The 57,023-nt window shown below is 35.8% G+C and overlaps 1 protein-coding gene across 3 annotated transcripts; it reads right to left on the reverse strand.

The window, feature by feature from the left end:
• Positions 1-14,383: 14,383 nt before the first annotated feature.
• Positions 14,384-40,645, reverse strand: Nus1 (NUS1 dehydrodolichyl diphosphate synthase subunit). 3 transcript variants are annotated; one of them, XR_013344135.1, is made up of 6 exons: positions 40,077-40,645; positions 26,294-26,419; positions 25,106-25,255; positions 23,325-23,353; positions 20,245-20,344; positions 17,070-17,153 (listed from the first exon to the last, which is right to left on the reverse strand). XR_013344135.1 is itself a non-coding variant. In XM_077801659.1 (5 exons), exons 1-5 carry the CDS (start codon positions 40,489-40,491, stop codon positions 17,063-17,065), a joined length of 882 nt encoding a protein of 293 aa, XP_077657785.1. In that variant the 5' UTR covers positions 40,492-40,645; the 3' UTR covers positions 14,384-17,062. The 3 variants fall into 3 exon arrangements, 2 of the variants coding, with proteins under 2 accessions (XP_077657785.1, XP_077657786.1); XM_077801659.1 differs by lacking the exon at positions 23,325-23,353 and having other exon boundaries at positions 14,384-17,153; XM_077801660.1 differs by lacking the exons at positions 23,325-23,353; positions 26,294-26,419 and having other exon boundaries at positions 14,384-17,153.
• Between the last annotated feature and the right edge of the window lie 16,378 nt (positions 40,646-57,023).

The following is a 57,023-nucleotide window of genomic DNA, read 5'->3' on the forward strand; positions in this document are numbered from 1 at the left end:
TTGACATAGGTTCACTGATTATAACAAATGTAGCATGTCACTCTAGTGTAGGACGTTGATACAGGCAGAGGTTTGGGGAGCAGTGAGAACAAGGGCTATGCTAGGTTTTGAATGTGATTCATCTCCCTGATCTCATGTCGAAGTTTCATCCACAAAGTCATATGTTAATGGTGTTAAATGGGTGAAACTAGACATTGGTGTTAGAAGTGGAACTTTTGCAAAGTGATTGGATTAAATAAGATCCATTGGGTAGAGTCTATGATTGAATCATGGTGGCTTTGTAAGCAAAGGGAGAAAGGCACACAGACAGACATGTACTCGTCTTCTCTTGTGATGTGATGCACTCCACCACTTTGGGATTCTGCCAGCAAGAAGGTCATCACTAAATAAGGCCCCTTGACCTTGCACCTCCAGGACTATGTGCCAAAATAAACCTCTTTTATTTGTAAAGCTCTCCAGCCTGAGGTATTTTATGATAGTAATGAGAAATGGATTAGTTAGAATTGTATGGTAACTATCTGTACTTCAAGCTCAATTTTCCTGTAAACCTAAAACTACTCTAAAAAATAAAATCAATTTAGAATAAATTATATTTTAGTCTCTTCCTCACAAAATGAGTTTAGTAAAAACACAGAAATATTTAGCTAAAGACATCAGAGGATAAAAACAATTGAATATATAAATACCTAAGATGGCAGGAATGAAGAGAAATGGACAAAAAAGTGATATAATTTTTTAAAATAGCAAGGCAATGGAAGTAAACCCACTTTGTTTTATCTTACCTTTATTTTGAAGACATAACTCATCATTCTCTAAATTCTGTGTTAATCCCTGACTGAAATTATTGCAAATCTGATCCAACTGAAAGAAGTAATAACTGAATAACAAGAATAATATGTGAAGTGGTTAATTTTACATCTGTATATAGGTGACTGAAACAAGGATCTAACCTGATAGAAGGAGAATGGAGTGAAAGCTTCCATCAGATATCTGCCTGTGCATGTGCACAATGTCAGGACACAAACATGATTGGGATGCTGCCATCGTACCATATAGTGCCTAAAATAATCCTTGTGTAATCCCTCCCCTTATCTGTACCTGATTTGACCAACAGAATAAGGCAGCTTCTGCTAACCCCACTGTAGACACAATGTGGAGAGAAGGAGGGAAGGAGACAGAAGAAGAGAAAGAGAAGGGGTGGGGGAGGGATCATATCATTACATGGAGAAGAACTGAGAAATGGAGCCAACAGGAAGAGCAAAGGCACTACACATATGACCCCAGCAGAGCCATTCAAGTCAGTCCCACCATGGGACAATTCCTATGGGGGGCACCAGACACTCTAGCCCCACAGACACAGTGTGGAGCAGAGATAAATCTTCTTTTCTCTAAATTTCTGATCCATAGGACAGTGAAAAATAACAAGAAAACGGTTGTTTTAAACCAGTAAAATGTGAGGTACTTCATTAGGCAGCACTGAGTGATTGAAATACACCTAAAGGATTCAGCTTCAGAGAAAAAGTGGGGTCAAAAAGAGGAAGTGGTAAGAGGCAATATGAGAATGAATAAGAAATTAAAGATCAAAAGAAGTTGATATGAATACATAATACTGAAGAAGCCAGAGAATCCCAGAAATATAGACGTGGGCTTCAGACCATCTGTTCCATCTATATAACACCTGTAGCCCACCACCCTGAAAGAGGTAAAATGTTACTGGGTCAGAGTATGGTATGAAGCCAAAAAAGAAATCTATTTCTGCCAATTTGATCATGAAACCTCAACCATAACTGACTTAATTTTATTCGGCACTGCTGTATCAAGATTCTCCTTATGTTTCCAGCTGAGCTATAAAATTGAGATTGCCTTAAGTAATCCCAAATGATTTTCTAGATGAGAAAGGTGTTCCTTAAAAAAAAAGATTAATGTATACATTAAGATAGCACATTACTATTACTTGTATACATATGAACAAATTAAACTACAGATTCATTTGTGAAATTCTGCAGATGGCTTCAATCTACATCTGCTAGGCCAGCTGCACCATCTGCATGCGATGCTGTTTTGAGATACATACTTAAGCAGCAAAGGGCACATGAAACCTTATAGCAGCAAAGTTATCTGGACCTGGCTGCATTTTAAGAAGCTAGAAAATCTTACAGACTTACAGGCTGGCCTTACTAGTAATGATTGAAGCACTGGGGAGTAATAAAACTATCAGCAGTGCTTTTTCTTTTTTCTTTTGCCAATGCCTCTATTTTATTATGTGCAAATTGAAATGATTTTATGAGGTACCTTCCTTATAAAATTATTATGAGAATTAAATAAGTATGTAACAATTATTAAAACAATTATTGGTATGAAGCAAGATTTCAGTAACATTTATCTATCATATATAATTTCCTATATATGCCATATAATTCATCTGTTCTTTCAACAAAAATACCTTATTTAACATATTAAGCACTAACCAGAATTCTTGTTACTTTGCATGATATAATTATGCAAAGGCACCTGGTAGCTTGTCACACACACATACACACACACACACACAAAAAAAAAAAACCCTTGCTTACAAGCTTCAATTACTTTATGCAATTTTATATGGCTTGAAAGGAGATAATCAACAGCAGTAAGTTTAAGGCTATACATGATGGCTCATTATCTCGGAATCAAAACCCTATTGGATTTAACAGAGCCTAAACTGCTAAGAGAATATTAGGAACAAAGATAGGTGCTAAAAACCATTATGTCTTTTAAAAATCTTTTAATTGAAAGAAACTGATGTTGGCCTTTAAAGTAAAGAGGGAATTTATTGGAAGGATATTAGGATTTCATGCTATTGGTGGGGATATTGGCATCCACCTTATTTTGTTCAAAAAAAGCAAGTATCACCAGGTGATTGTCAGTTGAATGACATAAAAGGACAATCCAATTATACCTTAATCATTTTAGAATCCAAATTCACATTTTGTCAGCCTGAAAAGGACTCTGCCTTTTAAGCAATTATCCTCAAAAACTTTTGGCTACGCTACTACAATTATTTGCATAAACTCAGATCATTGAAATAGCAGATTGAATAGAGACATTAATTAATTACATGGTAAAACAAATTGGTTACTTGTAAAGTTATCCCACATAAACACATTAACCAGTCAGGCTATTTTCTATTACAATAGCCATTACAATGATCAATTAAGTAACTTTTCCATATTTTTTTTTATCTGTTGTAACAAACTTTCACAAACTCTATGGCTTAAAACATACAAAATAGAAGTTAATTCTCTCACGTTCTGGAAGCCTGAACTCTAAATCAGGGTGTCAATAGGGCCACAATCCCTCTGAGGGCTCTGGGGAGAACCTCTTCTTGCTCTTCCAGTTCTGGTGGCTGCAGGTATTCCTTGACTATGGCTGCATCATGCCAGTCCCCCCCGGAGTGACATTATGTCCTCCTCATCTGTGTGTCTCCTCCTCTGCGTGTCTGTTATCTTCTTCTGCCTCATTTTTATAAGAAAAATATGATGGCCTTTAGGGACATAGTTCAGGCTAATCTCATTTTTCAAGATCTTTACCTTAATTACAAATCCTCTTTTTTCCAATGAGGTAATATTTATAAATTCCAGGAAATCAGATATGATATTTTTGGTGGCTACTATTCAACCTGCTATAACCATAATAATCTATTTCTGTATATAGTTTAAATATTCATTTCTATACAAGTTTTATATGTATACAGAAGTACCCAGCAAAATAAGAATAACACATTTAACTTAAGGGGAAATTGGGTTCAAGGAAATAGTGAACATTCATATTTTAAATTACATATGAAAACAAATGGTAGTTAGGTGTTTTAAGTCTTTTCGGAGAAACAGAACCAATAGTGTGTGTGTGTTTGTGTACATGTGTGCACACTTAAAGCAAAAGAGAGTTATTTATAATAAGGGTAGGCTCATGAAATTTTAAAGGATATCAAGTCTCAATGTCCGCTGCCAGCAAGCTAGAGACTCAGGAAAGTCAGTGGTATAGATTCTAGCCTGAAGGATAGCAGACCCAAGATCCAGGAAGAATCCAGGTTTTAGTTCAAGTCCAAAGGAAGCAGGGAAAATGTCCCAGCTCAAAGTAATCAGACAGGAGGAGTTTTCTCTTACTCACCAAGACAGTGAATCTTCTTATTCCACTGAGGCTTGCAACTGATTAAATGAGACCCACCAACATTAGGAAGGTCAATTTGCTTTACTTAGTCTACCAATTCCAAAGCTAATCTTTCCAAAGATATCTTCACAGACATACCCTGGATAGCATTTGATCAAATATCTGGGCATTACATGGCACAGTCTGGTTGACATTAAATTAATTATCACAAATTTGGTTCCAGAGACATATTCAAATAGGGATTAAAGTTGCCTTAGAGAGGGTATATTGCAGTCACGTATTTATCCATATTCATCAAGAACCACCGTGAGAGGTTGAGGCAGGAGGATTGCAAGTTTGAGACCAGTTTCAGCAACTTTCAAAAATATATATAAAAATGCTGAATGTGGCTCAGTAGTTAACTGCCCCGGGTTCAATCCCCAGTAACAACAACAACAACAAACTCCTCACCATAAGCATGTCATTGTATTATCATGGAAGATATAACAAAAAGGAACAAAAGAACATGTCAATAAAAATACCAAACACATTAACACACTTGATTTTTCAGCTATCATCAGGAGAAAAAACACAAATTTCATATAGATATTTGAATATTTTTAAACAAAAAAAATATTTTATATTAGTAAAATGAAATATATGCCATAAATGTGAAATATAGAAAGAAACATGGCTTTGTTTAATATAATATTCACTTGATAAAAATAATATAAATTATTGAAAATTTAGGAAGCATGAAACATGGAAAAGAAATAGAATTATCAGTTTCATTTTTATAAAAGTTATTAACATTTTTAAAAATGTGAAGAAATGAGTTAAATATCTGCCCCAAACTACAACCAAAGTTTATTTCTCTCTACCCTCCTCTTCCTTGGAGTACATCAAAAATGCTTGCCCTTTGCCATTTGTGAGAGAAATTGAAGTACTGTTGGGAGCTGCCACACAGAAGTGAGCACGGACCCTTAACCTTGAGCAGGGAGGTGTGGGACTGGCTTCCACTCCCAGGGGAGAACAGGTGGATCCCACCTCCACTCGGCAGGGGAATGTTGCTCTGGGAGTGGGCATCACTCAATGAGACTGGGCTACACCCCCCAAAACCCAATCCCTTGCCTCCTTTGGGTTGAACTTTCTCAAATATCTTTCTCCCCATTAAATAGAGGATTTTCAGGTGGCTCGCTCTCTCTTTCCAACAGACCTTTAAGGTTGAGAGCAGTCCTTGAGAGCCATCTCTGATTCCTGCAAGCAAAAGGTATTTCTGTGTGTTGTGTGCTTCTTTCGCCATTTTCTTAGTTATTGAGGTAGCCAGATTTTGTGAACCCAGCATAAGTGGCCAGCTTGGCTAGTTGGCAATAAAGTATAATGGAAACTAGTGTAACAAGTCTGCGGAAGCATGTTGTGTGCTAGAAGTTATTTGCACAAAATATTTTCCCCTCAAGGAAGCACATTTCATATCCATGTGGTTTAGTACCTTTAAAAAGAGAATTTGTATTTTCCCCCCCATGGTAACAACTACCAAATTTAAAAGGCACAATTAAGTTGTGCCTTTTAAATTATGTAGCTTACTCACAATTGACCAGATTTAAGTCATAATCTGGTGACCTATCAAAGGAAAACATTTCAAATATTTAAGGAATTTTACATACACATACATTGCTTTGAGATAAATATTGATAATGATCTTTCTGTAATGGAAATAGAGGATTAATTATTAATTTGCCTAAGAGGCTAGTTTCTCAGAGAAGGAGTTGAAACTTGCAATACTTCATGAAAATAGCTATGCCTACTAGTACTTAAGGCCTTTATTCTCAATTAACCCCAAATCTTGGATCCTGTTGTCCTGGTCATACTAGAGGAGGGGTAAACAAATCCTGCTACTGGCATATCATATCACTTGGAACCAGGTCCCTGATTACAGCAAAGGAAGAGAAGTATTTCAACCCACACCCTATATATGCACCCTAGCCAAAGGCCTGAGTTATTAGGATATGACTACATTCCCCCAACGCCTGATCACACCAGCAGGAAGTCCAGTGCTTTCAAAATAGTCATGCACCATAGAAGTCCAACTACCCCAGAAATCACTTGCCCAGAATAGAATATCTAGCCCTGCTAAACCTCTATGTAAATACTAGCCTAGACAATGGCATACCCTAGATATTATTCTCCCCTAGTGACTGCCATTCTAAAAGATTTGGATGTGCTGCTTGACCATTTGAATTCGATGTATAATAAGAAAATATACATGCTACTCTTACTCCAAAGCTCATCATTTTCTCTTACGTGATTTTGAAACTACATTTTATTAAGTTGTTCATTAAGGTTAGCCATATTCTTTTGATAAAACTACCAAATATTTCTTACTCATGAAATTCAAGAAAATGCAAGCTAGACAAGATCATTAATAGTAAAATATTTAGCATTGCTACAGAACTGTAAAACTGCCTAAGTTGTGGCTCATATGAACTTGGAAGTCTCAGATTGACACTCTACTTAAGAGTCACCAGTAATTTGTATCAATAAATATAAATCAGCCTAACTCATTTGCCTTGTTTTAAAAAAAGGCTAAATAAACATAAAGGAATAGGCAAAGTAGACTAGGCAATTGCAAATAAAAGTAAAGCAAACATTGTGAACTTGATATCTGATGAAGGAAAATTCAGATCCAAAAGCAAATGAAACAAATAAATCAAGTGGAAAAAAACAAAACAACCACAATAAAACATAAGTATGTCAAAGACCTAAAAACATACTCACTAAAGTAAATAACTAAAAACATACTCACTAAAGTAGATACATCTCCAAAATTGTACCGATATTAGAGAATCTTATCTTCTTTTCAAACAATGTGAAACATTCAAGGAATTTGACTGTATATTATGTCACAAAGAAAACTTCAGTAAGAAAAATGCAAATATTTTTGATCACAGTATTGTCTATTTAAAAACTGAAAAAAGAATTTTTTAAAAACCAAAACTGTTACTTCACCTGAAAATGGAAAAACTCAAAATTCACCATTAAACAAATAATTCAGATCAGAATGAAAAAAAAAACCAAAACTATCAGTTTTCTTTAAAAAAAATTACAATAAAAAATCACGTATTAGAATGTAAAAAGTTAAATATTTGTGGAAACTTTAGAAAATATAATATACTTATATTAATAAAAATGAATCATATATTGAATTACTCATTTCAAAAACTATAAAAACCGCAATAAAGTTGAAAGAAAAAAATGCAAAAATAAATGCAAAATACAAGTAATTGTCTAGAAACAAAATAACAGAACTAATAATTTAAAAATCTGATTCTTTAAAGTTAATCAGCAAAATAAATAACTGCTAGTTACCTAATCAAAGAAAAGGAGTGGGAGAGAAGAAATGAGAGAAAGAACACAAATATGCAAATAGGAAATAAAGAGAAAAATGACTTAGACACCAATAATATATTTTTTAAATCATGAAAGTACTTAATATATGTCTTTGAAAATTTAAATTAAACATAATTTCCTAGGAAAATAAACCTTACCAAATTTGACAAGACAGAAAGTATAAATTGGAATTTTAAACCTTATCAAAGGACTAGCCTAGAAACAAACACCAAATTAGGTGATTTTAGAGAAATCTTCCAAATCTTCAAGGACCAAATAATCCCAGTGATATTTAAACAGTTGTTAAAAAAAAAAAAGAAGGAAGAAAAAACTTCCTAGTTATTATTATGAAGAAAATATAATATTGAATCCAAAACCTGAATTATATTGCAAAGAAATGAAAAACTTCAGACCTATCATACTTAAGAAGATCAATGCAAAATTCTAATCAAAATATTGTCAAATAGAATCAAACAACACATTACCCCAAAAAAAGAGAATAATTCGTCCACTGGGTGTGAGTTATTTCGGGAGTCTAATGATAATTCAAATATTACTAAATCCATTAGTACAAATTACAAATGATCTAAGAAAAATCCTATGATCATCTCTATGTAATCTAAAAAATCCTCAACAAAACTTAGTATCCATTACTAATACTTTAAAAGAAAATGAGGACTATTTCCTTATCATAATTACATTAGTATAATTAATCAACAAAAACATAGATCTATAGATGTACACACACATAGACCCAAATCAGCATCTCACTAATGGGAAAACACTGGAGGCATTCTCACTGAAGTTCAATATGAGGCATGGATATCATGTCTCTCTCCACCACTCTTTTTATTAGAAGTAGTAGCTAACACGATTAGAAAAAGATTAAAACAAAACAAAAACAGAGACACAGAATTGGGAGTTAAAATTATTTGTTTGCTAATTTATAAGAATAAACAGAAAATCCTGGGAAAACAAAGGTAAAGCTCAAACAATATGAGAATTCAGTATGATGGCAGAATATGAAATTAACACACCAAAACTACAAAAAGAACAGAAACAAGATGAAATACTTAAAAATATAAACTTGGGTTAAAATTTTGTAACACATATAAATAAAACTTTAAAACACTCTTGAAAGGCTGAACAATTCAAGAGTAAACTTGATGAAGCCCCTTGTTCTTAGAAAGCCAACTTTATCATAAAAATGTCAATTCTTTTCAAGTTACTATATAAATTTAACCTAAAATAAATAAAAATAACAAAGAAAGTTTATGTTCTGTAAGTGAATAGATTTATTGTAAAGTTCATTATGTAAATAAGCAAAAATAACTCAAGAACCCTAAGAATAAGGGAATAAGAGAGAGATATCTGATTTAACTCCTTCTTCTGATAAGGATACCAATTCTATTGATTTATAGTTCCACTCTCACGACCTAACTTAATTTTAATCATCTCCCTGAAGGCTCACTCTCCAAATACTATCACATGGGGAATGGGGAGGAGTTTAAAAAGATGGATTTGTTGGGCTGGGGATGTGGCTCAAGCCTTAGAGCGCTCGCCTGGCATGCATGGGGCACTGGGTTCCATCCTCAGCACCACATAAAAATAAAATAAAGATGTTGTGTCCACCGAAAAACTAAAAAATAAATATTAAAAAATTCTCTCTTTAAAAAAAAGATGGATTTGTATATAATTCAGTATACAACAGAAGTTTACTGTACTAGTTCAGCAAGACATAATGATCTAATGCCAGAAGCTTTGGAAATGAGGAATTAAAATTGAGCAAGTAGGTGAATCTGGGACAAAAAAAATGTGTATTTCAAACATGAATAAGATTTTATAGACAGAATCACTGAGAGAACTTAAGATGAAACAGCAGAAAGAGAAGTGTCATAGTCTGGAAGGAAGATAGTAAGGTCAGTTTGGGTTAGATGTGGAAGGTATCCAGAAAATCTCTATAAGGTGCTCAGCATGTGGAACTCAATAGTAGAGATTGGGTACAGAAAAACAAAAACAAACAAACAAACAAAAAACCTGAAGATCATTCATTTGTACATGGAAACTGAAGCCACAATAATGAATGAGATTATTGAAATAATGCATGTAGAGATGAGAAGGTTAAAGACTGGTTTCCTTACACAAAATTTGTTCTTTCAATGTATAGTTCCTCTCAAATCTCTTCTTCTTGTAGTTGCAAGAATGATCAAAGGTGTAATCCCAACCATTTCAACCCCTAATCTATTACCTGTAAAAGTAAAGTATAAACTTTAAAAATTTGCATTCAGATTCATGAATCCCTCTCTGGCTTCCCTTTTATTACTTTCTGCTCCACACTTTTCACATTCCAGTAACATCAAATATTTGAGATGTTCCTCCCTGTTCACTTTGTATTTTTTAAAATTCTTCTTAAGATCTTATTTCCTCTCACTGTGCTATTAACAGGCAATTCTATTCAGTTCACATATCACTTCTTGTTGGAATTCTTTCCTGCCCTCCCAGCTACCACACTGGATTAGAATACTCCCTAATCCAACATGGTGAAGTGACCATGATTACTATTATGGTTTGGATATGAGGTATATCCCCAAAAGTTCATGTGGCAATACAAGAATATTCAAAGGTGAAATAATGATAGATTATAAGAGCTATATCAATCCCTTTGATGGATTAATAATTTGAATAAATTACTGGTTGGTAACTGAAGGCACATAGCGCATGACTAGAGGAGGTAGGTCATTGGGGACATAACTTTGGGAGTTATATTTTGTTTCTGGCTCTTTTTTCTCTCTGCTTCCTGACTTTCATGAGCTGAGAATCTTTCCTCCACCATGTTCTTCCACGGTGATGTTTTACCTCAGTTCAGGGCCAGATAATGGGAGTCAGCTGATCATGAACTGAGACCAAAATAAACTTTTCCTCCTCTAAGTTTTCTTTTCAGGTATTTTGGTCACAGCAATATAAAGCTAAGTAGCACACTTACTGTTCTACAGAACAATTATGCATTTATGTGTCTACCACAACCTCAGAACATCTTGCTGAGGAAAAAGGGTTGCTCCTTGTCAATACTAATCCATACTACCTGTTTTGTCAATTAAAATAAAATTTTTAAAATCCTGTCTTGAATAAACTTACTTTTTGCTGGCAGACAAGCTATTAAAAAAAAAAAAAAGACAACTCCATAATTAAGTAAATCACATAGTATCTTAGGTGACACATGATATGGGCACAAAGTAAGAGAGGAATGTGGAGGAAATAAGGAGATATATTGTTAAAAGCTTTCAAGATGTTTAAAAGTTAAGGGAAAAGAAAAAAGAATCCTGAAGAAAGGAATAAAAGCTATTGGTTGTGACAATACCCCTCCCTTACACAGGGGAAGGCATTTAGGGGCAGAAAAGCCAGGCCCACTACCAACTGTGAAATTCATCTTTCTGGACAACACGATTTTTTTTTTAAATGCAGAGAATTTTGGGACATAATCCCCAGCTTAGCAGGCAAGTAGGTAATACTGTTTTGTGTTAAGATTCAAATTTTATCTTTTTAAATTGAAAGAAATCCACATTCAAAAGTGCACACATTTGTTAACCTTGCTTTTCTTTTTCAGGACTCAGGTAATTAGGCAGCAAGGAAGCCATGACTCTTTTAATTAAAAAGCATCAGAAATTGATATGCTATTAGCACTTTCGCTGGTCGTGACATCTGATAAGGTTTGGCTTTACAAGCAATTTGATATTTTGTATGTTTATGTATGAGTTTCAGCTTCCAAGTAACTCATAAATTAATATTTATTTATTTTTTTAAGAGAGTGAGAGAGAGAGGGGGGGGGGGGACAGAGAGAGAGAGAGAGAGAGAATATTAACATTTATTTATTTTTTCTTAGTTCTCGGCGGACACAACATCTTCGTTTGTATGTGGTGCTGAGGATCGAACCCGGGCCGCACGCATGCCAGGCGAGCGCGCTACCGCTTGAGCCACATCCCCAGCCCCGTAAATTAATATTTAATGAAATCATTTGCCTGGAGATTTTCTGTGCATTCCCATTAATCAAAATTCTTTAAATTTGATGCTGCACTGCACACTCCAAAGTCAATGATAGAGTTATCAGAACTATTTTTTTTTTCATATACATTTCTATCCCATATGTACCTGAACACAGGAGGTGTATTTCCCTATAATTATCCACTGGAAGTCATCTTTCTCCAGCCCAAGTGAAATCTCTTTACATCATACCCTTTAATTACTTACTTGCACTGCAATTAATAAACTTGTGGAAATCCCACTAGGTTGAAACCACTTTGATCAATGCTACTTTCAGAAGGCAAAAAATGGGCCACCAAATTATTTTAACATAGAAGCAAAAAAAAAAAATTAGTCATTTTTGTAGTTTGTGTCTCCGGTGTCCCCCTAGTCACATGTGGCTTAGTCTCCAGCTTGCACGGTTTTTGAGAGTTGGTAAAGTTTGGAAGGTGGAGCCTAGAGAAAGAAGATGGGTCATTTGGGTGTGCTCTTGAAAGATATATTGGGACCCCAGCTTGTTCTCTCTTTGCTTCTCAGCAGCCATGAAATGAGCAGCTTTGCACCCCACCATGATGTTCTGACTTACCAAAGACTCAAAAGGAACAGAGCCAGCTGACCATTGACTGAAACTTGAAAAAACAAGCCAAAATAAACCGTTCTTCATTTTCCTTCAATTATTTTGTAACAGCAATGGAAAGCTAATAGTCATTTTTCTTGGAAATGTGACCTCGAAACAAGCATGGAATATATCTAAAACAAGCATTTTAAAGATTATTCTTAAGAACAATGTAAGCAGTTTAATTGTGGAAATCACAATTACCTATAGGATAAATTAACTCTAATGTTTACACAATTGGTAATTTGAAGCAAGAGACTTCTTATAATTTACAGATAAAATATTACTATCTTTCAAAAAACACTTCCTTCAAATAAACTTAAGACAACAAGCTGACAGCCTTTGGAAAACTGGTATGGGCAAAATGTCAAGGAAAAATGTGAATATAGTGAATAAAAACCACAAGCAGAAAAAGGTATTTCATATAGTTAAAAGATACAATTTCCCTCATCTCTAAACTGAGAGCTACAGATTCAAATATAAACAAACTGATTTTTTAAAATTAACCTATAGCATACTGGAGGCAACATCTAGCATTACCACTTCTTAAATTAAAAAAAGTGACAAAACTACAGAAATCACTCTAGACCAGATTCTACACATCATTATTACTGACATTTAAGGCTGAGTAATTCCTTGATGAGAACTGTCCTGTGCACCATAGCAACACTCTTTTCCTTTTCCTAATAGACACCAGTAATAGCCCTTTTCTGCCCAAGTTCCAACAAACAAAAATTTCTCCAGATGTTGTCAAATGTCCAGTGAGGGCATGAAATCACTCCAGCTGAGAAGTACTACAGCAGACACATGCTGTGTCAAACATCTTGAAGTAGCTTCCATGTATTTTTTCATGTTCTATTTTAATTAACTGAAATCTACTTGAGAAAGCAGTTACAATTATCCCTGTATTTCTCCATTAAATGTGAAAAAAAATTAGTATAGATGTTATGTATAGCTGCTAACAAACATTAACATGGTAAATACACATTAAAATAAAGAGTTCCTAGAATCAAACCCCAAAAGATACAGCTAGTGAAATAAATCTTCATCAGATTGGAAACAGGTATCCTATATTCTGAATTTTTCATTTTACTCAGGCTTTCCTTCCCTAAACCAAAAAGGTTTTTTGTTGTTCCCAAAACAGCAACTTAAATTACTAGTACTAATGAAAAGCAATATAAATATGGTCAACAGCAAATAATCCAAATAGTTGAAACTAGGATTACATTTAATTTTTATTTTTTGCAATCCACTGGAATGAGTAATATAATCCCTGACTTGTTAAAGAATAGTCACGAAATTATTTTGAGAATTTATTAAAGTAACTGCATGTGAACTATATTTTTTCCAAATATTTTATTTTCATGGACTAATAAAATTGTTTATATCCAGACACAATAACAAAATATAAAACAATGCAAAACTCTCAGTTTCTGGCTTATTGTTTAAAAGAATTTATTAAACCTGGTACAGCAGGATACATTTTTTAAATAAAAATACAAAATATTTCTGGAAGGATTGTCGCCAAAAATGTAATCAACCAGTTTATTTTTCCTCTCAGACCTCTGATTTTCTTGAAACATGAATGTTTTTAAAACTTAAGCAAATTCTCTTTGCATTCCCCTTTTCCACAAATTTTACCAAACAATCTATCAGCTAGAATCTTGAGCAACTGCTGACACTAATTTCCTGGGTTTTATACTTGTTAAATATTGGTAAAGGTTGGCAATTTTAGTTAAAGGCATTTCCTATTAACCATGGTTAAAGTCGACCTTTGATAAACTTAATTTTAAATGAAAACTATACACAAAAAAAAACCCTTACAATTAGGTTTTCAAGTAAGAAAGTGAATAATATTCTATGCAGCATAAGATTAAACCATAGCTCTTACCTTTCAATTTCCTGGCTTGACAAGAAATATCAGATTCCTTTTTAAAAGGGTATACATATATACATTTTTAGCTTGGCGATTCCATATGCAATGAAAATCAATTCAGATTTTAATTACCGTGGAACTTTGACAATTCTAGCAATTGCAAAACTGAATTTTATCTATCAAAAAGTAAATAACATTTTAAGATTTCAAATGTTTAACCTGTTAAAAATGAGAATATATTTTAATCAAGGGCATACTATCTAAAAATAGTATTTCTATCTAGTCAAGAGTTTCTCATTACATTTTGCAGCCCCTAAATGTTCAGAATAAATGTAACATTCACATAATACTACAGTCCATGAAAAGAGTATATTCTTTTATTGGGTTTTGTCCGTACATGTTGTTCTCAATAATAAAATTCAATAAATTTAATTCCTTAATCATAAAAACTTGCTGTACACATTATTTACATGTTGCGCCAAAGTCTACAGCCATACAAAACATCACAAGGATTTAATTGACTCTATGCATGGTACCATCACAGGAGGGAGCTAATTAAGTAATATACATTCAAAGATTAAATTATAAGATAGCACAGTGTATTTGGCACTGCTCATTAATATGACATCTTCTCAGAGACAGGCATTCTAAAGCTGTTGTCACAATATACCAGAATTTGCTATTCACATTAAAACCAGCTTTTAAACTTTATAACAGAACCAATTAGTTTTAAGAAGCAAAGCACAACCAGAATTGGGAATGGAATTCAAACTCTCCAACTTCTTGCTATGTTACAAGCTGCCATCCATATAGTAGCTTTAATTTGGTAATTTTTTCCATTGTGGGGAGTGTTGAGAAAAACTGAAAGAAAATAACTTCAATACATATAAAGACACATTTTTCTTTCTAGCTATCAATTCTTGTGGGGGGAGTGCAAAGGGAGCCCTGAAGATGGAGAACTTGTGATAATTTTGGCAGGAATGATAGAATGACCAATGTTATTCAAATTGTAGATTGTACAAGAAGTCAAACTCATTTGAGGAGGTCCTGGAATGTCTATATCCAAATTCAGAACCTTTAGCAACATGTTTCAAGTATTTCTTCCTAGACTCAGGTGATGGGCTATAGATTTATTTTGTTGTACAAACACTATTATGAAATAGGAGAAAAGTATAAAAATTCAATATTAACTCTTTAGGTATCTGAGCTATATACCCAATGGGTAATCTATTTGACTAATTTCATTTTAACAAACATTACAACCCTTCACTTCAACTGGGGCAATTAATTTAATTCATTAAAGCTGAATATACTCCAGAATGGTTATAAATAACATATCTATAGTATTTGTAAAAGGCAAAAATTGTCTTAAGTTAGCCAAAAACAAAAACAGAGACTCTTAATGAAACATGGATCACAGCACAGAGAAACAAATGAAAAAGTCTCCCGTAAATTTTAGATATGCTGTAGTTTCACGCAAAACTTTTGGTAATAAATTAAGACTTTGAAAAAGGTTGAATAAAGAACTATGAAGTGCAAAGGAATGTCAATGAACCAAAATTTAGTTTAATCATTTTTATTTCAAGTGTATTTTTAAAATCATAAATGGGGTTTTATAATCCAAAGTTGAAACATTTATTCTTCATTACTTTAGAATCTGACAAGCATTTCTAGACCATGCTTTCCAAATTCAGTCTTCTTTGCTGTTTTTCAGACTTCTGAGACCTAGTATTTACACTACTTCATTCTAAAAGTACAATTTTAGATAACTACTGTACACTTGTTGTAAGAGAGTTTTCTGAAAACAGTCCATCAAATATAAAGTATGGTTTCTGTCCAAGGATCAGCAGTGAGGGGAAAATTTCAAACATCTTTCAAGAAATCATTTATTCATTTAAAAATACAGAACCAATGAGTTCTCTGTCATAAAAGAGAACATATAAAATTAATCTAAATTATTTTTGTAGACTTTGGTAATATTTTTCCCCACACACAGGTCTCAATCCTACTTATTTTTTTATGCAAAGTCACCACTGGAATTTACTGGAAAAGAAAAAAAAAATCCCAGGTGTTATTTCAAAGATGAATAGGTTACTACTAAGGAAAAGAGCTGCCCTGATAATTTCTCTCAAATGCTCATTTTAAATAAAAATAGTTACTGGAAATATTTTTTAAACCAACTTTGGGTACTATGCAGCATACTACTCATTACACAAAATAGGAAATCAAAACTTTTCTTTTCTAAGAAATTTTCCATCTTTACTTTTAAGATTACAACTTATTCAACTTTTTTCCATTTTGATTGCCTAATTCAACATTTAAATTTTTTAAATTCTGCATTTCAGTGTAGCAAGAGTTCTTTTCAAATGTTCTTCACAACACAGAACACAGACACCAGAGCAACATTCTCAAGTCACATTGTTTAACTACAATGAAGTAAGAAATGAACGTGGACGGATATCTCAAGGTAGATATTCTCTCTCCTCTGAAGAGGAGCAAGCTTTTAACAAGTGAGCAACACAGAACTCCACTCCCCTGCGACTCCCTCAAACTGAGAATACCTTCATTTAATAATATATTATTTTTAAAAATTAAAGTTTGGTCACTAGGAAAGAGTCAACAAAAATTATTCCCTTCTCCCCAAACAACCCAAACAGTTCTAATCACTCTCTCCCTCTACTCCCCACAAAAACAGGGAAGTAGTAGGGGCCCAAAGCTTTATATCTGAAATCTTGGCTCCTATAACATTGCGATATGCTCAAAGTTGTAGGTCTATATATTTCATTATCCAATACTTCCCCCATTTATAAGTTTAATTCCATACACACACACAACACACACACACACACACACACACACACACACACACCCCCCGCCATACACTCACTCTCAAGTAAGACACTTTTTTGTGTTTGTTGATAAATTATGAGGAATATGAACTAGGTGTGCACAGGGTTTCATAGGTGCTTTGTAAACATCAGAGTCACTTGGGTCCTTTTCTCCAAAAGCCTGAAATCAAATTATGCAACCAGGGATCACTACTTTCCCAGACGCTGTTCACAGGCTGCATATTGACGAAGGGCAGAGAAAAAGTCCTCATAACTGATGTTTAGGTGGGAAGGCAAAGAGCTGTAAAGAAAGCACAAGAGGAAAAAAAAAAAGGGCAATTAGATGATAAACTGTAATTTGGTGGGGGAAACAAAGGATAACAATGAAAATGAGGTTAAGGACAGAAGAAAATAAATCATAAGCAGAATATGTTAAACCATCTCTACTAAAAGACTGCTAAACTTATTGTAAAACAGAAGAGAAAAGCAACTATATTAAGTTAGCTTCATAAGTGGTTAAAGCAAAACCTAGATTAACATAAAGCTGGAGATCTATGTGTATAAAGATCTCACTCGAATCCACTTGTAGTACTCATCAGAGTGAAGCCATACTATGTGAACAGTTTATAAAGCCAGGCTTAATGTTGAGCAGAGCATCACAACGCCCCACATGATGATATATTATATGGTGAATAAACAAAAAATGAATATTTAATTTAACTCTATCACTTTCAACTGCTCAAGGAGATACTTATAGTGTGAAAATGAGCATTTTAAAGACAAGAGTAAACATACAACCAGAGGGTTCCCCTTTAATTATTTTAAAATAATTTTCAACAATTAACATGAAAAAAAATCTCTATTTATACAACTTTAAAATGAGATTTGGAAATGCCAAATGGTAGCAGAATCAAATACACAGTCAGATTCAGAATTTAATGGTTACATGTAACACATACACACAAACACATAGAGTGCACAAACTTGTCAGAGGAGAACTCTTGCCCTGACCTTATGGTTCCTTTTAGCCATGTTTTTTCCCTCTGACAACAGAAATTCTGAACCAAGTCACCCATTTTCTTCATATTTCCAATCATTTCTTCATAACATCAAATAATATCTCTGGGTAACATCTGTTATCAATCTTATATCTTCATCTTCTACTTAAATGATATCCTCAAAAGACACATTTAATGGCATTCTTGCTAAAGCTGGTTTCAAACATCCTCCTCAAACTCCACACTTTCCAAAGTCTGCCTCAGTTTACACTTCTCATCAACACTCTGTCTCCTGTTAACTTTTCATGAAGCACTGAGAGTCACTACCCGTCAGTGCTTCAGAAGCTGTCTATGTCCCATTTTGCTCTATCAAGGATCAAATCTTCTACTTTTCCATCATTAAGGTATCTTCCCTGCCATCATTATGCTCGGTCTGATGGAGAATCGACAGAGAACAAGCCTCAACATAACAAGAGAGAGCCTGTGACAGATGTATGGAAATAATAGGTCCAATGGAAGAGTTTGTATAAGAATCTGTTCTCCATTATCAGATTTAAATCCCCACCTCTACCTTAAAATGTCCATTTGACAAATTTCATTTTAAGTTAAAACAGAAGTTTTAACTTTCCAAAACCACATATAAAGCTGAATAGCCAAAATTCAAACCAAGATCTATCCTATCTGCTCTAAAACATTTTCTTCCCTCCAGACCACTCAACTATCACTACTGCCATTCTTAAAGTCTACCTAAAAGGCACCTGAAATGAATGACTTGGAAAATCCCTGGAGAAAACCAAATAAAACACATATATGCTCACCCTAAGGACACCCAGTTTGGAGACCTAGGTTCTTATCCACTTTGTTACAAACTTGAAAAATGTCTCTTCCCCATTTTTTTCACCTGTAGAATGAGGAGGTAGGACTAGATGATCTACAGTCCTTTCCTACTTTACCATATCACATGAACCCTGTGCCTCTTTATTTGATACTTTTTTCTTTCCTGCCCCCAAGCTTGCATTTCTGAGGACCTTTGGTACACTTTGGAGAGCTTCTCTATTCTTATACTCAAAACTACTTCCTAGGTACTGACGATCCCAAATGAAAAGATGTTCATATCTTTAGTCTTGACTTCAATCACCAAAAAAAAAATTACACCTTTTACTACTAAGTGTTTCCACGTAAACAGACTGGCTTCAAAATAATCCACATCTTCCTTTCAAAAATCAGTGCTCCCTTTATTTTCTGGTTTCCTCTCAATAACACTTCAATACACATCATCACTTCGGTTTTACCAAGTAGAAACCATTTCCTTTCTTCTCTCACATTTACCATAATTAGAGAAGTGCTAGGTCTGTGATCACACTTGGTAAATATTTCTCTTGGTAGTATCTGATCCTTCTAAGATCAGGAATTTAAATACATTTTAATGCTACCAAGTGTCTCCTTTATTCTAAAGCTGGAGTCAGCAATAACAGCCTTGGAGCCAGCACCTGATTTTATTTATAAAAAAAAAAATATATAAAGATTTTTCAGAATATAGCCATTCCCAGTTGTTCAAGTATAGTCTGTGGTTGCTTGGCTGTAGTAGATGAGTTAAGTCATTAGAATAGTGAAGGAGAGTTGCAAGAGGCTAACTGGCTTGAAAAAGCCTAAAATATTTACTATACGACACTTTTCAGAAAAAGTTTGCCAAACCATGTACTAAATAAACAATTTCATTTTCTTCACTATATTCTTCTCTTAAATTACAGCTGTGGCCTCTTCACTTGTCTTTATATTCCATGTTTCCCAAACCCAATTTGCTCTAATATACACCTGCCAAACAAAATCTTCTAAAACCACCATTCCCATATTAGTCACAGGTTCAACTATTTCTAAGTCTCTGTCTACAATTATATACATTCCTTATGTTGGTATTTAAAGCCTTCCAACCTTTGACACCCCTAGACTATTTAATTTAATTTCATACTACTGCCTAATACTCTGTTCTGGTGGGGCCAGTTATATTTCTTTAAAATGTGCCTCAGATTTTCTTTTGTTTCTATTCCTATCATCTACATGTCCCACTTTATTCTAAATACAAACATTATATCCATTTTATATAACCTGGATAAGTCATGTTTTCTGTAGAATCAACAACTCAGGCCCACAGAGATATTGCTCCCTCCTGATCTCCTACTCAATGTCAATATCAAACATGTATAAAACAATATTTTCTCTTAGGTCTAACTTATTTATTTATATGGGTATTTACTTAGCCACTGGTAATGTGAAGTACCTGAGGTAAAGAATGTAGTAACATAATTTTTTGGAAATTCCACCAGATATAGTACTGGGCTCAAGAAAACAAGTGCTGGACTGAATCAAAACAAAGTTATTACACTAATTACTTACACAATCTCAGTCAATCTGATTTGCCAGGGAAGAAAGCCTAATGTGCTGTCCACAGGACCAAACTTCAATACTAAATCAGGATCAGGGTAACCATTTGAACCTTGGAAATAAAGATACACACATGAAATTAACATGCATAGCTTACCAAAACAATGACCAAGGATAAAATCTGCTAAATAAACTGATATATCCATTTTCTTCAGAAGCTTTACCTGTGTTTCTATCTGTATGTTTTCCCCTCACATCACTCTTGAATATAATTTAATATTTATGTTCATTCCAAATGTAGAAATTTTCTCAAAAGTCCATTTAACTGGATTTCTTGATAAGGAAAGTAACCCAGTTCTCACCCTAAACCCAATAAGTACCCCACCCTCACCAACACCAACTTCCTCTATCTTTTAAGACTTAATTTAGGTATTCACTTGGCATCCTGGGAAAGATACTCCTCCTCTTAGGGCAATATTGATCTTGTGGCCCAACTGTTGATTTGGGCCACAAGATCAGTGCTTTCAATGTTCCCTAGAGCCTAAGCAACCTCACAGGGGAAAGAGAGACTACTCCAGCCTCAACAAATACATGAACATTCTTTTTCTATATTATGAACTGGTTTTCATATGAGACCTGTCTTTTCAGGGGGGCAGAGGTAGATAAGGAAGTTTCAACTGCTTCAAAATAAAGTTTAAAAGAGTCACTGGTATAGCAGATAAGATACTATAATCTGAGGGACTCAGGTTCTAACAGTTCCCCATACCCTCAGCTCACTTGCTTGCCACACAGTATCCTAGAGCTTGACCATTTTCAAGCAAGAAGATTGGATTAGGCAGTAATACTGAAGAATTAGGCAGATATTGAGGTATTGTTTCAATGACAAATTCCCTTTAAAGTTCATGGTGGTAGAGCAAACAGACTAAGCAGAACTCCTCAACCATCTAAAAAGCAATCCTCTTTAGTTTAAAAAAAAAAAAAAGAAAAGTCAAACAATACTCCCGAAGAGGATTCCAAATCCTCTCCATAAAAAATAAGTATTAAATTAGACAAAACCTGTCCTTCAAAAGCATTGGATACTGGCTAAAGGGGAAAAAAAAAAATCATTCTTTAAAAAAAAGTGTGTGTGTGTGTGTGTGTGTGTGTTTCTTAAAGCCAGGCAGGAAATCAGCTAGAACTCCAGGTAAGAATGGCAGAAGTCTATGGCCTTCTTACCTGGGATTGTTCCCAATCCCCCACAACTCTATACCCAATCAATTGCAGAGAACTATAACTTTTCTAGCACAGGGCTGATGGCAAAATCAGTAGATTTGCTTCTTATAGCAAAAAAAAAAAAAAAGAAAGAAAGAAAAAAAAGACTAAATTCAGAACTGAAAGTTGTAGCCAGGAGGAAGAGAATGGTAATAATCCATATTTGCCAGCTACACGCTGGAGACTCAAAGGGGAAGGAATAAGGAAAGTTCATATCTTTATTGGCCTGAGGCTGAAGACTCCTTGGCCAAAAATTTAACAGGAAGATCCTGGAAATAAGATCTCAGATAAAATCTCATACTTCTACAGCTGACCGGGAAACTATTTACACAGGAGAGAGTCAGGGAGAGAGGGCAGGGCAGGAAGTGAAAGGTAAAGGTGAAGGAGACTTAAAAATGTTCTCAATTTTTTTCCAATTCCACACAGAAATCACCTAAGCCTTACAAACTTAAGGTGTCTGAGCATCTGTGTGCAAATCACTGAATTACCACTCAACTATGCAGATACAGGAAGCCAGACCAAAAAAACCACAAGCAAATAAAAAAAAACACATGCACACACAAAAATAAAACAACAACAGAACCAAACAGAGACGGTCGTTGTCATCTTGATGGACAATATAATCTTATATTTAGAAAATTCCAAGTCTCTACAGAAAGAGCTGCTATCAAGATTAAGTAAATTTTAGCAAGACTGTCAGATATAAAATAAATATTTTTAAAAACCTTCTATTTACAAGTATTATCAATAATCTGAAAATAAAGTTAAGAAAATAATTCCATTAACAATTGCATCAAAAGGAATAAAATACTTAGGAATAAATTTAACAAAAGAAATTGAGTGGCTGGGGTTGTGGCTCAGTGGTTGAGCCTCACCTAGTATGTAGTGAGGCACTGGGTTCGATTCTCAGCGCCACATAAAAATAAATAAATAATTAATTAAAGAGAAGTTGGAATTCTAAAGCCTGAAATTATACAGCTCTGAGAGAAAAATTAGGACCCAAATAGAGAGAGAAACTATGTTTATGGATTGGAAGACTCAGTATCTTTAAGACAACAATTTTCCTCAAATTGAGGGACAGATTCAACTTAACCCCAAATCCCAGCAGAGTCTTTCTTTGAAATTGAAAAATTGACCTTAAAATTTACATTTAAATGCAAAGGACCCCAAATAGCCAAAAAACAATTAAATAACTAGGACCTTTAACCTCATACTGTTAACACAGGTTAAGACAAAATGGATTATAGACCTAAATATAATCACAAAATCTCTAAAACATCTAGAAGAAAACACAAGAAAAAATAATTGTGACTTTGGGTAAGGCAAAGATCTCTTAAATATGATACCAAATACACAATCCATAAAAGAAAAAAACCTGGTAAACCGGAGTTTGTAAAAATAAAAAACTTAAAAAGTTAAGAAAATGAAAAAGTAAGCCATGGACTAGGAGAAAGTATTTGTAAGTGTACCTATCTTATCACTGATAAAAGACATGTATCCAGAATATATATACTCTTAAAACTCAATAATAACACAAACAACCTGTTAAAAATAGGCAAAACATTGGAACAGACATTTCACCAAAGAAGATAAAGCACGAAAAATGTTCAACATCATTAGTCATTATAAAGATGTGAATTAAAACCAGACGGAATACTATTATACACACACTAGACTGGCCAAAATACATTTAAGATGTTTTTAGCAAGGATTTGGAGAGATTAGAACCTTCTACCTTGCTGGTAGGGATGTAAAACATAGTCTATTTGGAAAGCAGTTTGGCAGTTTCCTAAAAAAATTAAACATGGCTGGGGATGTGGCTCAAGCGGTAGCGTACTCGCCTGGCATACGCAGGGCGCTGGGTTCGATCCTCAACACCACATAAAAATAAAATAAAGATATTTAAAAAAAAAAGAAACAGAAATACCTTTTTTTAAAAAAATTAAACATTCACTCACCACATATAGCAACTCCACTGTTAGGTATCTACTCAAGAGAGAAGAAAACATGTCCACACAAAGACATATATGCCAATAGTCACATGATTATTAAAAAACTGAAAATAAGCAAATATACATAAACTAATGAATGGATAAACAAATGTGGTATTATCCATAAAATAGAATTACTATTCAACAATAAAAAGTAATGAGCTATAAATGCAAGCAACATGGATGAACCTCAAAAATATTAGGCTGAGTACATAAGCAATAAAGACTATACATTATATGATGGCTTTTCTATAACAGTTCTAGAAAACACAACGCTATGTCAGAAAGCAAACCAGTGGTTGCCTGGTTTGGGAAGTAGAAGTAGAAATTGAATACAGTTACAAGGGAACTTTTGGGCATGACAGTATTCAGAGTATTTGTTTCTGTCATATTAATTAGGTAAGGACAGCATACATACTCTTTTGTTATAAGTTTACAATACCTGAAGGCAACACCTGGGTTCAACACGTTAGCACTTTCCCAAGGGCAACCAACCTAAAGACCACCTGTTTGGCCAAGGACAACTTTAAGGATGTACTCATAAATTACTGCCTGCTTGGACCTGACAAAGTCCAAGAAACAGTCAATATCCCAGTAATCTCTAACCATAGTGCCTCTACAATGGTCCACTTCTCAGTGAGCCCAACTATAGTTACACAATCACAAACAACCATAAGAATAAAGGCAACAAGTGGAAAGTCAAAGTAGGAAGTTAGAGCAAGAGAACAGAGGGGGACTGTACTCAATGATGGCCATGTCAAAGTAGAAGAAACAAAGAATGAGGAGTTACTGAGTTAGAAAATGGATACTTAGTAAGGTAAACGGATACTAAATGTGAATAAATAAAAAATAAAAGCCCTGATACCATATGGCTATAGAACCTATGAATGGACATGTACTTATTAGAAAGATTGCCTTTCTAGTTAGAAGGATCAGGATGTTAAAGCAAAAAGTTCTTAGAGTAGCTCAATAAGGAATAAGCAACCAAAGGCATTTACACACATTGTGGAAAGACATATACATAGAGTTATATTTTGGTATAATACGAAAAACATAGTGGTTTATTTGGTACAGAAAAAATACTTAAAAAAAAGTAATCATGGATGATGGTAAGATTATATTCTTGGGATTACCTTGTAAAAAGTTATTAAGTTCAAACTAAAAAAGTGGTGGGGGGGGGCAGTCAGGAGGCTGAGGCAGGAGGATGGCAAGTTCAGAGTCAGCCTCAGCAACCTAGCAAGGTCCTAAGCAACTTAACAAGATACTAATCAAAATAAAAAACAAAATGGGCTGGGGATGTGGCTCAGTGGTTAAGCACTCCTAGATTCAATCCCCCATGCCAAAAAGAAAATTAAAAGAAAGAAAGAAAAGAAAGGGGGAAAAGTAAATAGAAGTCCTATTTCTCAGAATATTCATTAGTATAAAAAAGACTCAAAAGTCCTTTTCTTTATCAAAAAGTTCTCATGTAAGTGAGCTGACTACCAATTTTATTCTTTCAAAACCATTTCACATGTCCATCCTTTAAATTTAATAGAGTATAAAAACAAATATCAGGCTATATACTATGAAAGGAACCTAAATACTTCCTTTCATAATATATACTTGTGGTACAAAATTAAAGACATACTTACTAAGTAAACTGTCTAACGTATCTACATCCAAATCTGTAGATCTCTTTTGCTGCTGGGCTACTAACTGGCAAAAGTCCTGAGCAGCTCTCACAATATCTGCTTTTCCATCTTCTGGGGACAGCACCTTCACTGCCAAATGGCAATTTAAAACTGGAGGAAAAAACAAATAAGATATTTTAAAAACATACTCTTCCAGATTTATTTCAAAATCAGTTTTATGAATAGTAAGTTCAGAACAAAATAGAGTTCTTATAGTAAGAATCATTAATGCCCTAAAATTTCAACATTTTTTTTTTAAAGAGAGAGTGAGAGAGAGAGAGAGAGAGAGAGAGAGAGAATTTTTAATATTTATTTTTTTAGTTCTCGGCGGACACAACATCTTTGTTGGTATGTGGTGCTGAGGATCGAACCCGGGCCGCACGCATGCCAGGCGAGCGCGCTACCGCTTGAGCCACATCCCCAGCCCCTAAAATTTCAACATTAAAACATACTTGGCTATTCTCTGAAAAGATCAATGCACTCAAAATAATGTCTATGTATATATTTATTATACTGTCTTATCTTCCAGTTGCTTAGAATGACTTTGTACTGTGCATAAATTTTCTATAAAATAGGAATTTTACTCATATAAAACCCCATATATAATCATAGTAGTAATTACAAAATAGAAGAGTGAAAATTGTAGGAAAAAACTGTGTTTCAATGAACTATGTGTGCATTATCAATAGCACACACCTTATCTGATTCCCTAAGAGCTACTTTTCAACTGACAGAATTCTGTTAACTGATAACAATATAAAATCTTTATCTATAGAAAAGCAAAGTTTTTCTAGTCTGATATAGTTTCCATGGTCTTTCCTCCCACCCCAAGAAAAGCCAGTTTTCCTGTGTTTACATATTCATTTACTGATCTAAAAACACTCTTTGGATTGTCTATTGAATAATATGTCTGATTCACTAAGATCTCTAGCACATGTTCACTTTTTAGTATCTATAAACTGTTTTTATCTTTTATTGAAAATCATTTTTTAAAACTACAAAGAGGGAAAGTCTCAATCTGATGATTAAAGATGCCAACAATAAAGACTAACAGAGCAAAAATCAATGAAAAATGAATGTCAGACTTTGCTTTGAAACATAAACATACATCTTCATGTGTTACATATTCAATTTTACACTCATGCTTACCTTGATCATCTTTGTCATTACTATTTGCAAACCCCAGTGAGTATTTGGAACAATCTAGGCCTAGAAGTTCCTGCTGTTGTTTTAAAATTTCATCCATCAATCTGGAATTATTTCTTTTGAAAATACCTTAAAGAAAAAAAGAAAAAGCATGCAAATCATAACTAGGTTCATTTATCTTCTTCAGTGATTAATGGATGCTTGTCAAAAGAATACTAAATCCAGAACTGAACAAATCTGAAATAAAACAAAAAGAATTAATCCTAAATCAGAATCTATAAGGAAAACATGATGAGATTTGTTAATATAAATGTCTGGCTTCAGTCTTAAGTCAGAAAAAAAAAAAAAAAAAAAAGCTATGTGAACAGGACAGAAATTTAGACCTTGAAAGGAATTTTAAAAGCTCATTTATTTGAAACATTTACAGATTAAAAAAAAAAAAAAAAACAATGTCCTTAAAAAGCTTGTCTAAGAATTTACTTATTCCTGATTTCCAACCTTTCATTATTTTCTCTGCACATTTACTATTTATATTAAATACTACTAGCTCCATTTCAATTTGATTTTTTAACCTTAAGAGGAACTTAGATGAATTATGTAAAAAGTAAAGAATAGACAAAAGTAATAAAATCAAAATTTAATAAACTCGAAAAAAGCACAGAAATAAACTATATAAAACAGTTTTTGTTCCTCCAACTACACACAAAAAAATTTACCATCAGGTCACTGAGAAAGACAAAGGAACAATGTGACATACATTTAATGTAAATGTAATATACAGCTCCACCTTAAAACATAAGTTTCTGATTATTTTTGAAGAGGCAGTTTTCTAGTTAACACTGCTTTTTTGATCTTTATTAAGTGGTCTACTTTATATACTCTCAGGCCTGATGGTAGTTAGTAGTAATGGTAAGTAGTTAAAGTAGCAGTAAAGATTAGCTGGGAGAGAGAAGCGAGAACTCTGTGTGTGTGTGTGTGTGTGTGTGTGTCTCCCCCCCCCCCCCATGGGTGGAGAGACAGACAGGTAGAAGAATCTGCTGCACACTTCAAAGTGGTAGTATATGTGTGGCAGCAGTTATAAAAGCAATCTCTTTGGGTGGAATAAGGCTTTATAAAAGAAACAAGCCTTAGGCCAGCTGAACTCAAGAAAGGTAAAGAGGAAAAAAATGGAGAGGACATTAGAAGAGGCAAATCTTTTTTATTTTTTTATTTATTCTTTAATTACATGACAGTGGAATGCATTACAACTCTTATTACACATATAGAGCACAATTTTTCATATCTCTGGTTGTATACACAGTATATTCACACCAATTCGTGTCTTTATAACTTACTTTGGATAATAATGATCATCGCATTCCACCATCATAGAAGGGGAAAATCTTTAAGAAAAAGCACTGTTTGGAATGTTCAAAAGACAGACAAATGCTGCTGATGCAAAGGGTAAGAGAGAAGGGGCAAGAGGATAGTTCTAATTTATATTTCATATTGCCTACCAGACAGGTAACAGATAATTTGTAAGCAATGTGGAAATGTGTAGAAATTTATACCTTTAAGGAAATTTTCCTAGCATTAATCATAGGCAGGCAGCAGACTACTACAGGTTGAGGCAATGGAAAGAAGGACTCACCACAAAGAACTGAGAGGACATGGTACATGGCTTACAGAGGAACGTACAACATTCCAAGTCTTTTATCCTAGGTTGCAGAAAATGATATATTTTTTAAAAATGAGCAAATTCTACAAAAAAACTGGGTAAAAGGAAAAAAATTCAGTTTTAGATAGTAAATAACAGAATATTTAGGTGGTGTTAACAATAAAAGTGATGAGACAGAAGTACTTTACCTGTATATACAAGAACTATACAGGTAAAGGATCCTATCTGTTTTTCTTCTGAGGCCTAACACAGTGCCTGGGGCACGGAGCAAAAACTCAACAAATAAATGTCTTCTTAAAGAAGAGAGGTCATCTTCAATCTTGGCACAATCCAACTTCAGTATCTTCAATGGCTCCTAAAATGACTAGTGTATTAATAACAAACAGCTCAGCTCAACCACAGCATTCCAGCCTGTGTATCGACAATTGGTGGAGGCAAATAATTCATGTTTATGAAACAAGTCAAAATATTTCTTTGTAGTACTGTATCCCAGCAAGCAAGAACTGCCTTATGTTTCTCAAAAAATAGATGGAGTGACTCTAACCCCTATCCTTTAACTTCCCGAATCACATACCTGTAAAATTCTGTTTCTTCACACGCCTGCTGAAATGTCACCTCCCTTAAGAGCCCATCCCAATACCCTATTTAGATGTGTCCCATTTTATTCCACCCTCCACATTTTATTCAAACGCCTTGAAAACAAATACTATTATTTTTAAAACAGCAATATCTTAACCAACCACACCATCATCAGGAACTAACTATATTCTTACTTGTGAACTTGCGTTCCTCTCATCTATTCCTTTAAGGGAACTTCCATTTAACAGAAGTTCAATGTTTACTTTATAAATGGAATTATCAATGCATAAGACGCCATCAAAAGGGACATGCCATTGAATGGAAATTTTTTTTGTTTGTTTCCAGGAACCTCTCACAATAAAAGCAGACACTTCCTTATTGCACACAGGCAGGAACTCTGTTAAAAAGACTATAACAGAGACACAGTTACAAAATATCTTTTATAAAGAAGATTTTCATAAGGTTATTTTAAACAGAACTTTTGTCTTGGTGATCCAGATGAAGAGATGAAACTAAAGTAAACTAAAAAGTATAGTTTCAGGCCTGAAGGTAGAGCTCAGTAGTAGAGTGCTTGCCTCCTACACTTGAATCCTGGTTTTGATCTCCAACACCACAAAGTAGTTAAATACATGCAGTCTCTGCTATGTTCTTAGATGAAATAGATTATAGAAAGATGATTCCCAATATTTCATAGCTTGACTCCCATCAAGAAATCTGATTACTCTATGGTAGTTATTTTACCCACAAATAATAATATCAACTTACAGTTTTCTTTAGGATTCAAAGGCAATACACACATATGCATACCTCACAAGATATACAAGAACTGCAAAAAGATATAAGGGAGGCTTTGATTGAAATCAGAAATTTCTATAGCGATAACATAGTATATGTAGATTCTTTTTCTCATATAATTCATTCTGTTTGCCTTCCAGAATTTAAAGTCAAAATGATGGTATAAATGTAAACAAATTATCGCAAAAGTAATTTTATACAAACAGAAGTTAAGATCATACTCATTCAAAAATAAGTGATTTAAGGAAAAAGCATTTAAACATTCTCAAGTTTTTGAGAAAACTATTATTTTACAGAATTATATAGTATTGAGCTTCAAGAATAATATTATTGTATCCTTTTACAGATGAAGAATAGATGCAGAATGGTCAAGCAATGGTCCTGAAGTGACATAAGAATTTGTCCTGACTTTAATTACTATTCAGTTCAGTAACTATTTTTAACTCTGACAAATGAACAATATTATTAAACAATTTTGCTAAATTTTAATTTCCTCTCTTTAAAAAGTCAAATACTGTCAAGTAAAAATGATCCTTTTTAGAAATAATTAATATCTTTTGAAAAAGGTAGAATTTCAGCTCTATTCCCCACCCCCCAATAGCTCTTTCATAAAAGGCTTTTGAGGTTTTACAGGGCAAACAAAATATGTATTTTGAATTCTTTAAGAGTGATCTGAGAATCTAAAGTAAGTCTTTGCAATAATGCTTTAAGGAATTTCACATTATGTTCACATATGGAAACTATATCATCTCATATTCTGCAACTATATCTCATGAAGACTCAATTTCCAAAAAACAAACAATATAAAATATATAGAGAAAAGGTACATGAAAGTCATTTTTTAAAACAAAATGCAAAAAAATCTCCAATTTCCATAAAAGAGGGAAATATTATGCTAGGAAAGCTACACCCATTAAGACTATAATGTTTTTGGTATTTTCTGAGAAACATTAGCTATGCACTTTAAGGACCAAATGTAGGCTTCTAATAGTCAAAGAAACATCTGTTTTAAATTCTAGTATTAAAAACTATAAAAAGGAAGTTTAGACAATAGGAGAACTGCACAATTTCAATAGTTTGAAGTGTCCCTAACTTTCCATCATAAGACAACTATTCACTTTTTTAATATTCACTAGTTCTTGTCCACATGCACAAGGTATACATGATGTACCCGGTATACAAGATTATGCAACTTTGTAACCTGTTCTTTTCACTTCTATACCATATATACTTCCTTGGTGACAGACTCATATTTATTTTTAACACTGCATTATTTAAAAAAAAAAAAAAAGGACTTTGCTGATGTTGCTCAATTCTTAAAATACAGTAATCAGTACTTCAAGGGCCAGGGATACAACTTAGCGGTAGAATACTCCCTAGCATGTGTGAAGCACTAGCTTTGATCCTCAGCACCAAAATAAAACAGTACTTCACCAACTGATTACTATTATAGAAATAACTGAATATTCTCACAGAATTCAGAATTTATCTTATTTAAGGAAAAGAAATATATCATTATGAGCAATACATAAATAGAGAGGTATATAATTCAAGACAACAGACATTAAGTGGTTATAACATTAAGGCGCATGTGGGTCTGGGTAATTAATTTATAAGCATTCTAAGTACAATGTGAAGTTATTGCAGTGATCTATTTAGAGTTTTGAGTGATGTTATCAAAAACAGATTAACTTTGCTAGTGGATGAAGAATAGATTATTCAGGGGCCAGAGTATAAATGAAGAGCAAGGGTCTACTTCAGGAATACAAGTGAAAGATGATTGCAACCTAAACTTAAGACAACTGCAAAGGAGAACAAAACAAGTGGTAGATTTGGCATATACTCCAGAAGGATGGCCAAGGTGGCCTATTTATTGATAGATTACAAGTAGAACATGAAGTCAGAGAACTCACACAAAATGATATCTAAGCTTTTAGCCTGCGGAACTGGATGGAAGTAGTATTTTGTGGGATGAGGAAAATATGAGGGGGGAGGTCTGGAACAAAATTTAAGAGTATTGTTTTAAACAGGTTAGGTAGTTGAGGAGCCTAATAAAATAAAAGTGATTTTACAAAGAAGTTGGATATACAAGTTAGGAACTGTGGAAGAAATCAGGGCTGGAGATACAAAACTGCATGTCAGCACACAGATGATAATTAAAATCACGAGACTGGAAAGTTTATCTGGGACAGTGGTCAGATAACTTCCTGCTATAGGAGCAGTCATACCTTTTCACTCAGGGCTGTTTTCAGGCTACACTGGCCCAGCTAAGCAAAAAAGCAACAACATACATACAGCTTAAAACTCTACAAGACATTTAGAAGTGAAACAAAGGAAGAAAAGCCAGACATAAAATTCAGAAAGAACAAGTAGTGAAATAGGAAGAAATCTAAGCACATGTGGTTATCTTGTCAGGAGCAAAAAATGTTTTAAAGGAGAATAAAATTAAATATGATGGATCTACCTATTAGATTATACTCTTCTTTCAGACACCTTATTAAAATCTTTTCAAGTTTCTGTGGCACGAACTCTTCCAGCAAAGCAGCCTGAAGTGATCTGTAAAAATGGTTCCCTACTCTCATCTCAGAAAACCCTAAAAAAACATGCAAATCAAGATGCTCAAATCTTTATGTTCACTTTAAGAACACCCATGAAAATGCCCAGACCGTCAAAGGTACAGGTATCTGAAAAGTCCCAAATATCTGAAAGATGTCACTTTAAAGAAACAATGCATTCCATTCCACAATGAAGTTGGGAGTTGTGTCCAGTGGTGCTAGACACAAGGTTGGTGACCCAAAAAGAGTGTTGTATTTCTGCTGCACATGCTTAGAAATGCAGAAAGAAATGTTGAACATAAAGGTTTAGATGTAGATTCTCTAGTCATTGAACATATCCAGATACACCTCAAGATGCGACACCATACTTACAGAGTTCATGGTCAGATTAACCCATACATGAGTTTTCCCTGCCACACTGAGATGATCCTCAATGAAAACAAACAAATTGCTCCTACACCAAAAGAGGAGGTGCACAAAAGAAAGATATTCCAGAAGAAACTGAGGAAACAAAAACTTATCACAAGGCACAGGAATAAATCCAACATAAGATAAAAGTTAAAAAAAAAAAAAAAGAGAGAGAAAATGACAATTTGGAATTATTTACAGATTTCCATAGATGGTCTGCCCTTAAACCCAAACAAGTACTAGGTAATGGACATGACATTCCTTTTTTTTTAAATTAAGGCAACCAAGTAACAAGGAGTTTAAAGAAGTAGGCAGTTACAAATCTTGTCTGTACTCCTTAAGTACTGACTCTTAAAATTTATGTGAAATGTAGGATCTATTCTCTAAAGTGAGACTCTAAAAATACACATTGAGCCAGGTGCAGTGGCACACGCCTGTAATCCCAGTGGCTCAGGAGGCTGGGGCAGGAGAATTGTGAGTTGAAAGCTAGACACAGAAAAAGTGAGGCGCTAAGCAACTCGGTGAGACCCTGTCTCTAAATAAAATATAAAATAGGGCTGAGGACGTGGCTCATAAAAATAAAAATACACATCGAATATGTCTTAAATATGAAATCAGAATTTTTTCTGTTGTTCATGCCTGTTATGATTTGGATATGTGGCATCCCCCAAAAGCTCATGCGTGAGACAACGCAATAAATTTCGGGTGAAAGATTAGATTATGAAAGTTGTGACCTATGAGTTGATATGGATTAACTGGATGATAACTGTAACTTTGGGGTGTGGCTAAAGGAGGCAGGTCACTGGGGCTTGCCTTTGGGCTATGTTTTGTCCCTAGTTAGTGGACTCTCCCTGCTTCCTTGTTACCATGTTCTGCCCCGTCCTCCTCTGTCATGCCCTTCTGCCACGATGTTCTTTCTCACCTCAGGTCCACAGCTACGGAGTATGCAGACTATGGAATGAACTTCTGAAACCCTGAGTCAAAATAAACTTTTGTTTTTATTAGGTTTTTTGAATACAGTGACAGATCTTTTAAGAAATATCTACAAGTATTTACAAGGACAAAGGAAGGAAGAAAAGTAAGATCATAAACACCGGGGGAAAAATTGTCCTGGCTATCAAGCATCTCACCAGCTATAGAAGTAAAGCAACACTTATATATAAACAAATACCCATTCTTCAGTCAATTGCTTTTTTTTTTTTTAATTAGACACCTAAATAAGTGACCTAGGGGTTACCCTCATTTAATTTCTCTTACAACCCAACTGTAACACTACTACAGGGGACTCTTCAGAGAAGAAAACATACACTTATGACATAATTATTTAAAATGAAAAAAACTATTAATAATTTATATAACTAGTCATAACCACATAAATCCTAGAAGCCATTTAACTATTTTATTTCAAGAGAACTTCTAGACAACCTCACAGAACAGCAATCACACTGGAATCAGTGTGCTGTAGCAAGGGAACAGATATGTATAATAGTGGAACAGTATGACGATAGAACGAGTACTGGATTTTAAGTCTAGGCACATCAGCAAAGGTGATAAATAACATGAACAAGCCATGTGGATTTCTCAGCTTCTAGCTGCACATTTTTTTTTTTTTTTGCACATTTATTTTTATTGTTGTTTACCAATCATTGAACCCAGGGCCTACCACATGTAAGGCATGTGCTCTAGTTAGCTACATTCCCAGCTCAGGCTGCACATTTTAAAAATAAAAAATCTTCACAGACTGTGCTTATCTGATAAATTAATAGTTCAATATAGAGCAAGAGCTCTATAAAATTAAACTGAGTTGATTTAAAAAGTGTATCCTATGACTCAGGAGGAACTTATATATTGGTGGTATTAAGAGAGCTCTATTTTGACTTAATAATTTCTTTAATAAGTAATTTCTATCACTTGTAGATAAGTACCACTTCACCAGGGCTTTAAGATGATCCAACATAATTAGTATAAAAAATGACTATTGTGGTCAGAGTCTCTTACTGGAAATCAATACAAAAGTACAAAAGCTTTTGAGCGAGGCCTGGTAGTACATGCTTGCAATTCCAGTGTCCCGGAGGCTGAGACAGGAGGATCTCCAGTTCAAAGCCAGCCTCAGCAACAGCAATTCAGTGAGACCCTATCGCTAATAAAATACAAAACTGGGCTGGGGACGTGGCTCAGTGGTTGAGTGCCCCTGCATTCAATACCCAGCCCCCCCCCCCACACACACACACACAAAAGCTTTTGAATAAAATCTGGTTCAAACTCTAGAACTGCTAATAGCTGAACACAGGTCTTGTCTTTTTAATTCTCAGGTTCTTGATTTATAAAACAGCTAAAGATTTGCTGAATTCTTATGTAGAAAGCAATGACTTACTTCATGTCGTTTCAATTTATAATAAATAACACTAAGTCCACTCTAAACTAACCTCACTTATAAAAAAGAACATGATGAATAATCTTATATAAGACAAGTTGCAGAGTACCCTTTGATCACTGTTGATTTAATGATACAAATAACTTGATTAAAACAGAAATGTCCTGGCCCTACTATCTTCATTCAGTCTGAACAGTAAATATTTTCAATCAGTATTTCTTAGAAGCATCCCCAATTACTCATTCACAAATGTTTTGAAAAAGGCTGACCTACAGCAAGGTTACCAACATGACACCAATACAGCCAGGCAATCAACAAGTTCTAACACTTAAGATAACAAAATATAATTAGATAACTTGAAGTTAGGTATACTTGAAGTAAGACACAGGCAAGCATAACACCCCTAAGGCTCAAACAGCAAAAGCCACTTAAGGCACAGTCATGCCCCAAATACTGGTTTTTGAAGCCGAGTTATAATAATTTCTTAAGTTATAATCATGTAAATAAAATACCAATCTTCTTACTAGAATTCTGAGCTCAAAAAATTCCTGATCAGATCTAAGAAAACTCCAGTTTTAAGTAGATGAAAGAAATACCAGCAGAAATTACTATAATCAAGAAATACTGCATAGCGTAGTATAGCAATACAGCCACATCAATGTTTACAGCAGTATAATTCACTAGCCAAATTGTGGAACCAGCCCCAGATGCCCATCAATAGATGAATGGGTTAAGAAGATGAAGTATATATACACAATGAAGTTTTACTCAGCCTTAAAGAAGAATGAAATCATTCTGGTAAATAGATGGAAATGGAGAACATCATGCTAAGTGAAATAAGCCAGACTCAGAAAATCAGGAGTTGAATGTTTTCTCTCATATGCAGAAGCTAGAGCAAAATAAGGGCAAAACGGTGGGGGATCGGATATCATGAAGATATAGAGAAAATCAGTGGAGAAGATGATCTAGGAGGAGGAAAGAGGGATGGAAAAGGTGAGGAAAAGCTAAATAAATTTGACAAAATCATACTATGTGCATATATAAACATACCACAGGAAATCCTAGCTCTATGTACATGTAAAAAGCACTGTTCAAAAACAACTAAATAAACACAATAAAGGAAGATCAGTAGAGGAAGGAGAATGGGGAAGGGGAGGGAGAGAAGAGGAGGAATGGGGACTGAAATGGAGTAAATCAAATTCCATGCATGTATGACTCTGTTGAAATGAACACAACTGCTATGTACTATTCTGATACAAAAACAAATAAAAACAACACATTCTTGCTAAAAAATGTGAAAAAAAGAAAAAGAAATAGGGCAGGTAGCCAGGCATGGTGTTGCAGGCCTGTAATCCCAGCTACTCAGGAGACTGAAGCAGAAGGATTACAAATTTCAGTCCAGCCTGAACAACTTAGACCCTGTTTCAAAATAAAACTGGTTGGGGATGTAACTCATTGGTAAAGCATCCCTGGGTTCAATCCCTAGTATGAAGAAAAGGAGAGAGATATGGAAAAAAAGATTAATTACAGAGAAAATAAAAAACAAAAAGATCAAGCTGGGTGTGTAGCTCAGTGGTAGAGGGCTTGCTTAACATGCAGAAAGTCCAGGTTTGATACCCCCAGTTCAAAAAAAAAAGGGGGGGGGCTTTTTTATAACATCAAGCCAAGTTAAATATCAAAATGGGAGGTTTTTGTCTAAAGATTAATTATAACTTACAACCTACATAATTAGAATGAATACTTGTTTAAGTACAAATATTTGGATAAAGGGATATAGGACAGGAAAAAATAAAGGTGGTAAGCTTGTTTCTAAAATGGCTGCTATCAATCCTGTCAACTCCCCACCTTTCTGCTTAAGCCACTTTTCAACTGAGAACTGAAATCCTTTTCTCCATTTCCTTAATTCAAGGCAGATGCATGACTTTCATTTCCCAAGCTCAGTCATAAGAAGTCTTACAGCTTTGGTCTTGGACTCAGTCTCTGGGAACACTTGATCCAGAGGAAGTCCACTACTTTGTTAGAAGTCTGATTAGCCTGAGGCCACTATAAAATGAGGAAGCTAAAACCAGCCTTATGAAACAACCATATAAAGACAGAGCAACCTGCTCTCATCTATACCAGTCATGACAAACCATGCATCAGGCATGAAAAAAAATCCTTTATGTGCCAACTTGTCTGCAATTGTACTATGAGTGACTATAGAAAACTGACCAATTGAGCTGCATCAACACATGAACTGTTTTAAAAAGTTATACTTCTGGGCAGAGTTTTACAAAGCAACAGATAACAGAACAGTTGTCCAATCCTTCATCTTATAATAACTTTCACTAATTTCACAAACTACCATTTACTAATCCCAACATTCCATTCAATGTTATTGCTACTGGGAATGATGCCTTTGGGGAACTCCTATTTACACATACTCAAAGAACACTGCACTTTCAAGCTAATCCAAATTCTACCTATTTTTGCTAGGTCCAGCTCAAATGTTATTTCCTTTTCTTTCCAGGACATATGGGGACTAATGCTGCTCCCCAAGGAATTCTCCCTTTTCTCTAAAGTCTCTTCTCACTTAACATTTATATATTAGCTTGTATTAATTTTTTAGATATCTCTCCTTGAGTGTAAACTTAAGAGCATCATTTCTTCTACTCCTTGTATTACAGTACAGTATTCAATAACATAACACTTATGAGTATGTTAATAGGATTTTTAAAAGTTAAATATTTACCAAGATACAGGTTTAACAAACATTTCATGGAAAAAAAACTGAATAAAGCTTAAATATCTATACTTCCCTGAAAAAGCCCAGTTTTTCTTACATATTCATGATTTGCTCCACCTCTTTTTAGATTTATACTCAAGTCACTGTGGCTTTCCCTGGCCACACTATTTAGAATGGCACCCCTTTCTACATTACTGACTTTCAACACTCCTATTTCTGCCCCACTTCTCTGCTTTATTTTTCCTCCTTGCACTTGCAATACCAAATGTTTTATATTAATTATAATGCACTAAATATTTTATACAAATTGACAAGACTCCTACAAAATCTAAGGTTCTATGAGCCAGGAATTTTTGTCTATTTTGTTCATTTCTTCATGCCCATGCCTGGAAGACTATCTAGTACTTAGATACCCAACTGTAAACTGTTGAATGAATTAATCAAAATTGATAAATTGAAGGTCTCTTAATCAAGCAGTGAAACTGTCCTCTTCTCTTTAAATAATAATAATAATAAAACCTGCTTTTAGAGTAGGACACAAAATTCTCTAATCTTTAAACCTCCATTTAGTTCTCAGCTAAAATGTGGTTCAATTTGACTTCTTCCTTTTCATTACCAATCATTTTGCTTTTAGCCAGTATGACACAAGATATGTATGAATCACATCAGAAATTCAATAACAGGAATTGCCGGAACAAGGAAGTGTGGCAATATTATAACCTGAGCTAGGATATAGTCACAAAGTCAAACAATTTAGCTATATATTTTCCTCCCCTATAGGAAGATAAAGGTACTTGATTTTAAAAGAATCACTTGGATATAAGTCAATCCAGCATATTGCTCAATGTCTTTAATTTCTCTTTCTTTAAAAAAAAAAAAAAAAAAAAAAGAGTGAGAGAGGAGAGAGGAAGACTTTTTAATATTTATTTTCTAGTTCTCGGCGGACACAACATCTTTGTTGGTATGTGGTGCTGAGGATCGAACCCGGGCCGCACGCATGCCAGGCGAGCGCGCTACCGCTTGAGCCACATCCCCAGCTCCTTTAATTTCCTTTTCTAATTCACTTTATTTTATTAACCAGACAATATGGATTACATTGGTTTAGGCAAGGATTGTCTCATCTCCTGACAATCTCTACTGGTCTGCTGAGTTTTGTTTTGTTTTTTTCAGCAAGTTCTCTAATGTCTGTCTCTGGCTATATTAAACCTTACCCTATAGGGCAAATCATCATTGGATGATGATAGGATACTGAATCATATTCCTTGCTGACAGCAAGGAAGATGATAGGGCAGTCAGAGATTACTACTTATCCTGAAGAAACCCTGCACTTAAATCTACCTATATGACGAAGATTTAAAAGTAAAAATCAAGTTGTAGCTTCTTTAGAGCACACAGGTATTCTATGTTATTGAACAGAGAATAAAACATTCGTTTTCTTTCCTTCTTACCAGTACTCCCAAACCATCATCTTTCTCATTAACCCATTAAGTCCCAAATTTTCAATTTTGTGAACACTTTATTTAAAATAGGTTGGAAATCATAACCTAAAGCTTATATATCCTTTATGTATTTTTTTTCAAATGCTCTAATCAGTCTTCTGTTACTTTTCTCAAAAGAATAGACCTCTATAAACATAATCATTATTTCAAAGTGACCATAAGTGGTATACTTGTTGCTCATTTGAAGTTTTCATGCATTTTTAACATTTGGGACAATGGGACAAAATGAGTTAAAATACCAAAGCAGTCAGAACTTGATTAAAACCCAAACCTGACATTTAGAGCCCTCCTCAACCTTATCAATTAGATATTTTCCAATAGCCTGATCAAATCCCATCTCCTCTGTATGCAACTCTCAAGTTCCTCCACTCAGAATCTCTCCTCTCTTCTCATAGTAGTTACTTTACTCAAAAAATGCCCCATGTCACTTACGTATGTACCTTTCTCCCCAAGCCTGAGAATCCATGAAATTAAAGGCAAGATTCCAAGGAATGTCTGGCACAGTGTTTTGGGCTTGTTTTTACGCAATAAGTGTTGAATTTCTGTACTTATAAAAATTGCCTGTGTTGAATTTCATTCTCTCAATCAAAACTTATGGAGGGACAATCCTATCAAGTACTGTCCTGGTCACTGAGGACCAAGAATCATACAGGATCCCAGGCTTCCAAACACAGAAGGGAACCACTGTCCTTTGTATCTACTCAATCTCTATCACAATTTTTCATAAGACTGGGTCAACTGATATCTGGCCCCTACCACTCCCATTTCCAGCACTTACCACAAAGCCTGACTGCAATTAAGAGCAGTGCCTCAAAACTCTTTGGGAAACAAGTGAAGTGTAACCAAAGGGTAACTGGCTAAAATTCCAATTTCCCCTGTACTACCTTTGTGACCTTGGATAAATCAGTTAATGTTTTTGAACTTCAACTCCCTCTTTTGTGAAACAAAGGTAAACAAATCTATCTTACTAGGATATTGTAAATAATGACACATTTTTTAAAGTATTAACTTACTGAATCGAATCCAGTGACTTAATAGGTGTTCAATAAAGCTCCCTTCCTCGAAAGCTCTGTCACTGTGATTTGCACAGAAGGGCCGGGAGAGCGACCGTGTGCGCGTACCCTGGGCACACCTGCCAAATACGCGGTGCTGCACAGCGATGTCTCTGGCAGCCCACCCACCACCATGCCTCACCTTGGTGGTCGTAGACGCTAATGTAGGAGATCCCCACAGCCATACACCACACCACGATGCTCGCGATGTCCGAGAAGCTGGGCTCCTGCTCCTCCGCGGTGATCACCAGGCCCATATGTACAGGTAGCTTCTCCAGGGAACGGCCGTCCGCGCGCCAGCGCAGCCGGGGGTGGGCGGCGGCCGGACCCGGCCCCCCGCGCGGGAGCCGGTGGTGACGGCGGTTCCTGCCTACTGCCGGGGGCTTGTGGAGCGCAAAGCCGAGCGGCGCTAGGACCGCGGCGGAGGCGGCACGGTAGCAGCGCCTCCAGATCCAGTTCCAGGTGCCGAACCGAACGCGGAGCCAGGAGGTGAGCGTGCGGTGCAGGCAGAGCAGCGCGTGTAGCACCCGCCACACCAGCTCGTACAGCCCCGTCATACTCTTGTGGCGCTCGGGCGCCCACCTCTCCCTCCCACCCACACCCGCGGCGTGATGGCTTTTTATCCTCCCCTGCTGCCGTCGCGGGCCATCACTCCGCGTCCCCCCACCCCCCGCGCCCGAACCCCTTTCCACTGCCAACACTTCACCTCGCCCCCGCCGCCATCTTCCTCCTCCCTTAGCGGCCCCGCCTCCGTTAGTACATGGACAATTCTGATTGGCTGGCGTGGAGCTCTGACGCGGCTTAGGGGCCCCGAGGATGAGGCCTAGCCCTGCGCGGCGAGAGAGGGCGTGCGCCTGGAAACTAGGCTGGCCCCAGACCGAGTGCGCCCCCTGGTCGTGTGGAGGGCAAGGAGCGGGTGCAACCGACCATTTCTGGAGGGACCCCAGAAGAAGCACACGTGTCCTAGGTAGAATGGGCGGCTCCAGGGACTAGCGTCCTGGGCGTCTTATTACTGTCGGGCTCCTTTGACAGCCAGAACAGAAACGATTTTCTAGGAGAGTAAGTGATCTAAGTGGTTAGGAAGTTAAAGATACTAGGAAGAATCGAAGGGTGGAAAGCAGTCCTCAGCAAGTGTAGACACTGGGGATCAACCAAGGTCCCCCAAAGGATAGTGTCCCCCAAGACTGGGATGTATCTCTTAGAGAGGTTCTGCTACTACTGGTTGTTCAACCTCCCAGCCTAGACTCTCTCTCCTTAATGGCACTGAAGATCCTGAAACACACCCTCTCAAAACGGAATCCTTACTGGCTGGTCCATTGCTTAGTACATAAAAGAGAAACTCAGTTGGCAGGTGATCCAATCACTTCCCTCCTATACTTATTTTTCATTCAGTGATTACTGACCCCGAGCTGGGAGTTAAGTTTAGAATGAGGAGGAAAATAGGCATGGCATCTGATCCCAGTCACCACCAAGTCGAGCCTTGTCATACCTTTTATACAACCCACTGTGCAACCAGGCTGGACTTCTGCGTGGTCCTCTAAGCTAGTTTGGTACTTCCCAGAATCTATTTTGTACCATTCTTCTCCTTTTTTTTCAAACTCTCCCCTTCTGGATTCCTGTTTCCCAATCAGTTATTGCCCAAATCCCAACCAATTCTCAAGTATTAGCCTACGTGATACATACTCAATCACTACACACACACACACACACACACACACACACGCACGTAAATACATACACATATACACAGTTGCATTTGTCATAACCTACCTTTTTCTCCTTTTCCCACTGGGAAACGTCTGTTGACTTTTTGGCTGAGTGCCTTAATTTTTTTGGTCATTGTCCTTTTTACATTTAGTCTAATTTGAATTTCTAAGGCTTACTTCACTTTATTTTAAAACTTGAATCTCATGTCTGTCTCAAAGTCTTCTTCCCTTTGGCAGCTTAGCTTGAGGAAATACCTGCTGGACACCAGGCTCACCCTTCACACACTTCTGTCTGGTCTGGATGGGCTCTTCTGATAATAGACAAAGAAAAGGATGAGGGGAAAGGCCAGAACTGGGAGGAAGCTTGCAATCTTCTTCCTCACTGGTCATAACTTGCTGTTTTTGCTGCCTCAGAATATTCGGCTAAGCATAAAGAAGAATGAACTGGAGGCAATCATGATAAATGAAATAAGCCAATCCCAAAAAACTGAAGACCAGATATTCTCTCTGATATGTGGGTGCTGCTCACAGTAGGGATGGGGGAGGAGTCTAGATCCACCAGATTGGACAGAGAGGAATGGGGAAAAGGAAGCGGGTATGGGAATGGTAAAGATAGTGGAATGAATCAGATGTAACATTCCTGTGTTCATATATGAATATACGACCAGTGTAACTCCACATCATGTACAACCACAAGATTGGGAAGTTATACTCCATGTATTGTGTGATATGTCAAAATACATTCTACTGTCCTCTATAACTAAAAATAACAAAGAATGCTCAGCTAAGGATGCTCCCTAAACATTCACTGAGATTTCGCCAGGTATTCTTCAGACACTATTCCCCGACCCACACAGCTGACACTGCCACCTCTCTCAGGTACTCACTTCTTTACCCCAGTGCTTGCTACTTCAAGTTGCACCAGGATATGAAACCCTGGGTAGGATGTTTTCTGGGTCCCTCACCTGCAGTGGAAGACACATGCAAATGAGACTCAATCCTCCCTGGGCAGCTTTCTTGATCCTTGGGGTACTGACTCATCAGGAATCCTAGGCTTCTGATGTCCCTTCCTGCCTCCTTCCTTCCTGTCTTTAATAAACACACTTCATGTAACTTGTGTGTAGGTGTTTTGCCTGGCCAGTCTTTGGCAGTAGTCAAAGTGTAGTCCAAGGTCCAGGGAGCTAAAGTAGTAACCAGAGCAAGGCAAACCTGCTTGTTCCCAACTATGGCTGCTTCTCTACATATAAAAGGAGGTAAAATCAGTGGCTTTTGTTTTAAGCCATTAATTCAGAAATGACAAGAAAACCACACTGGATGTCTTGCTCTGTATACACATTCGATCCAAAATCAGGGAGTCCTCCCTCTCCTGAAGATTTTCTTATTTTGTCACTTCAAAAAAGAAGTAATTGTGGCACTTTTAGGAATGTGGGGAGATCAAAATATAAAATTTGGACTTCTTAAACATATGTAAACTTCTACCCCCAAAATTATCCCAGGGGAAGAATAATGTAGAAAAATTTATGCACCTTAAGGAAGATATTTTATTTACTTTCGGTTACAAAATTACATTACTTTAACTTAAATCCTCACTATCAACATATGAACTATGTTGGTCAAGTGGAACCACCCTGATTTTAGAGAAAGGAAAATTGTTAAAGAGATTGTCAGACTACTGAGATGCTGAATAAGGAGTCGGACTTTGACTCAACAAACTGGATTCAGCCTACTCGTCCTTTTTCTTCTCCCACATCCTCATCTGTAAACTGGAGATGATGCTGTGGAGAGGGTTGTGTTACCTGGCCTTTCATTTGTTGTAAAAACGAAGTTGATGTTGGGCTTTGAACTGTTTAGCACTGTCTGGTCCATAGTGAAAGCTCAGTAATTTAATCTATTGCAGAAAAAAAAAAGACAAAATTTCAATATCCTGATTTAGAAAGAGCATTTTCATATAGTACATTATTTATTCTAGACAATTGTAACCTTGTGCTTGAACTAATACAACTAGCCATTCAAATGGATGATGTTCTCATTCAAAGGTGAAAATCCTGTAAGTAAAAATAAAGAGAGACATGGTACAAGTTCAACTGCTGGATCTTGAAGCAAAAAGAATGACAATATTGAGAAAAATATGTTGACTCACACGGCAAATTTTGATTTCCACTGAGTCACATTCTAAGAATAGAGCAGAGATTAAGAATTTAAAATGAAGATTATTTAAAGTAGTTTGTGAAATGTACAAGCCCCCAAAATGAGACTGGATTTTAATTAATATTTGTAATGATATCCTTGTGAAAGCCTAAAACCTCCAAACTAAAAACAAGAATAATGACAGGAAAGGATACTTGAAAATATGTTTCAGCATGCTGAACTTGTCAATAAACTTATTGTTATGGATTGGCCATGTGTTGACCCTCCCAAAAAAATTTATGTTAGGCAATGCAAGAAAGTTCAGAGGTTAAATGATTAGATTATTACAGCTGCAACCTAATCAGTGGATTAATCCATTTGGTGGATTAATAATTTGAATGGATTACTGGGTGATAGCTATGGGTGGGTGAGGGAGCTGGGGGAAGTCGGTCACTGGGGTGTACCCTTGGGAATTCTATCTTGTCCCTGGTTCCTCCTGCACACCCATGTATTCTCTCTCTCTCTCTCTCTCTCTCTCTCTCTCTCTCTCTCTCTCTCTCCTCCCTCCCTCTCTCCCCCTCTCATTCTTCATCTCCCCACCCCCATTCCTAGCTGCCATGAACTAGCGGCTTTCCTCAGCCATGCAGTTCTGCCATGATGCTGTGCCTCTCCTCTGACCCAGAGCATTGGATTCAGCCAACCATGGACGGAATCTCTGAAACCATGAGCCCAAAATAAATTTTTCCTCTTTTAAATTATTCTTGTCAGGTATTTTGGTCACAGAAATAAAAAAAATCTGACTAACAAAATTACTGGAAAAAAAAAAAGACATACAGCACAGAGAATTCCCATATAACCACTACTTTTAGGAAAAGGGGAGGGGGGAAGGGAAGGCATGGGAGGAGGAAAGATGGCAAAATGAGATGGACATCATTACCCTAGGTACATGTATGACTGACTGCACATGTGGTGTGACGCTGCATTGTGTACAACCAGAGAAATGAAAAGTTATGCTCCATTTGTGTACGATGAATCAAAATGCATTCTGCTGTCATATATACCTAATTAGAATAAATAAATTAATTAATAAAAAAGACACCTCCCGGGCTGTGGTTGTGGCTCAGAGGAAGAGCACTCGCCTAGTATGTGTGAGGCACTGGGTTCAATCCTCAGCACCACATAAAAATAAAGATATTGTGTCCACCTAAAACTAAAGTAAATAAATAAATATTTTTTAAAAAGACACCTCCCCCCCAAAAAAAAATTCTTCACAGAAAAGGAAACAATCAAGAACATGAAGAAAGAACCTACAGAATAGGAAAAAATCTTTGCCACCTGCACCTCAGATACAGCATTAATCTCCAAGATACATAAGAAACACAAAAAACTAACACACACAGAAATCATAACCCAATCAATGCATGGGCAAAGGAACTAAACAGGCACTTTGAAGAAGAAATACAATTGGTCAGCAAATATATGGAAAAAATTGTTCAACATCTTTAGCAATTAGAGAAATGCAAATTAAAACTACACTGAGATTTCATTTTATTCCAGTCAGAATGGCAATTATGAAGAATGAAAGAAACAATAAATGTTGGCAAGGATGTAGGGAAAAAGTTATACTCATATGTTGCTGGTGAGACTGTAAATTGGTGCAACTACGCGGAAAGCAGTATGGAGATTCGTCAGAAAATTAGGAATCCAACCATCATTTGACTCAGTTATCCCACACCTCAGCAGATACTCAAAGGATTTAAAATTAGCATACTACATTGACATGGCCACATCAATGTGTATAGCAGCTCAACTTACAATAGCCAAGCTATTGAACCAATCTTAGGTGCCCCTCAACAGATGAATGGCTAAAGAAAATGTGGTACATACACACAATGGAATATTACTCAGCCATAAAGAAGAATGAGTTTATGGCATTTGCCGATAAATGGAAGGAACTGCAGACCATCCTGATAAGTGAAATAAGCCAATCCCCCCAAAACAAACGCCAATGCTCTGATATGTGGATGCTAACACACAATAATGGGGAAGGAAGGAAGAATAGAAGTTCACTGGATTAGACAAAGGGTAAAGAAGGGAAGGGAGGAGGGAATGGGAATAAGAAGGCAGTAAAATGAATCAGATATAACCTTCCTATGTTCATATATGAATACACAACCAGTGTAACTCACATCATATACAACCACAAGAATGGGAAATTATACTCCATGTATGTAAAATATGTTAAAATATAGCCCTGTCATCTGTATCTAAAAAGAACAAAAAAAAATCTGTTTAGGCTGAAAAGGTCTAATGAAGAAGAAAATGCTAGTTATAATATATAATTAGTACATTAATATGGTTTTATAGCATATTGTATATGCTACATAATATATATAATCTTTTTTTTTTTTTGGTACTGGGGATCAAAGTCAGGGGCACTTAACCACTGAGTCCAGCCCTTTTTTGTATTTTATTTAGAGGCAGGGTCTTATTGAGTTGCTTAGGGCCTTGCTAAGTTGCTGAGACTGACTTTGAACTCATGAGCCTCCTGCCTCAGCTTCAGAACCGCTGAAATTACCAGCGTGCCCCACCACACCCAGCAATATATTCTATTTTACAATAAAAAAAGACGTGTGTCTTATGGCCAAAAATGTGGTCTATCATGGTGAATTGTTCGTGTGGTTTGGAGAAGAATGTGCACTCTGCTGTCGATGGATGAAATAGTCAATGGATGTCAATGAAATCTAATTGCTTGATGGTGTTTTTGAGATCCACTATGTCCTTACAGATTTTTCTGCCTTCAGGATCTGCCCATTTCTGTTAAACATGTTGAAGTCTCCAACGATAATAGTAAATTCTTCTTTTCTTACATTTTTGTCAGTTTTTGCCTTCCATATTTTGACATTCTGTTTTAAGTGGATACACATAAAAGATTTGTATTTTTTCTTGGAGAATTGACCTTACCCTCATGTAACTTTCCCTAATAACTTTCTTTGCTCAGAAGTCTGGTCTCTCTGAAATTAATATAGCTATTCCTTCTTTCTTTTGAGTAGTGTTAGCATGGTGTATCTTTCTCCATTATTTTACTTTTAACCATATGTGTCTTGATATTTACAGTTTCTTTTAGATAACATAATTGGATCATGTTCTTGTAAATGTGGGTCTTTCTGTTGCCAGTGTGGTTTTAAACTTCTGGACTCCAGTGATCCTCCTACCCCAGCCTCCGGAGTAGTCAGTACTTTAGTCATGTGCCACTATACCTGGCTTAGTTGGATCTTGTTTTTTGATGTGTTTTCATAATCTGTCTTTTAATTGATGTAATTAGGCCATTAGTGTTTAAAGTCATTAATGATGTACAGTTAGACCAATATTTACTCATTTTGTTATTGTTTTCTTTTTCCATTGTTCTTTGTTCCTATTTGTGCCTTCCACTCTTTTTATGACATTTGTAATCTTAATTGAGCATTTTATTGGACTCTATTTTCTCTCCTTTCTTAGCATATCACTTATCCTCCATTTTTTATACAGTCTTTAGAAGTTGTGCTAGAGTTTGCAATATTTATTTATAAATAATCCCAGTCCTCTTTCAAATAACATTGTACTACTTTGCAGATAATGTTAATCCTGAAAAATAATAAGGTAATCCTAATTCCTCCCTCCCATTCCCTTTTATTGTTGCTGTCATTGATTTCATTTGCATATATATGTGCATACATATTTAATATGTATACAGACATAATCAAATACATATGTGCATAATCAAATGTTGCTGCCATTTTGAACAAACTGTTTTCTGTTAAATCAAGTAAGAATTAGAAGAATAAGAGTTTTAATTTTAGCGTCATGTATTCATTCTCCAGTGCTCTTTTTTTCTTTATATTGATCTGAATTTCTAACTGATCTCATATTTCTTCTCTCCAAAGAGTTTCTGTTAACATTTCTTGCAAGGTAGATATACTGACAACAAGTTCCCTAAGTTTTGTCTGAGAAAGTCCTTACTTTCCTTCACGTTTGAAAGATAATTTTGCAGAGTACAGAATTCTAGTTTGGTGAATTTTTCCGTCAACCTTGTAAATATTTCACCTCACTCTTCTTGCTAACATGGTTTCTGAGAAGAATTTGGATGTAATTCTTATCTTTGCTTTTCTATAGGTAAAATGTCTTTCTCCTTTGGTTTCTTTAAATAATTTTTTATCTTTGACTTTTCAAAATTTAGAATATGATATGCTTAGGTGTGGTCCTGGGGTAGGGGTCATTTATCCTGCTTAAGGTTTTCTAGATTTTTGGTTTGATGAAATTCTCAGCTGTTATTGCTGTAAATACATTTTCTGTTTCTTTCTTTCTTCTCCATGAAGTGTATGTTACACTATTTATAGCTGTCCTACAGTTTGTGAATATTCTGTTCCTTCTTTTCCTAACCTTTTTCTCTCTTTGCTTTTCCTTTTGGGAATTTTCTAATAATTATATATGCTCAAGCTCAGAGGTGTTTTTTTTTTTTTTCTCAGCTGTGTCTAGTCTACTCATGAGCCAATCAAAGCATTCTTTTTTTTTTCTGCTATAGTTTTTATATCTCTAACATTTCTTTATGATTCTTGGAAGCTCCATCTCTGCCTATATAACCCATTTATTCTTTTTTTTTTTAAATAATGAGTTAATCCCAAGCCTTAGACTTTTTATTATTTTATTTTTTAAAGAGAAAGAGAGAGAGAGAGAGAGAGAGAAATAATTTTAATTTTTTTTTTTTTTTTTTTTTTTTTTAGTTTTTGGCAGACACAACATCTTTGTTTGTATGTAGTGCTGAGGATCGAACCCGGGCCGCACGCATGCCAGGTGAACGTGCTACCGCTTGAGCCACATCCCCAGCCCAGCCCATTTATTCTTACATAATGAATTTTTGACCATTAGAGTTCATAGGGTATTTATTTCTCTCTTTCTTGGGGATAGAACCCAGGACCTTGCACATGCTAGGCAAGTGCTGTGTCACTGAACTATATCCCGCCTGAGTCCACAGGATATTAATTATAGATGTTTTAAATTCTTAGTCTGATAATCTCAACATCCTTGCCAGGTTAATATTTGATTCTTTCTGTCTCTTTCAAACTGTATTTTTTCCTTTTATTATGTCTCACAATTTTTGTTGATAGCCATCATGGCAAGCTGAATAAAAAGAACTGCCATAAATAGACCTTTAGTAATGTAAAGGTAAGATGGGAGGGTGGTGTTATGGTTTGGACATTAGGTGTCTCCCCAAAATCTCCTGCATGAACTCAGGAAGTGAAATGATTAGTCTGTAAAAGACGTAACTTAATCAGTGGATTAATCCATTTGACAGATTAATAATTTGGAGTAGCTGGGTGGTAACTACAAGGCAGGTAGGATGATTGAAAGAGGTGGGTCCCTGGGAGCATGCCTTTGGGGATTATGTACTTTGTTCCTGGCTCCTCCTGCATTCTCTCCTCTTCCTGGCTACCATGAGGTGAGCAGTTTTCCTCCACCACACCCTGCTGCCAAAATGTTCTGCCTCACCTTGGTCCTAGACCAGTGGTGTCAGCAGACCCTGGTCTGAACTTCTGAAACCATGAGTCTAAAATAAACTTTGCATTCTTTAAGTCATTCTTGTCAGGTATTTTGGTTAGAGCAACAAAAAGCTAACTAATACAGGTGAGGAGCAAAAACATCCTGTTTTCCTATGATTAGGTCTCAGTTGTTTAGTGAGCCTGTGACTCTAGTCTATGAATTCACAAGTGCTTCTCAACATCCTGCATTAGAAGGACAGGCTGGCTGGAGTGGGCTGGAATTGAGTGTTTCCTTGGTTAGGCTCTGATAAAAACTTCAGTAGTTGAGGCGCTGGTAATATAGTTTCTCTAAGGGCAGGACTTGTTAATAAGAACAGTGTTCTCTTCTATATTAAAATGGTCCTTTTTTCCTTTCTGATGGTAGCAGGAGGGGTTTTTCTCTAACATTCACTTGGAGAACCTGGTCTAACTCTTAAAGGTAAAACTCATGGAAATATTTGGGTCCCCTATGAGTGGGCCTTCTTGGGGTTTTAAATCTTCAAACCTGTTCACTGTGAGCCTACAGCAATTCATCAAATACAATTCAGGGTTTCCTACCCTCTTCACTGATTCCCTTGAAGGTTTCTTCTCATAAGTTCATGCTCCAGCAAGTTGTAATTTTTCAGTATTTAACTCCTAGTCACTGCAATTTGGGAAGAGAGGTCTGACCTACTATTTTTGTAATAAAGCTTTATTGGAACACAGCCACATCCATTCATTTATGAATAGTTTATGATAGAGGTCAGTGGTTGCAACAGAGAACTCAAGGCCCACAAAATCTGAAATATATATTATTTATTTATTTACATAAAAAGATTTCCACTACCTGTTTTAGGTCATAAAGTCTCCTTAGTAAAAGGAACTTTATTCCAATTGGTTTCTAGAATCTAAAATATGCTTACAAAAGTCTAATATTCCTAGAGTTCTCAGAATTCCCAGTATATGGATTTGGCTTGACATGATTGCACCCATCTTGAGTCATAGCCAACATGATTGCTTCAGAGTAACCCTGATCAGTTTTCCCTGCATAGTTTTCCAGCAAGCAATAATTAGACAAAACCATTAGAATGGTATGTGGAACTCTACAGCTGTACCTTGGAGCCCAGGAATGTGTCTGACTCTGATGTTAGCATTAAGATAAACCAGGTGCATTCCAGCTGGAATGAGGTCACTTTTGTCCTAACCAGTTTCTATTCTCCTCCTGACTGAAGTTGTGGGGATTCAGTTGGTCTTGCTGTGGCCCAGGACCACACTTCTGATTGTAAGTCCACTGAATAAATGGTACTCTATGTAATCATGGATCTATTGGCCTATTTTCTTGGGTCTATGGCACCTTGGGTGGGATGTTCTGGAATATCCAGAAATAAGAAACTACAGCTGACTTTTTAAGGTGAAGAAATCCTTTTATTACAGAAATTGATAGGCCAAAAGCATTTTTAGATAATAATTCAAAATTCTTTGTTAAATAACCTGCTTGACAGTTTGGGTTGGTTTTTTAAAAGTCCCTGAGTCTGTTCCTTGGATTTATCTTTGCATTAAGAGACTTATTAATATCAACTTCCTGAACTTTTTGTACTGGATAATTTCAGATAAGTTTGCTCCTACATAATTCTTTAAATTAGGAAAATTTTTAAATTATATGCTAAACAATTTAGAACTATATAAATTTCAACTGTTTCAATAGAATTTCCAAAATTCTTAAGTAATTAAGAACTTGAAAAAATATTAAATCAGGTTAATTGAGTACTCAAGTTATATAGATAATGTCAAAGCAACATAAACTACTAAAACATTGTTCAGTTGATATATATATATATATATAATATGTATACACACACATATATATATCATTTGATCAATTGATATATATATACATTTATATAAATACAATATATCAACATGATCTTAGTGTATGTACGTATTTGTATGTATACAAACACTAACAAATTATAGAAACATGTTCACCCTCACTAGTAGTCAGGAAAATGCTATAGAAATGCTATACATTTGCTACACATTTTCTTACCCGTCAGATTGGCAAAAAGTGATGACCGAGGATAAATGCTGATGACTGTGGAAACAGGAACCTACAGATACTGCTGATAGGAACATGAGTTGATATAATATTTGAAGAAAGTAATCTTTGTAAAATTTTCTTGCAACCATAATCTTTGATGAATTAAACTTAATACACACAGTCTTCAACACAGGGTTCCTATTTTGGAACTTTATTACATTTCCAGATGAATCATTATCATGAACTACTTTGCATATAATAAATGGGAATTTACTGCCTAGTCAAATAATTTTCTAGCATTTGTGATTATCATTTTTAAAGGGAAAATCATGCTTCAAACATTCTTTATTTTATTTATTTGTTTTTACGTGGTGCTGAAGATCAAATTCAGTGCCTCACACATTCTAGGCAAGGGCTCTACAACTGAGCTGCAACACCAGCCCCATTTGTGATTATCTTTTTTAAATTTTTTTTAAATTTTTTAATCCATATTTTTTAATCGGTGTGCTGTAGTTGTACATAATATTGGGGTTTGTTGTTACATAAGTATGTGACACTATAACAATATAATGTAGCGAATATCACTCCCCTGCACTTCCTTCTCTCTTCGATACCCCCCACTTCTTGGTCCCTTTCCTCTATTCTACTTATCTCCTTTGCTTTTCAAGTGATCACCACCCTTCCCACCCCCCACATTTCCTTTCCTTTTTTCCTAGTGTCTTCATACATGTACTTTGGATAATAATGTCCATCACATTTCACCATCATTAATAACCCCATTCTCCCTCCCTTCCCCTTCAACCCCTCTGCTCTATCTAGAGTTCGTCTGTTCCTCCCATGCTCTCTCTCTCTCTCTCTCTCTCTCTCTCTCTGCTCTATCTAGAGTTCGTCTATTCCTCCCATTCTCTCTCTCTCTCTCTCTCTCTCTCTCTCTCTCTCTCTCTCTCTCTCCCACTATTAATCAGCCTCTTTATATCAGAGAAAACATTCAGCATTTGGCTTTTTGGGATTGGCTAACTTCACTTAGCATTGTCTTCTCTAACTCCATCCATTTACCTGCAAATGCCATGATTGTATTCTCTTTTATTGCCGAGTAATATTCCATTGTGTATATATGCCACAGTGTTTTTATCTATTCACCTATTGAAGGGCATCTAGGTTGGTTCCACAGTTTAGTTATTGTGAATTGTGCTACTACAAACATTGATGTCACTGTGTCCTTGTAGTATGCTGTTTTTAAGTCTTGTTTCTAAGATCAAGGAGAGGGATAGCTGGGTCAAGTGGTGGTTCCATTCCCAATTTTCCAAGAAATCTCCATACTGCTTTCCATATTGGCTGCACCAATTTGCAGTCCCACCAGCAGTGTATGAGTGTTCCTTTTTCCCCACATCCTCACCAACACTTATTGTTGTTTGTATGCATAATAGCTGCCATTCTGACTGGAGTGAGATGAAATCTTAGAGTGGTTTTAATGTGCATTTCTCTAATGGCTAGCGATGATGAACAATTTTTTCATATATTTATTGATTGATTGTACATCATCTTCTGAGAAGTGACTATTCAGGTCCTTGGCCCATTTATTGATTAGGTTATTTGGTTTTTTTAGTGTTTAACTTTTGGAGTTCTTTATATACCCTAGAGATTAGTGCTCTATCTGATGCGTGAGGGGTAAAGATTTGCTCCCAAGATGTAGGCTCTCTGTTCATCTCACAGATTGCTTGTTTTGCTGAGAAAAACTTTTTAGTTTGGGTCCATCCCATTTATTGATTCTTGATTTTAATTCTTACACCAAAGTGTTATTATCTTAAAAAAAAAAAAAAGGGTTTGGATTGTGGCTCAGCGGTAGAGCACTCACCTAGCACATGCGAGGCCCTGGGTTTGATACTCAGCACTACATAAAAATAAATAAATAAAATAAAGGTAATGTGTCCAACTACAACTAAAAAATGAATATTAAAAAAATGAATAAGTCTAAATAACAAAATAAGTCTAAATAAAAAAATGTAAGTCTAAATAACAGTGATCCAGTCCAGGATAGGATGTAGGTAGATGTGGGGACTGTGTGGTAGGGGAAGAGAATAGCTAACTACAGAGTGTTTTTCTGAGTTCAAGATAGATCTGTTAAGAACACACCCTCACTCTCAAGGCAATTGTCAGTGACTATTTCAAAAGCTGAATAATGTTTATTAAATCAAATCCTCTATATTGAATTCCTAAAGACAGTGTTTTGTAGAATCCAATTGAGTATATTAAAACAATATCTTGCCTTAGAGAGGAGGAAGATAGGGTAATCCATCATATTGGTTCTTTCCTGCCAAAAAACAGATACCATCTAAAATAAAGGCAAGCCTAGGGCTCAGAGAGAGTTCAAGATCCCTAAACTGTTAAGATAATCCATTATTATTACAGGATGACACCAGTCATGAAAAGTTTATTCTTGCAAAACTGTGCTTTGGGAAGCTTTTACCTTTCCCTTGGATTGATATTCTGGCAAGAATCTAGTTATTAAATTCAACACACAACAATATGATGAAAAAATATTGAGTCCTGAGTGACTGTTCAAAGACAATAATTATTTTATTTGTGTATTTGGTTAAGCAACTTTAGCTAAGATCAAAATATCTAATTAAGTGATATGGGTCTTATTATTATATTGAACTATTATCCATGACTGACTAGAACTTTAAATATTCAGCTGAGCATATACATTCAATTCAGCCTTTCAGTGCTGGTGAAATCCATATAACCTATATGTAAAAGGCATGAAAGAATTAAATGCTTTCAGCAACCCCCTCCCAACATGTGCGCACCAATGGTTCTTTTATAAAGAAAAGATCAGAATTCTGGACGACAGCCTTACCACGAGAGCATTATTTGATGAGGGGGACATGGTAAAGAGCTATAACAGAAGCACCCAAGTAAGTTTTTTGAGAATAAACTCAAAGAGATCTTTCCTTTATAAAGCCAAGACATCCGCAGACTTCTCCTCTCTGAAATAAAGAAGGAGACTCACAGGTGCAGTAAGCAGATTTTGAAACTCATGAACCACCTTGCAAAGGCCTTAGCTGAAAGCCCACACATTGGAAGGAGACAAGTGTACAGCATCTCCTGTGAGGAAACCATTCAAAGTTTGTAAATTTCGAACATTTCTGAGTAAAAACTAATAATTTGCTTTACTGAAAATATTGATTCTAATGAAAGTTGTTCTTTCACATTAGATCACATGTGTGTGCCAGAAAGGAGAATCAGCACCCTCTTTTCAGATCCTTTATTTTAGGAATTCTTCCTAGAGTTCCAAACTGGGATAACATTCCTTCCAGATTTGAGTGGGAAACTATTCTTCATCTGAAAACAATCAAATCCCTACAGGGGGCAATGTAAAAGCTTAAGTCAGAATTTATATTACCAAAGGAGCACTTGGGAATGGGTGTTGCAGGGGGCTGATGGTAAGAACAGGCTGTGGTACAGTTCTGACTCTTGCAGTTCTAGGCAGGCATGACTTGAAGTGTTAGCAATTCCAGGAAGGGAAGAGAAAGCTCTTCTGGATGGGCTCACACTGTCCACTGCATAACCCTATTTACATGAGAAATATAATTGGCATTTGGGTTGTTGAGCAATATCTCCATTTGGAGAGGGGCAGATTTGCTAATCATAGGGGTGTTAGGAAATTTTTTCCTTCCATAAATTTTAATTATAGCACTTTCATAATCATCTTTTCACAGATGAGGAAACAAATCACTAAAAGACCATACAGGAAAAATTGGTCTCTGCAAGTGCCCTTTTCTTTTGTCCCTAATAAATTCACTTCCTCAGGCCTCAGATGGACCCTTTTGCCAAGAGGACTGGTCTGTTCAAATCCAGTGACACTTAACCTACTCCACATGGTTCTTCTCCAGGGCCTTAAAGCAATTTTTTCGAATTTCATTCATTCTTCCAGGTTTTACCAGCCCTACATCCCAGTTCTGATCTCTAGCTACTTTCCAAAATGGTTCTTTAAAAGTCTGTACACAAGTATAAATGTATAATAATCAAGCTTTAAATTTTCCTTACCCTTTCTACTTTGTTGCTCCCCCTTTTTTGTAAATTAATCAATAAACTTAATTAAGAACCAGAAGTAGATAGGTAGGTAGATAGATAGGTGAATACTGTTATGGACTAATTGTATTCCTCCCAAATTCAAGACTTATCCTTGCTGTAACAGTATTTGGAGATAGGGCCTTAGAGAGGTAATTAAAATTAAGATCATAAGGATGGGCCCCTAATCTAATAGGTCTGTATCCTATAAAAAGAGGAAGAGGTACCAGAAATGTCTTTTTCTGTGTGTACATAAAGAAGAGATCATATGAGGACACAGCAAGAAGGTGGATATCTATAAGCCAGAAAGAGAAAGGAAGAGAGCCCTCCCCAGACACCAACACTGATATACTTTGATCTTGGACTTCCAGCCTCCAAGACCTGTGAGAAAATGAAAAGTTCTGCTGTTTAGCCATCCAGCCTGTAATATTTTATTGTGGCTTTCCAAGCAGATAAATGCAAATGTTTTCTTGTACATCTGTGTTTTGAGGGTATTTTTTGTCAGTGTGCTAGGGAGTACAAGAAACCACAATATGAACATGGTTCTTCTCCAAGGGGTGTCAATTTTATAAAATTTGAAGGAAGAAAATATGAACATAAAGCATGAGATTTTAAGTTAAAACATGGCTTTCTGGAGAAAGTCCTATCTTCTGCTAGCATCTTTGCTCATTCACACAATTTCTACTTTCTCTGCCATTAGGAGTATTTTGATGGAAAACTTTGTTAAGTGTTGCAGTAGGTGAATCTTAACTAATGAGAACATAAACTAATTTTGGTTATAGTTTCTAATAATCATAAGTAGATTGAAAGAAAAATGTTTTTCTACAGCCATACCTCTATTACAAAGCATGCCATGGATCAAAAGGAAGGCATTGTGGGGACTGTGGTTAACTCAGGGAAACAATATAAATGAAAGCACAACTCTTTTTTGGAAAGCCCTTTTGGAACACCTGTGGTATTTTCTAAGGTACCAGTTGCATTTCCCTTTCTGGTTTCCCTTTGGTCTTGGTGAAACTGTCAAACAAGATTTTCTGTCACCTAGCCAAGAGGCACGAACACATGTGAGTCAGGCTAGGCCGATTCTCTGCTCCCTCTGAGGACAGTAATCTTGAAAAGGAGGGAAGCAGACCCCGAAAAGAGTGGGAGATACTTCATTCTGTAGCAGGAAAGCTCTTGAAGAAGCTATGGGTCTCTCCATTACATCCTTCTGCAAGAAGCCCTGGGGCAGTTCTGATCTGAAATTTCCCCAAAGGCCTATGTGTTAAAGGATTGGTTCCCACCCTGTGGCATTATTAGGAGGTGGTGGAACCTTTAAAAGGTGGGGCCTCGTTGGAGGAAATTAGGTCACTGGGACATGCCAATGGAGGAAATATTGGGACCTTGGCCTCTGTCTCTCTCTCTTTGCTTCCCGGCTGCCTGGAGGTGAACAGGCCTTGTCTACTGTGTGCTTGCATTATGATGTATTTTTCTAACATGGGCCCAAAGCAATAGGCCAAACTACCATGGATGAAAACCTCTGAAGCCATAAGCCAAAATAAAACTTTCCTTCTTATAAGCAGTTTATCTTTGGTATTTTGTCATAGTGACAATGACTAACGCAATGTCCTTGC

This window comes from Urocitellus parryii, chromosome 8 (genome assembly GCF_045843805.1).
Source record: "Urocitellus parryii isolate mUroPar1 chromosome 8, mUroPar1.hap1, whole genome shotgun sequence".
NCBI classification, from domain to species: domain Eukaryota; kingdom Metazoa; phylum Chordata; class Mammalia; order Rodentia; family Sciuridae; genus Urocitellus; species Urocitellus parryii.

Bases quoted from the DNA above. Each gene is read 5' to 3' on its own strand.
- Nus1 (XM_077801659.1), bottom strand. From the start codon at position 40,491: ATGACGGGGCTGTACGAGCTGGTGTGGCGGGTGCTACACGCGCTGCTC. The intron at 26,420-40,076 runs GTGAGGCATGGT...TTTTTCTTTAAG, and splicing joins TAGCGTCTACGACCACCAAG to GTATTTTCAAAAGAAATAAT. The intron at 17,154-20,244 runs GTAAGTAATTAG...CTTTCTTTACAG, and splicing joins ATCAGATTGACTGAGATTGT to CTCTTTGCCTTCCCACCTAA.